A 60948-nucleotide genomic window follows, 5' to 3' on the forward strand; every position below is an offset into this window, starting at 1 on the left:
TAAGGACAAAGAGGTGAGGGCTTTTCTGGGGAGATACATGGATAACGTCTCCTCAGCAAGGCACCTCAAAGACTCCCTTGGTTTTTGGAATGGGAGGAGAGGCTTCCAGGCCCTCCTCAGAGAGGACCCAAAGGGACATGGTGGCTACCTCCATCCTCCTGCTATGTTCTCCCTAGGGGCTGACAGGGGGACGTTGTTTTATGCACGTCAGCCCCCATTTTGCAGGCGCTGTATGGCCTACGGTCACATTTTCGCCTCGTGCAGTACACGAAAATGCAGATTTTGTGCATCTGAGGATCACGAGGCGAGAGATTGTGACAAGCCTAAGACGTGCCATGGGTGTGGCTCGTCAGCAAGAAGAGATGAGGGGTATGGTGGAGGAGCTGGCGGGGGGGTAGGGCGGTATCTCTCCACTGCCGCCATCACCAAAGAAGAGTATGAAGAGGAGGGGGCGATTGGCCGACAGTGAGGGGGAGGGGATGGCCAAGAGAGTGATGGGGGCGGGAGGAACCTCTGGGTTGCTGTTGGTTTCCCCAGGCCCTCAACTTCTGTTGGGTGGGGACACACCTAACAAGACTCAGGACTGGGTACAAGAGGAGGTGGGGAGTTTTTTTGTTTGGGGACTCCCCAATTGTTTTCCAAACCAGCTGCAACACTGGGGAGGGGGAGGATTGTGGGGGTAGACCCAGGGTGCAGGGCACCCCGGAGCCAAACACTATTCCTGCATCCTGGGATGGCGTGATGGAGGAAGAGGGGGGGGATGTCGGGATTACGGATGGTGTTCTCACCGGTAGATATGGAGCAGGGGAGCATCGGGTGAGTCTCCTGTTTATGTTTTTTTTCTGTCTGGGTTTAGAATTTGAGTGTATTACATGTTTTTATATTAGAGTCTAATTTTACTTTTGTTAGTGTAAATGTAAGGCGTTTAAGGGATTTTGTTAAGAGGAGGGCGGTTTTTAGTTATTTGGAGGGTGTGGGGTTTGATTTTTGTTTTTTACAGGAGGTTCACCTGAGGGATGGAGGGGATGTTAGTAGGTTTAAGAGGGAGTGGGACAAGGGGGAGTCGGTTTGGGGTGTTGGGGGGTGCACTCATTGGGGGTAGGGATTTTGTGTGGGCACAGGGAGGTAAAAGTGGAGGATTCTTTTGTGGTAATGCAGGGGAGGGTTATAGGGGTGGATGTCACGATAAGGGATTGTAAATTTAGATTAGTGGTGGTGTATGGGCCACAGGTGGTGGCAGACAGGAGGGAGATGGTGGACTGTCTGACGCCCCTGTGTGTCACAAATAGGAAATTAGTGATAGGGGGGATTTTAATACAGATTTAGGAAGAGGGGGGATAGCAGTGTGGGCGCCATTGCCAGGCTAATGGCTTGCCATGGTCTGGTAGATGGTGGTCTGCACACTACTCCGAAAATGGACGGTCCTACATGGCGCAACTCCAGGGGGGTTGAGTGGAGGCTCGACTATATTTTTGTACCCAGGTCTTTGGGTAAGTTGTCTGGGCGGCTGTTGCCTGTTTTCTTTTCGGATCACGACGGGTTGCTCCTGCAGGTGGGGTCGCCAGTCTGCCTCTTTGGTAGGGGGTACTGGAAGCTAGATCGGGATGTGCTGGAGGAGCAGGCTTTTGTTGACGGGTTTTATGGTTTCTTTTGGAGGCTTGAGGGCCTCCGGTCCATGTGCGAGGGGGTGTTAGAGTGGTGGGAATTAGTTAAGGTGAGGATTAGGGCTTTTATAATAGGGTTTTGCAAGAGGGAAAAAAGGGAGGAGAGGAGGGAGGTGGATCGTATCCAGAGGTTAATTGAACTCGAATACGAGGCAGGCAACCTCGGCCGGTCGTTTGACTGGGAGAGATCCGCAACCCTAAAGGCGCAGCTCAGGGAGTTGCAGGAGCGGAAGGCTCGAACTTTCTTTGAGCGTGCGCATAGTGGCTATCTAGAACATAATGAGACTTGTTCTGCTATGTTCTTTAAGTTGGTTAGGGAAAGACAGAGTAGGAAGGTAATGCATGGTGTTAGGGAAGAAAATGGTAGTATAGTTAGAGAACCAGAGGATATGGTCAGGGTGACAACTGATCATTTCCAAGGTTTATTTAAGGAAAGGGAAATAGATGTAGAGCAGGGAAATGTGTTTTTAGAACACTTGTCCAGGCTGTTGCCGGAGGACATTAGAGAAGTGATGGAGGCCCAGATCTCACTAGAAGAGGTTGAGAGCGCTCTTAGGAGGATTGGAAAAGGGAAGGTGCCTGGGATGGATGGGCTGCCGGCTGAGTTTTACTTATACTTGGACCAGTGGTCCTCGAAGTCTTGAAGGCCATCCTTGAGACGGGGGTTCCGGGGGATCAATGGCTGTTGGTGTGCTGTCACTTTTATATAAGAAGGGGGAAGTAACAGACCTTGGCAACTGGCGGCCGTTGACCATGCTATGTGTAGATTACAAGCTACTTGCAAAGGTTTTAGCAGACCGGTTGCGCACAGCCCTTCCCTACGTCGTTCATGAGGATCAGACGTGCGGGGTAGAGGGCCGCTCTATTAGATGGAACCTACAGTTAATCAGGGACTCCATCGCTTGGGTTGAAGATAGAGGTCTGCCTTTAATGGTAGCAGCGCTAGATCAGGCGAAAGCCTTCGATCGCGTGAATAGATCCTTTTTATTCAGAGTGTTAGGTCGATTAGGATTTGGGGAGAAGTTTATAGGATGGATTCGTACATTATATGTCGGAGCGGGGTGCCGAGTTAGTGTAAATAGTCATTTGGGTGACGTTATTGACCTCTCGTCTGGGGTCAGGCAGGGGTGCCCACTCTCGGCTCTCCTCTTTGTTCTGTACATGGAGCCTCTGGGGGCTGCCATTAGGGCAGACACAGGGGTGGAAGGCTTGCTGATCCCTGGAAGTGGTGGGCTGCGTGTTAAGATGACGCAGTACGCCGACGACACTTCCTTGCTGTTGTGCAAGGACTCGTGCCTGACAAGGTCCCTTGCCATCTTTGGGGATTTCACCCGAGCGTCGGGAGCAGTTCTGAACCATGCAAAGTCTTCCGTCAAGTTTTTCGGAAGATGGCGCGGTAGAACGGATGTGCCTGGGGGGTTATCTCTTTGTGAGGGGGCCCTGAGGATTCTCGGGGTCCATTTTGAGACCTCCGGCTCAGCGACGCTAAACTGGAACATGCGTATCGCAGTGGTACAGAGGAAGCTAGCAATGTGGAAGGCTAGGTATTTGTCTGTTATGGTCAAAGGCCTGGTCCTAAAGGTGGATGTGTTGCCGTCTCTTTTGTATTTGGCATACATCTACCCATTGCCGGCTTGTCTGAGGAGGCCTCTAGTGAGGCTTGTGTTTCAGTTTATGTGGAGTGGCAGGTGCAAGTGGGTCGCCAGGGCACGCATGATCTGTCCCATCGGGGAGGGAGGTAGGGGGGTACCACATTTCCCCCTCAAGCTGGACACAATTTTTGTTTCTTTCTTGTTAACGGAGCTTGCTCAGCCAGTGATACACCCGTCCGGTTACCTCCTGCGGGTGTTCTTCTCGTATCAGGCGAGAAGCATAATGGTGTGGTCTAACACGGGTCCTCGGGCGGAACAGCTGCCGTGGCATTTTGGTCATGCAGCCAAGTGGCTGCGTGCGCATCCTGAGGTTGAAGTTGCCCGAGTAGGTTTAGATCACAGGCACCTGTACGAGGAGGTCAGAAAGGCAGGGAGTCCGGCTCCTGTAGTGGGCATCTCGGAAGTGGTCTGGGAGGGAGTGCAGGCGCGGGGTCTGGATAACAGGCTCAAGGACCTGAATTGGTTGAGCCTTCATAAGTGTTTGCCGGTACGTTCCATCTTGTACCGGTATAATTTGGTGCAATCCCCCACCTGTCTAAGATCCTCTTGTGGCAGGGAGGAGACTGTGCGCCATGTCTTTTGGGACTGTGCCTTTGCCGGAGTAGTATGGGCTAGGGCACGGGTGTTGTTAGGTTTGGTAAAGGGGGATTTTGTATTGACGTGGGCAAGGTTAGAGAGGGGTGTAGGGAGAGCGAGAGGGACGGATAGGGACAGGTTTCTGCTCTGGCTTCTCATGAGTCTCTTTAAACGGGGGCTGTGGGAAGCAAGGCAGAACATGGTGAAGACAGGGAGAGATTGGGGGGTGGAAGGGATAGTGAGGAGGGTGGAAGGAGATTTGAGGGGGAGGATGAAGAGGGAGGAGAGGAAGTGGGGGCAGCATGCTGCTCAGGAGAGGTGGAAGGGGGGTTTAGGGCTGGGTGTCATTTAGATTTGTAAGAGGATAGATTAGGGACGGGGAGATAGGGAGAGGTATTTTGTAGGGTGACGGGGAGGGAAGATGCTCCCCTGAGGTTTTGTTTGGGGTTTATGTTTAGTTTAATTAGTTTATTTAAAATACCATTATTTGTGTATGTATGTAAATTATGAGTTGTAAACAATGAATGGTATTGAAGATAATAAATTACTTTTTATAAAAAATAGGCTGTTTCGGTTTTTCACGTTGTTTGTTTTTTGTATTATATTCATGTTTGAGTTTTTCCTTTATTAAAGAACATGTACACCAACTATGTCACATTTTGCTCCGATCCTTTTGCTACACCTCTTCGTCAGAGGAGGAGTTAGAAGACAACCGTGACACAAAACCTCCTTCACTCACGCCGCCAAACATACCCTAGTAAAACTGAATATCCTACCGGTCCTCGACTTCGGCGATGTCATTTACAAAATAGCTTCCGACACTCTACTCAGCAAACTAGATGCAGTCTATCACAGTGCCATCCGTTTTGTTACCAAATCACCTTATACCACCCACCACTGCGACCTATACGCTCTAGTCGGCTGGCCCTCGCTACATATTCGTCAGGTTGGGCAGGTTGTGGAAGATACTGCAATGTGTTGAGGTAGGGACAGGTTGTGGAAGGTACTACAATGTTTTGAGGTAGGGGCAGGGTGTGGAAGGTACTGTACTACAACGTTTTGAGGTAGGGGATGGGTGTGGAAGGTACTACAACGTTCTGAGGTAGGGGTACGTTGTGGAAGGTACAACAACGTGTTGAGGTAGGGGCAGGTTGTGGAAGGTACTGTACTACAACGTGTTGAGGTAGGGGCAGGGTGTGGAAGGTACTTTAACGTGTTGAGGTAGGGGCAGGGTGTGTAAGGTAATACAACGTGTTGAGATAGGGGCAGGTTGTGGAAGTTACTGTACGACAACGTGTTGAGGTCGGGGCAGGTTGTGGAAGGTACTACAACGTGTTGAGGTAGGGGCAGGTTGTGGAAGGTACTACAACTGGTTGAGGTAGGGGTAGGTTGTGGAATGTACAACAACGTGTTGAGGTAGGTGCAGGTTGTGGAAGGTACTACAACGTGTTGAGGTAGGGGCAGGTTGTGGAAGGTACTACAATGTGTTGAGAGGGGAAGATTGTGGAAGGTACTACAACGTGTTGAGGTAGGGGCAGGGTGTGGAAGGTACAGTACTACAACGTGTTGAGATAGGGGAAGGTTGTGGAAGGTACTACAACGTGTTGAGGTAGGGGCAGGGTGTGGAAGGTACTACAACATGTTGAGGTAGGGGCAGGCTGTGGAAGGTACAGTACTACAACGTGTTGAGGTTGGGGCAGGGTGTGGAAGGTACTACAACGTGTTGAGGTAGGGGCAGGGTGTGGAAGGTACTGTACTACAACGTGTTGAGGTTGGGGCAGGTTGTGGAACGTACCGTATTACAACGTGTTGAGATAGGGGCAGGGTGTGGAAGGTACCGTACTACAACGTGTTGAGGTAGGGGCAGGTTGTGGAAGGTACCGTACTACAACGTGTTGAGGTAGGGGCAGGGTGTGGAAGGTATTACAACGTGTTGAGGTAGGGGAAGGTTGTGGAAGGTACACTACTACAACGTGTTGAGGTAGGGGCAGGGTGTGGAAGGTATTACAACGTGTTGAGGTAGGGGCAGGTTGTGGAAGGTACTACAACGTGTTGAGGTAGGGGCAGGTTGTGGAAGTTACTACAACGTGTTGAGGTCGGGGCAGGCTGTGGAAGGTACTACAACGTGTTGAGGTAGGGGCAGGTTGTGGAAGTTACTACAACGTGTTGAGAATAGGGGCAGGTTGTGGAAGATACTACAATGAGTTGAGGTAGGGGCAGGTTGTGGAAGGTACTACAATGTGTTGAGGTAGGGGCAGGTTGTGGAAGGTACTACAACATGTTGAGGTAGGGACAGGGTGTGGAAGGTACTGTACTACAATGTTTTGTTGTATGGGATGGGTGTGGAAGGTACTACAACGTGCTGAGGTAGGGGAAGATTGTGGAAGGTACTACAACGTGGTGAGGTAGGGGCAGGTTGTGGAATGTACTGTACTACAGCGTGTTGAGGTAGGGGCAGGGTGTGGAAGGTACTTTAACGTGTTGAGGTAGGGGCAGGGTGTGTAAGGTAATACAACGTGTTGAGATAGGGGCAAGTTGTGGAAGTTACTGTACTACAACATGTTGAGGTCGGGGCAGGTTGTGGAAGGTACTACAACGTGTTGAGGTTGGGTCAGGGTGTGGAAGGTACTGTAATACAACGTGTTGAGGTTGGAGCAGGTTGTGGAAGGTACTACAACGTGTTGAGGTAGGGGCAGGGTGTGGAAGGTACTGTAATACAACGTGTTGAGGTTGGGGCAGGTTGTGGAAGGTAATACAACGTGTTGAGGTTGGGGCAGGTTGTGGAAGGTACTGTACTATAACGTGGTGAGGTTGGGGCAGGTTGTGGAAGGTACTGTAATACAACGTGTTGGGTGTGGAAGGTACTGTAATACAACGTGTTGAGGTAGGGGCAGGTTGTGGAAGGTACTACAACGTGTTGAGGTTGGGGCAGGTTGTGGAAGGTACTACAACGTGTTGAGGTTGGGGCAGGTTGTGGAAGGTACTACAACGTGTTGAGGTTGGGGCAGGGTGTGTAAGGTAATACAACGTGTTGAGGTTGGGGCAGGTTGTGTAAGGTAATACAACGTGTTGAGATAGGGGAAAGTTGTGGAAGTTACTGTACTACAACATGTTGAGGTCGGGGCAGGTTGTGGAAGGTACTACAACGTGTTGAGGTTGGGGCAGGTTGTGGAAGGTACTGTACTACAATGTGTTGAGGTAGGGGCAGGTTGTGGAAGGTACTACAACATGTTGAGGTAGGGGCAGGGTGTGGAAGGTACTACAACGTGTTGAGGTACGGGCAGGGTGTGGAAGGTACTGTACTACAACGTGTTGAGGTAGGGGCAGGGTGTGGAAGGTACTACAACGTGTTTAGGTCGGGGCAGGGTGTGGAAGGTACGACAACGTGTTGATGTAGGGGCAGGGTGTGGAAGGTACTACAACGTGTTGAGGTTGGGGCAGGTTGTGGAAGGTACTAAATGACTTAAATGTAAATGTAAATGTAAATGTGTTGAGGTTGGGGCAGGGTGTGTAAGGTAATACAACGTGTTGAGATAGGGGAAAGTTGTGGAAGTTACTGTACTACAACATGTTGAGGTCGGGGCAGGTTGTGGAAGGTACTGCAACGTGTTGAGGTTGGGGCAGGTTGTGGAAGGTACTGTACTACAATGTGTTGAGGTAGGGGCAGGTTGTGGAAGGTACTACAACATGTTGAGGTAGGGGCAGGGTGTGGAAGGTACTACAACGTATTGAGGTACGGGCAGGGTGTGGAAGGTACTGTACTACAACGTGTTGAGGTAGGGGCAGGGTGTGGAAGGTACTACAACGTGTTTAGGTAGGGGCAGGTTGTGGAAGGTACTACAACGTGTTGAGGTAGGGGCAGGGTGTGGAAGGTACTACACAACCTGCCCCTACCTCAACACGTTGTAGTACCTTCCACACCCTGCCCCTACCTCAACACGTTGTAGTCCTCGCTAAATTCTTACTGGAGAAATATTTTGGGGCATATTTTTATTTCAATCTATTTCAGTAAGGTACTTAACTGTTAGACAGAAATTATTTGATATCGATATACAAACGGCTGCTTTCGGCATGTAATATATAATAATTACATATGACATTTAGCAGACACCTTTATCCAAAGCGACTTACAGTAATGGGTGCATACATTTTTATAGTGCATAATATAGTATATAATAATAGTACATTTTTATAGTGCATAATATAGTATATAATAATAGTACATTTTTCAACTAAGCCTTGATTGGTTGAATCATCATGCTAGGAAAAGGAACCAGGGGTTGTTAAGAAAGGTCGCTGGTTCCCCGAGCCGGCAAGGTGGAAAAATCTGCCGTTCTGTCCTTGAGCAAGGTAGTTAACCTCCAACCACAACTGGTAGAACAGGGTCCATCCCTGGTACTGTCTCTTTGTCACAGCGCCCCTGTGAGGTCAGTCAAGACACCTGCAGCCACTAGCTCTCTGAGGAAGAGCTTCTCAGCGTTCACATCATGTACTACCTGGACAAAGACAATCAATACAGGAAGATACTTAAGAGACTTTAATTTGAAAAATATGTATAATTCAAAGTGCTTCTCTGACCTGGACCTTACGAGTAGCACAAGCAGTGTACCTGGACCTTACGAGTAGCACAAGTAGTGTACCTGGACCTTACGAGTAGCACAAGTAGTGTACCTGGACCTTACGAGTAGCACAAGTAGTGTACCTGGACCATACGAGTAGCACAAGTAGTGTTCCTGGACCTTACGAGTAGCACAAGTAGTGTACCTGGACCATACGAGTAGCACAAGTTGTGTACCTGGGCCTTACGAGTAGCACAAGTAGTGTACCTGGGCCTTACGAGTAGCACAAGTAGTGTACCTGGACCATACGAGTAGCACAAGTTGTGTACCTGGACCATACGAGTAGCACAAGTTGTGTACCTGGACCTTACAAGTAGCACAAGTAGTGTACCTGGGCCTTACGAGTAGCACAAGTAGTGTACCTGGACCTTACGAGTAGCACAAGTAGTGTACCTGGACCTTACGAGTAGCACAAGTAGTGTACCTGGACCTTACGAGTAGCACAAGTAGTGTACCTGGACCTTACGAGTAGCACAAGTAGTGTACCTGGACCTTACGAGTAGCACAAGTAGTGTACCTGGACCTTACGAGTAGCACAAATAGTGTACCTGGACCTTACGAGTAGCACAAGTAGTGTACCTGGACCTTACGAGTAGCACAAATAGTGTACCTGGACCATACGAGTAGCACAAATAGTGTACCTGGACCTTACGAGTAGCACAAATAGTGTACCTGGACCTTACGAGTAGCACAAATAGTGTACCTGGACCATACGAGTAGCACAAATAGTGTACCTGGACCTTACGAGTAGCACAAATAGTGTACCTGGACCTTACGAGTAGCACAAATAGTGTACCTGGACCTTACGAGTAGCACAAATAGTGTACCTGGACCTTACGAGTAGCACAAATAGTGTACCTGGACCTTACGAGTAGCACAAGTAGTGTACCTGGACCTTACGAGTAGCACAAATAGTGTACCTGGACCTTACGAGTAGCACAAATAGTGTACCTGGACCTTACGAGTAGCACAAGTAGTGTACCTGGACCTTACGAGTAGCACAAGTAGTGTACCTGGACCTTACGAGTAGCACAAGTAGTGTACCTGGACCTTACGAGTAGCACAAGTAGTGTACCTGGACCTTACGAGTAGCACAAGTAGGGTACCTGGACCTTACGAGTAGCACAAGTAGTGTACCTGGACCTTACGAGTAGCACAAGTAGTGTACCTGGACCTTACGAGTAGCACAAGTAGTGTACCTGGACCTTACGAGTAGCACAAGTAGTGTACCTGGACCTTACGAGTAGCACAAGTAGTGTACCTGGACCTTACGAGTAGCACAAGTAGTGTACCTGGACCTTACGAGTAGCACAAATAGTGTACCTGGACCATACGAGTAGCACAAATAGTGTACCTGGACCTTACGAGTAGCACAAATAGTGTACCTGGACCTTACGAGTAGCACAAATAGTGTACCTGGACCATACGAGTAGCACAAATAGTGTACCTGGACCATACGAGTAGCACAAATAGTGTACCTGGACCTTACGAGTAGCACAAATAGTGTACCTGGACCTTACGAGTAGCACAAATAGTGTACCTGGACCTTACGAGTAGCACAAATAGTGTACCTGGACCTTACGAGTAGCACAAGTAGTGTACCTGGACCTTACGAGTAGCACAAGTAGTGTACCTGGACCTTACGAGTAGCACAAATAGTGTACCTGGACCTTACGAGTAGCACAAGTAGTGTACCTGGACCTTACGAGTAGCACAAGTAGTGTACCTGGACCTTACGAGTAGCACAAGTAGTGTACCTGGACCTTACGAGTAGCACAAATAGTGTACCTGGACCTTACGAGTAGCACAAATAGTGTACCTGGACCTTACGAGTAGCACAAGTAGGGTACCTGGACCTTACGAGTAGCACAAGTAGTGTACCTGGACCTTACGAGTAGCACAAGTAGTGTACCTGGACCTTACGAGTAGCACAAGTAGGGTACCTGGACCTTACGAGTAGCACAAGTAGGGTACCTGGACCTTACGAGTAGCACAAGTAGTGTACCTGGACCTTACGAGTAGCACAAGTAGGGTACCTGGACCTTACGAGTAGCACAAGTAGGGTACCTGGACCTTACGAGTAGCACAAGTAGGGTACCTGGACCTTACGAGTAGCACAAGTAGGGTACCTGGACCTACGAGTAGCACACGAGTAGCACAAGTAGTGTACCTGGACCTTACGAGTAGCACAAATAGTGTACCTGGACCTTACGAGTAGCACAAATAGTGTACCTGGACCTTACGAGTAGCACAAGTAGGGTACCTGGACCTTACGAGTAGCACAAGTAGGGTACCTGGACCTTACGAGTAGCACAAGTAGGGTACCTGGACCTTACGAGTAGCACAAGTAGGGTACCTGGACCTTACGAGTAGCACAAGTAGTGTACCTGGACCTTACGAGTAGCACAAGTAGTGTACCTGGACCATACGAGTAGCACAAGCTAACAAATGATGGGAACAGCAAACAATCCGTGTTTGTCATTCTCTCTCCACTGCTCTTATATACTGTAGTGTACCTGGGCCTTGATGGCGTCCATACTTAGACTCTCATAGTAGTGTAGTCTGGCACCGGGATGCTGCAGGTCATAACCAAACCCTGCCAGGCTCACCTCATCACACAGCTGTAGGGCCATCACCACCGCACTGGCACCTAACGTAGGAACTAACTGGAGAGAAGAGAGGATGGTAATTAAGTGTTTATTAAGGCTAACTCGTGTTCAGACTACATCAATCTAACAAGAAACACTTCCACCCAAATGTTAAAGCAAACCATGTGGAGGGAGCCATTCAATGATTGCAACATTCATCCATTGGGTATGCATTTATACTGTATATGTACATGAAACTGACAAAATAAAGGAAACACCAACATAGTGTCTTAGTAATGCATTGTGCCACCACAAGCCATAACAGCTTCAATGCACCTGGGCAGACATTCTACAAGTGTCTGGAACTCTTTTGGAGGGATAAGACACAGAAATTCCATCATTTGTTGATGGTGGTGGAAAACACTGTCTATGGTGCCGCTGCAGAATCTCCCATAAGTGTTCAGTTGGGTTGAGATCTGATGACTGAGATGGCCATGGCATATGGTTTACATCATTTTCATGCTCATCATCAAACCCTTCATTGTCATCTTATAGGGTCATAGCCAAGGATAGCCAAAATAATGGAAAAAAACAATGGCCTGCACAGTGTTTTTATACATGAACCTAAGCATGATGGGATGCGAATTGCTTATTTAACTCAGGAACCACACCTGTGTGGGGTTCTGTAGCTCAGTTGGTAGAGCATGGCGCTTGTAACGCCAGGGTAGTGGGTTCGATCCCCGGGACCACCCATACGTAGAATGTATGCACACATGACTGTAAGTCGCTTTGGATAAAAGCGTCTGCTAAATGGCATATATTATTATTATTATTTCAATATACTTTGTATCCCTCATTTACTCAGGTGTTTCCATTATTTTGGCAGTTACCTGTATGTCCTTTAAAATGATTCTGCTGCTGTGTCTATCAGTAGTAGTAACCTTCCTCTGTTGCTGTGTGTATCAGTACTAACCTTCCTCTGTTGCTGTGTGTATCAGTAGTAACCTTCCTCTGTTGATGTGTGTATCAGTACTAACCTTCCTCTGTTGCTGTGTGTATCAGTAGTAGTAACCTTCCTCTGTTGCTGTGTGTATCAGTGGTAGTAACCTTCCTCTGTTGCTGTGTGTATCAGTAGTAGTAACCTTCCTCTGTTGCTGTGTGTATCAGTAGTAGTAACCTTCCTCTGTTGCTGTGTGTATCAGTAGTAGTAACCTTCCTCTGTTGCTGTGTGTATCAGTAGTAGTAACCTTCCTCTGTTGCTGTGTGTATCAGTAGTAGTAACCTTTCTCTGTTGCTGTGTGTATCAGTACTAACCTTCCTCTGTTGCTGTGTGTATCTCTGCAGTGCTATGCCTGTCTTGTGCATGATCTCTGGGTTGAGTATCTGGATGTTCTCCGGCTTCAGAGGAATGTTCTCCACTATGTCTCTCCAGAACCACAGCTTGGACCACCAGCTCTAGACAACCCAGCCACAGGAAGCAGAACCAGTTCAGAAACAGCTCTAGAACACAAACATAGACAGGTTTGGGGAGTAATCAGTTGCATGTAATCTGATTAGAAAAAAACGAACTGTTATATGCAAAAATATTGTCACGATCGTTATAATGATTGGACCAAGTTGCAGCGTGGTAGGCGTACATATTCTTTTAATAAATGAAGACCAAATAAAAACAACAAACTACCAAACGAAACTTGAAGCTACTAGATTGCACACAGGCAACTAACTGTAAGATCCCACAAATACCAAATGAGGAAATGGCTATCTAAATATGATCCCCATTCAGAGACAACGATAAACAGCTGCCTCTGATTGGGAATCATATCAGGCCACCATAGAAATACAAATTCACCTAGATGACACGCCCAAGTCACGCCCCAACCAACACAGAGAATAAACAGCTTACTATGGTCAGGGCGTTACAGTACCACCACCCCCACCCCCCCCTTACTCAATAGGGGAGGGTCCGGGTGGGCATCTATGATGGATGACACAGGGCGTCGGGGGCGGCTCCGGTGCGGGCGATGTACCCACTCCGCTCTCAGATACGTCTTCCTCCTTGGCGGCTCTGGTGCAGGGATCATCGCCGGAGGCTCCGGACCATAGATCGTCGTAGGAGGCTCTGGACTGAGAACCCCTGCTGAAGGCTCTGGACCGCCGACCGTCGCTTTAGGCTCTGAACCGCCAAACTTCGCTGGTGGTTCCGGACCACAGACCGTGTCAGGAGGTTCTGGACTGTGGACTGTCTCAGGAGGTTCCGGACCGTGGACCGTGGTTGGAGGTTCCGGACTGTGGACCGTCGTTGGAGGTTCCGGACTGTGGACTGTCGTTGGAGGTTCCGGACTGGAAACTTTCGCCAGAAGCTCTGGACTGGAAACTGTCGCTGGAAGCTCTGGACTGTGGAGGCGCACTGGAGGCCTGATGCGTGGTGCCGGCACTAGAGTACCGGCTGGTGACACGCACCTCAAGGAGAGTGTGGGGAGGAGGCACAGGACGTACTGGACTATGGAAGCGCACTGGAGGCCTGATGCGTGGTGCCGGCACTAGAGTAACGGCTGGTGACACGCACCTCAAGGAGAGTGTGGGGAGGAGGCACAGGACGTACTGGACTATGGAAGCACACTGGAGGCCTGATGCACAGGACCGGTACAGGTGGCACTGGGCTGGTGAACACGCACCTCAGGGCAAGTGCGAGGAGCAGAGCACTTGAGGGAGAGTGCGAGGAGTTGGCACAGGACGCACTGTGTTGTAAAGGTACACTGGAGACCTGGTGTGTATAGCCGGCATCAATTGTTTCGGAACTTTAACACGTGTTGCAGGACGAGTAAGGGGAGCTGACTCAGGTGGCACCAAACTGAAAACACGTTCCTTTATTCCAAATCTGTGCATCCTCCACCAACTCAACAACTCTCCCATTTCTCTCTCCTCCGAATACTCCTTCTTCTCCCAGACTGGCTCTGGTTCACTGCTTGGCTCCGCCGACTGCTCCATGTGCCACCCCCCAAATTTGTGGCCTTCCTCCCTGACTTAACTCCTCGTATCGTCGCCGTTCCTCTCTCGCTGCCTCCATCTGCTCCCTTGGACGGCGATACTCACCGGCCCGCGTCCAGGGTCCTTCTCCATCAGGATCTCCTCCCATGTCCAATCCTCCTGGCCACGCTGCTTGGTCCTTTTTTGGTGGGATCTTCTGTCACGGTCGTTATAATGATTGGACCAAGTTGCAGCGTGGTAGGCGTACATATTCCTTTAATAAATGAACACCGAACAAAAACAACAAACTACCAAACGAAACATGAAGCTACTGGATTGCACACAGGCAACTAACTGTAGACAAGATCCCACAAATACCATATGAGGAAATGGCTACCTAAATATGATCCCCAATCAGAGACAACGATAAACAGCTGCCTCTGATTGGGAACCATATCAGGCCACCATAGAATTATAAATTCTCCTAGATGACCCACGCAAGTCACTATCACGCCCCAACCAACACAGAGAATAAACAGCTTACTATGGTCAGGGCATTACAAATATTGTAATCTGATTACAGATACTTTTGAAAAACTAGGTTATTACTTCTTGGATTACTTTTAAATTCAGAAAGGATGTTTATGAAAATTGAGTGCAAAGTGCAAATAGGTTCATTTTGGTCAAAAAGTCAGTCTCGTTTAAAACGGAGTTGAGAGTCTGAATGTGTCACAACGAGTAAATGAAGGTTAGTTTACAATTATGTCAACAATTCATACCCCTGTTTGCCTATTAACACGTGGAGGCACTGTGTTTTCTGGGAAACGTTAGCTAACGTAAGCTAGCTAGCTCATAATCAAGCAAACCTGACACGTTTGATGCATGTCGCCAGCTTTCTTTCAATAATGTTTAAACTGGCTAGCTACTGTTCTTGTAGGTTTTGATTGAATGGCAAAGACAGACCCATGAAACACCCACATCAAACCACACCCCCAACACAACTCTCGTTTGCCTTCGCTCATGGCCGCTAGCATTTCTTAATGAACATTGATGAAAAACAAGGCCAAATCAGGAAGTGCAATTGACCTTTAAGTTTATTTCACCTGAGTGAGTCTGACAACAAGTCAGAGACCACTATGACAGCATACCTAATGCACTAACTGAAGGTGCAGATTCTGTTAGGGTAATCCAAAAGTTACGTAACTGATAGAAATCTTGGACAGGTAAGTAGTAACTGTAACGGAAAGTAAGCTACCCAAGCCTGTCCATGGACAGCAGAACATATAGAAACTACTTTAGAAGTCCTTTTCTGTCTGCAAATCTGCACTAAAATTCCTCAAGCCACTGTGTCTCTGACAGGGAAACAAACAGGTAAACAGGGAAACCAACAGGTAGTAAACACTTTCCCACCAGAGGCTGTTTGGTGATGACAGAGGTGAGCCAGTCCAGGTCCAGGCACTTGTAGACCACCAGGGTAACCAGGGAGGTGTGTCTGTACTCGCTGGGGGAAAGGGGAGCTCCCTCTGGGTACATCAAACGGACAGTGGTCCTGGAGCCTGCGTCCCTCTCAAACCCTGACACTGGGGCATTGTTCATCCTGAGAGGACAAAGAAGAGTGTGAAGGGGAAGGAGAAAGAGGAGGGGAAGGAGGCGAGAGAGGAGAAGAAGGAAACCACAGCTTCAGAAAATACTAATCTAATCCAGTATATCCCCTTAGTGACCAGGAGTGGTAGAGGTTAGTTTGGTTCCTTAGATGTATTTATTTTAGCAGTCTGGAAAACTAAAGACGGGATTGGTTATAATATCAGAAACAGATTGTCATTTAGGAGGTACAGTAGGGGGTCATGGAAAATATTATCTGATTTAAAAAGATTGTGCTTCTTTTACAATGACATTGATTGTATGTTTGATTGGTCATTCACCTGATGATGACATCATACTGGTCAATATGGGATCCCAGGTGGCTGCCATGTAGCACCCCTCCACTGCCCACCACCACACACCTCCTACAGCCCCCACCCCTACCTCTCCCCTCCAGGGATGGGGGCAGGCCTGGATGAGTTAGAGAGGCCAGGGCCCTAGCCACCCTCTCGTCACAGCCCTGGAGGCCCAGGGGAGGAGCCAAGTCCCAGGGAATAGACCTGTCTGCTGCAATCTCCGACTGGAGGAACACGGGGATGTTCTGGAGGTCTGAGGAGGAGTCCAGGGAGACGAGACGAGACACACACCAGCCCGGATGGCAGGGCTGCACAAGCAGGGAGGCAGAGCGGTTTAGTAATACCTGGAGGAGAGGGGAGAGGGGAGAGGGACGGGGAGTTTAGTATGACCTGGAGGAGAGAGGAGAGGGGAGAGGGTCGGGGAGTTTAGTATGACCTGGAGGAGAGAGGAGAGGGGAGAGGGTCAGGGAGTTTAGTATGACCTGGAGGAGAGAGGAGAGGGGAGAGGGTCGGGGAGTTTAGTATGACCTGGAGGAGAGAGGAGAGGGGAGAGGGTCGGGGAGTTTAGTATGACCTGGAGGAGAGAGGAGAGGGGAGAGGGTCGGGGAGTTTAGTATGACCTGGAGGAGAGAGGAGAGGGGAGAGGGTCGGGGAGTTTAGTATGACCTGGAGGAGAGAGGAGAGGGGAGAGGGTCGGGGAGTTTAGTATGACCTGGAGGAGAGAGGAGAGTGGAGAGGGTCGGGGAGTTTAGTATGACCTGGAGGAGAGAGGAGAGGGGACAGGAGTTTAGTATGACCTGGAGGAGAGAGGAGAGGGGAGAGGGTCGGGGAGTTTAGTATGACCTGGAGGAGAGAGGAGAGGGGAGAGGGATGGGAGTTTAGTATGACCTGGAGGAGAGAGGAGAGGGGAGAGGAGTTTAGTATGACCTGGAGGAGAGAGGAGAGGGGAGAGGGTCGGGGAGTTTAGTATGACCTGGATGAGAGAGGAGAGGGGAGAGGGTCGGGGAGTTTAGTATGACCTGGAGGAGAGAGGAGAGGGGAGAGGGTCGGGGAGTTTAGTATGACCTGGAGGAGAGAGGAGAGGGGAGAGGGTCGGGGAGTTTAGTATGACCTGGAGGAGAGAGGAGAGTGGAGAGGGTCGGGGAGTTTAGTATGACCTGGAGGAGAGAGGAGAGGGGAGAGGAGTTTAGTATGACCTGGAGGAGAGAGGAGAGGGGAGAGGGTCGGGGAGTTTAGTATGACCTGGAGGAGAGAGGAGAGGGGAGAGGGATGGGAGTTTAGTATGACCTGGAGGAGAGAGGAGAGGGGAGAGGAGTTTAGTATGACCTGGAGGAGAGAGGAGAGGGGAGAGGGGAGAGGGGAGAGGGATGGGGAGTTTAGTATGACCTGGAGAAGAGGGGAGAGGGGAGAGGGATGGGAGTTTAGTATGACCTGGAGGAGAGAGGAGAGGTGAGAGGGGAGTGGGGGGAGTTTAGTATGACCTGGAGGAGAGAGGAGAGGGGAGAGGGGAGAGGGATGGGGAGTTTAGTATGACCTGGAGAAGAGAGGAGAGGGGAGAGGGTCGGGGAGTTTAGTATGACCTGGAGGAGAGAGGAGAGGGGAGAGGAGTTTAGTATGACCTGGAGGAGAGAGGAGAGGGGAGAGGAGTTTAGTATGACCTGGAGGAGAGAGGAGAGGGGAGAGGGGTTTAGTATGACCTGGAGGAGAGAGGAGAGTTTAGTATGACCTGGAGGAGAGAGGAGAGGTGAGAGGGGAGGGGGGGGGGGGGGGGGGGGTTTAGTATGACCTGGAGGAGAGAGGAGAGGGGAGAGGGATGGGGAGTTTAGTATGACCTGGAGAAGAGAGGAGAGGGTCGGGGAGTTTAGTATGACCTGGAGGAGAGAGGAGAGGAGTTTAGTATGACCTGGAGGAGAGAGGAGAGGGGTTTAGTATGACCTGGAGGAGAGAGGAGAGTTTAGTATGACCTGGAGGAGAGAGATGGGAGTTTAGTAAGACCTGGAGGAGAGAGGAGAGGGATGGGAGTTTAGTATTACCTGGAGGAGAGAGGAGAGGGATGGGAGTTTAGTATTACCTGGAGGAGAGAGGAGAGAGAGTTCAATAAGTCCTACAGCACAGACTAGAGTAAGAGAAATCAGTTCATCACAAGAAAGCAGTTTAATACACACCCAAATATATAGTTGAAGTCGGAAGTTTTTTAAATTATTAATTTGACCTTTATTTAACCAGGCAAGTCAGTTAAGAACACATTCTTATTTTCAATGACGGCCTGGGAACAGTGGGTTAACTGCCTGTTCAGGGGCAGAACGACAGATTTGTACCTTGTCAGCTCAGGGGTTTGAACTCGCAACCTTCCGGTTACTAGTCCAACACTCTAACCACTAGGCTATGCTGCCACCCCAATTACATACACTTAGGTTGGAGTCATAAAAACTCAATTTTCAACCACTCCACAAATTTCTTGTTAACAAACTATAGTTTTGGCAAGTAGGTTAGGACATCTACTTTGTGCATGACACAAGTAATTTTTCAAACAATTGTTTAGAGAAAGATTATTTCACTTATAATTCACTGTATCACAATTCCAGTGGGTCAGAAGTTTACATGCACTAAGAAGCTTCTGATAGGCTAATTGACATCATTTAAGTCAATTGGAGGTGTACCTGTAGATGTATTTCAAGGTCTACCTTCAAACTCATTGCCTCTTTGACATCATGGGAAAATCAAAAGAAATTAGCCAAAACAACTGTAGATCTCCACAAGTCTGGTTCATCCTTGGGAGCAATTTCCAAATGCCTGAAGGTACCACGTTCATCTGTACAACCAATAGTACACAAGTATAAACAGCATGGAAACACACAGCCGTCATACAGCTCAGGAAGGAGACGCGTTTTGTCTCTTAGAGATGAACGTACTTTGGTGCAAAAAGTGAAAATCAATCCCAGAACAACAGCAAAGGACCTTGTGAAGATGCTGGAGGGAACAGGTACAAAAGTATCTATATCCAAAGTAAAACGAGTCCTATATCGACATAACCTGAAAGGCCGCTCAGCAAGGAAGAAGCCACTTCTCCAAAACCGCCATAAAAAAGTCAGACTACGGTTTGCAACTGCACATGGGGACAAAGATCATACTTTTTGGAGAAATGTCCTCTGGTCTGATGAAACAAAAATAGAACTGTTTGGCCATAATGACCATTGTTATGTTTGGAGGAAAAAGGGGGAGGCATGCAAGCCGAAGAACACCATCACAACCGTGAAGCACGGGGGTGGCAGCATCATGTTGTGTGGGTGCATCGCTGCAGGAGGGACTGGTGCACTTCACAAAATAGATGGCATCATGAGGACTGAAAATTATGTGGATATATTGAAGCAACATCTCAAGAAATCAGTCAGGAAGTTAAAGCTTGTTCACAAATGGGTCTTCCAAATGGACAATGACACCAAGCATACTTCCAAAGTTGTGGCACATTTTTTTTAAGGACTTAAGGACAACAAAGTCAAGGTATTGGAGTGACCATCACAAAGTCCTGACCTCAATCCTATAGAACATTTGTAGGCAGAACTGAAAAAGCGTGTGCGAGCAAGGAGGCCTACAAACCTGACTCAGTTACAGCAGCTCTGTGAGGAGAAATGGACCAAAATTCCCCCAACTTATTGTGGGAAGCTTGTGGAAGGCTACCCAAACATTTGTCCCACATTAAGCAATTTAATGGCAATGCTACCAAATGCTAATTGAGTGTATGTACACTTCTGACCCACTGGGAATGCAATGAAAGAAATAAAAGCTGCAATAAATCACTCTCTCTACTATAATTCTGACATTTCACATTCTTAAAATAAAGTGGTGATCCTAACTGACCTAAAACAGGGGATTTTTACTAGGATTAAATGTCAGGAATGGTGACAAATTGAGTTAAAATTAATTTGGCTAAGGTGTATGTAAACATCCGACTTCAACTGTATTCATGTATTCATGTGCTTTTGTGTGTGTTCAGTACCATGTCAGTGTGTTGGTTGTCGTTAGCCCCTGACAGAGGGTCTGAAGGTATAAGAGCAGGGACCAGGATAGCAGAGTAGCATCCCACCAGCAGCACTAGACTCAAGGCTAGGTTGTTAGTCCTGGAATAGAAAGGATATACGTGAATGACACACACACACACACACACACACACACACACACACACACACACACACACACACACACACACACACACACACACACACACACACACACACACACACACACACACACACACACACACACACACACACACACACACACACACACACACACACACACACACACACACCTGCTGAGTAGCATCTCCCTGGTGTCAGGTGTAGGTCTCCTGTGTGTAACTGTAACAGCTGTTTTCTCAGTGAAGTCAGCATTAGGCACCGGAGGAGAGCTGTAGTCATCTGGGTCCTCCACACTAAGGTGTTTCAGAGTCACCATGCTGACCTGAGGTCAGACCAGGGAAAGGTAGGATCACGATTGTGGTTGTGGCTAGGGTTAGGGTTCAGCCAGATTGTGGCCATTCAGCAGGGGAGGCAGGTAGCCTTGAGGTTAAAGCGTTGGGCCAGTAATTGCACGTTTTTGGTTCGAGTCCTGGAGCTGACATTGTGAAAAAAAGCTGTTGCTGTGCTCTTGTCACCAACTGTTCCAGGGGTGCTGGACGATGATGAGTCTGTCTGTGTCCCCATTCCCTGCGGGTGTCTCAGTGAGAGTTGGGCTATTCAATACATGCATTTCCATTACAGTGCAAAAATAAACAACCTTCAAATTACTTTAGGGTTAGTTTCACACCAGGGGAAAGGTTAGGGATGAGAGCCTATTTTTCTGTGCTTGTCCTGAAATACATTAAAACTGTCCACACCAAGACATTGACAATATTTACTGAAGGGTGCTGTTGCTAGCTAACTCCACACAGCCACTAGTAAACTTAACAAAGGCATATCTCAGTGACAAACTTGTCTAAATGAAGGTTGAATAGAACAATTCAAAATATTTCATATCAGAAAAACGAAGCAAAAATACCTACCTAAAGACTCAGAAATGTTAGAGAAAGTCTGTAGAGAGCAGTCGTCTGGTGTTCTTCTGTCCTCCATGCTCTGGTGACGAACAAGAAGGAAAATTACTATAATCAGCTAAAATGGCTGCCACACTAAACTGAAGATGTCCCTAACCGCTGATCTAAGGTCAGTTTTGCGTTTGTACTACTTGTGGTAAACGTTAAGATTAAGGTGAGGGTGAGCTGATTCTACATCTGTGTCAGAGAGTGTGTAATGCTGTTTATGCACCAGTGAACTCTGCCTCCTCCTTCCTAACTGAAAATTAATAATTGACCTACTGTTACACAGTAAGACGGTCAGGCTCACAGGAACAGCCAGTGTTTGTGTGTGTGTGTGCGTGTCGTTGGAAAATTGAGAATGTGCACGTGTGTGTGTGTGTGTGTGTGTGTGTGTGTGTGTGTGTGTGTGTGTGTGTGTGTGTGTGTGTGCTAACGTACACGACTGTTCAAAAGTTTGGGGTCACTTAGAAATGTCCTTGTTTTTTAAAGAAAAGCTGAAAACTGTTGTTCTAAATAAAGAAGCAATAAAACTGGCCTTCTTTAGACTAGTTGAGTATCTAGCTTCATTAAATAGTACCCGCAAAACACCAGTCTCAACGTCAACAGTGAAGAGACGACTCCGGGATGCTGCTGAAACCAGTTCTGAACCAGAGCAGAGCGGTGGAAAGACACATTGTCCCAGACAACAATGTATTGCATATGATCGATGGTCCAAGAATGTAAGTATGAGTGCTGTGTTGTAAGGGCCCATATGGGCATGGCGGTGGAGGACCCCATTCTGTGTAATGGCTGCACAGAGTGTTTTATTACCCCCACGTTGCCCTGGGACATTGACTATAGCCCTGTGGCCAATGATGTTTCTTCCCCTCCTTCGTGTTCTCGTCAGGGTGAACCCAGCCTCATCTACGTAAATGAACTCATGCTGGATCTCCTCTCCATCCATTCGTAAAACTCTCTGAAAAACAGTGTCAGGCAAAATTGTGTAGTTCAGTGTAGATCTAGTATACATATTACAGTACAGTAAAAGATTATGAGACAGTATGCAAGATCACACTGCTAAAGTGAATACATACCTCTGCATAATCATGCCGCAGTCGTTTCACCCTTTCGGAATTGCGCTCGAAAGGCACTCGATAAATTTGCTTCATTTGAATATGTTTTTCTTTTAGGATGCGTGCCAGTGTTGATGTTGAGACCTGATGGATGTCGTTGAAAATGGCGTGGTTATTGACAATGTTAGCTTGGAGCTGCTTGAGTGTTATAGCATTGTTGGCCAAAACCATGTTTACAGTAATGAAGCTGCCAGTTGAGGACTTGTGAGTCTGTTTCTCAAACTAGACAGTTTAATGGCCTCCCACTCTTCTTTCTTTTCTGGTTAGAGCCAGTTTCTGTGGTTTTCTTTCAAAAACAAGGACATTTGTAAGTGACCCCAAACTTTTGAACGGTAGTGTATGTAGAGAAATACGGGACCATCTGTACAAATGTAATAACTTTTGTGTATGCCTTTTTACATTGATCCGTCTGAGCACTCATATTTACATTTACATTTAAGTCATTTAGCAGACGCTCTTATCCAGAGCGACTTACAAATTGAGGCTTGTTCTGTGCTCTCGGCCCAAGTGTACTGGTGATGTCTCACACACACACAGCCTAAGTAATAACTATACTTATTTACTGTCCTCTTAAACTGAGATGTATATCAATCACCATGACTCATCCTGCTGGATCACACATTTATTACAGCTCAGATAAGCAGCATGCTCTGGTGGTGGGCTGCTCAGTATGTTAGCCTGACCTTTACTATCAACTGCTTTTCAAAGGTGTGCATGTGAAAGGGTGGTGTGCTGTGTGTGTGTGTGTGTGTGTGTGTGTGTGTGTGTGTGTGTGTGTGTGTGTGTGTGTGTGTGTGTGTGTGTGTGTGTGTGTGTGTGTGTGTGTGTGTGTGTGTGTGTGTGTGTGTGTGTGTGTGTGTGTGTGTGTGTGTGTGTGTGTGTGTGTGTGTGTGTGTGTGTGTGTGTGTGTGTGTGTGTGCATAAGGGCGTGCGGGAGGGGGGGAACTGTGAACAACATTTGTAACATACAAAGGCTTTTGTTACAGACTGATAAACCGACCGATAATTGTGTCAAACTGTATCCTTAAAGGACGGTCCTCGACGCCGGTCTCTGATTGGTTGCTTCACGGTATGAGCCTTGCCGATATTTACAAGGTATCACTTGACGCACTTATAAATAACGTAATCGTCCAAAACTGTGAGTTTACAGGCCTGGAGTCTGGAGGCCTTGTAAAACAACAGCTAACAGGGCTGGCACAGAGCAGGGTATGGCACTCATGACTCTAGTGTGTGTGTGTGTGTGTGTGTGTGTGTGTGTGTGTGTGTGTGTGTGTGTGTGTGTGTGTGTGTGTGTGTGTGTGTGTGTGTGTGTGCGTGCGTGCGTGCGCGCGCGCGCGTGCAAGGGGGGAGGAGGTCACACACATGCACACACACACACGCTCCAGGTCTACAGTAGTAGACCTGTCTACTAGGGTTTCACAATGCCCCTGGTGAGCCTGGCATTCCAATCAGGAAGTATAAGATCATCCGGACTGCCACATCCCAGCTGGTAACCAACCGGTCCCCTGAGCAGGTTATACTGACGTTTAGACAATCTGTTTGCTATTCAGCTGTTAGAACTGTTAGATGTAAGTTGGAAGAGAGAATTGTGAAGTTGTTTCCACCACAGGTTGTGTTTCTGTCATTTTGTTTCCATTCCAACCCTGAACGGACATCCCAGTATGGAGGAGGATGAGCAGTGGGCTACCAATGTGACAGCAGAACAGGACCTCCACAAGTCTGAGGTAGGGGGAAATGAGCACTTATTTAGCCCGTCATTGCGTTATCATAAACAACAATGGTGTATTAAAAACACCATTCCTTACCCCAGGACACTTCAACGGGTGACTATCCAGGAAGACAAATGAAAGGGAACTCTATTGAGATGGCTAGTGGGACACTAACCTGCGAGGCTTTATACTTTCTGTGCCTCACACCTTTTCCTAACCAAGGCTCTAATGAAGATGGATGGGAGCGTCAGGGCTGAATCCGATTCATGACATAATAGACAAATGTTTTACAGAAAGTTGCCTGAGAGCTCAATAATGCCATCATATTTAGCCACAGATGAGTATTTAACGGTCCAATACAGCCTTTTTAAAATCTCAATATCACATCATTTCTGGGTAACAGTTTGTTTTCATTTAAAATGGTTAAAAATAAACAAAAATAGCTTCGAAGCAAATTTCTCAAGCAAGAATTATGTTAGAACTGAGTAAGGAGGGGAAAACTGGAAACGATCTGTTATTGGCAGAGAGGTTTGGAACTCTCTTTCTAATTGGTCTATTAACTAATATACAGCTTGGTGCTGTTACCATGGAAGGTCCAAACTCCATCCCACCAAAACAGTCTGAAATTTCAGGAGATCTTTTCGAACAGCTCTTACACTAAAAGGGCATTGTCATCATTTTCACAATTTCACAGTATTTTTTCAACCTCATAGTGTGGAAATTATATAAAACACAGGAAAATATCTGGGCCTTTAAAACAATGACGTATCCTACTGTACATTTTAACATAGACATAAACATGTGTACAAACACCCACACATACAGTACATGCACTTGCATTAGCTGGTGTGAACTGTGTGTGAGGCTGAGTGACCTGAGCTAGCCTTTGCTGTGACTGTGTGACTATGTGTGACCCATTGACGGTATAAGAATGGACAAAGCTATCAATGACATCACACCATTTAAAGCTCAGGAAGTCGGTTTTAGCTTGCTAAGATGGTGTTTCTTGGAAGTGGGGAGAATGGCGACCACTTCAGGAAGTGGGGAGAATGGCGACCACTTCAGGAAGTGGGGAGAATGGCGACCACTTCAGGAAGTGGGGAGAATGGCGACCACTTCAGGAAGTGGGGAGAATGGCGACCACTTCAGGAAGTGGGGAGAATGGCGACCACTTCAGGAAGTGGGGAGAATGGCGACCACTTCAGGAAGTGGGGAGAATGGCGACCACTTCAGGAAGTGGGGAGGACGACTGCCCACTCTCATTGAGTATTTCAAGTTTAAGTCCGACCGGGGACTGCAGGCTGCCGGTAGCAACAAATGTATCCTTTTAACTTGTTCTTTGTGAGATTTGTTTATAATTCGTTCAATGACATACTGTACATCTGGTGTAATAGAAGCTATTATTGATACTGTTACTGTCTTCTGATTTTAATTTCATTCACACAAATGTTGACCACGAAGATTGCCATTTTCCCATTCAGTACATAGGGGGATACTGCTTTCGGAAAACAACTGCCTGCAGTTCTCTGGTCGGCCATGAACTTCATGGCTTCAATGAGAGGGGGCAGTTCTCCCCCTGGCGTGACCTATAGTTATCTGAGGTATCTATAACCACATGACCCGTTGCTGCTTCTGAAATAGTTTACAGCTTATTAACTTAACAGCCTGACCTCTGACCTACAGTAGGCTATCTATAGAACATTGCTACATCTTTACAACTAATACATGAAATCAAGTAATTACTGAAATAGAAATAAAGTAATGTCCTTGAATAGACATGTATTTTGTTTCATAGACACTTTCATAGACATTTGAATGTCATGGTGTCTGCAAGGATTTTACTTCAGGATTTTACTTCAGGATTTTAGTTCATATTTGTTCATGTTTTTACCCTTCTAATATCATCATTTCGGGTTTGCAATGATTCATTTGACTAGTCCGTGCAAAAATCCATGATATTGCATGGACAAGTGTTCTTGTAGATTCCTCTATGATCCCCTCAACAGATTGTTTGATACTGCCTCCAGGGAGAGAGCAGAGTTACATATCACCTTCCTCTACAAGCAGACAGATTTGGGATTCACTGATTTTAATGAATGACTTCATTTATACTTTCTTACACCAGCAGTTCAGCACTGGGGGGAAATTAGCTTGTTAGTTACACATTATATTTACCACTAATCTCATGTTACACTTTTGTTCATCGCTTTTAGTGTAATATTTAGTGCAAGTATGTGGTACATTTTCACAACTCTTAGTACAAAATGCAAAACAGATCATCAAACAGGCAGTTGTTCCAAAACTTTAAGCACATTTTCAATTGACAATTCAACACACAAAATCATAAGTCACTTTTTCACAAAACGTAATCAGTGTTTTATCTGGAAATAAATCAATGTTTCACATTACAATACATGTTCATATAAAGCAAGTGCCTTTTGTAATGCAATGCTCACATCACTTTTGATATGATTATGTTCTCATTTTCTAAAATACATTTGACTATTACCTAATCCAACTGCTCTTAATCGAGAATCACTTAACTGTCTGGTAAACCTCTTGATTTTACTGGCTCGTCTACTACAGATTTTGAGGACTACATCATGAAAATGTATGTCTGAAAAATAGAAACAAAAAAGGTATTATATATATTTTAATTATTATAATTGTATTTATTTAACCAGGCAAGTCAATTAAGAACAAGTTATTATTTACAATGACAGCCTACATCAGCCAAACCCGGACGACACTGGGCACATTGTGCGCTGCCCTACCGTATGGGACTCCCAATCATGACCAGTTGTGATACAGCGTGGATTCGAACCAGGCTGTCTGTAGTGACACTGAAGTGATGCCTCAAGCACTGAGATGCAGTGCCTAAGATCACTGCACCACTATTGACTGTACTTCTATGACAATGACTATTATGATTTTACTTCACAGTAAATAAAATAAAAATATGTTATTGACAAGATCAGATATATACTGTATGTAACAAATCACAGTTTACTGGTCACTGTCATGACTTCCACCGAAGGTGGCTCCTCTCCCTGTTCGGGCGGTGCTCGGCAGTCGTTACAATGCAGGTGGAAGATGTATGATTTCCACTACCCTCCTTTGGGCCATGGATGAGGCATGCAATGACATCAGTCCAGACCTATGTCAGGCTTGGATTCACCATGCCAAAAGGTTTTTCCCCAGGTGCATGAACAATTAACATATTTACTGTTAATTCTTTCTATGGGTGAAATGCTCAACACAGGCTTGATGCAAACTAGTGCTGCTAAACATTGTTTCTTTGATTTATTTCATTTGATTACATGATGAAAGATGTTTCCAATGATCACACCTTTGATCACACATGGGATAGAAATGATGGAAATGGGATGTTTAGTCCATTTGAATGGGTAGTGCAAGTGTTGCCTAATGTAAAACACAGTGTAATGTCTTGCACTTTACTGTACTGTTGGATTAGCTGGTTGGTAAAATAACTAAATTGAGAAGATATCATTATGTTGTGTTTTGGTGATTAAACCAATGTACTCATTATATTTCACAGTAAACTTAGATTTTGGATCAATGATTGTGTGGTGAAAGATGTCTGCAAACAAAATGAATGCACAATGAACGGTTTTGATTGTAAAATGGCTGCTTTACGAGTGTTGTCAGTTTGGAGTTTTGTACTAACAGTTTTTAAAATTCATCACATACCAAAGCTTTTATTTTATTTTTAAACTGTAAACATAAGTACTCTTACTGCAGGCACAGAAGGGTTACGCCGGTTTTCTACAAATGGAAAATAATGTTTTGCTTGTCTTTCTATTTTTGCATGTCTGTTAATTGTAAAGTACATTAAGGTGTGTTTTTCACTTTAGATAGAGTTATGATTTGAATATTATTTCTCTGTTATTAACCAGTGTCGCAGAGCGCGAGCGCTGAAGCTGGGACGTATGAAGTGGGACACACCTGAACAGGAAGAACCAGGCTGCGAACCCACCAATCACAACGTTGAAAGCATCCAGGTAAAGGAAGTAAACTTCTGATACATTTGGTTATGTATTCACCCTCAGTTACATTAATCTGTGAATCCCACATTGTAAATCCAGCAATAGTTTACTGACAATACATTCTACTTAGCTCTCTTTTACCAGGCTTGTTATTGAGACAATATTTGATTCTATTCACCTGTATTTTATGAAGAACACACAACCTATTCCCCTATATCTATATTCCCCTATATCTATATTCCCCTATATCTATATTCCCCAAAATCTATATTCCCCTATATCTATATTCACCTATATCTATATTCACCTATATCTACCTCAAGAGGCTGTTTATATTTCCCCAAGGTTGGTTACTGCCAACAACATTGTTCTATTACCAGATATTTTGTTGAGAACATGTTCTCATTTACAAGCTATGAGGTTACCATGCTATGAATGTATCTGGCCATTAGCCACTTCAACATGTGCCCCTGGCATCTCTGCTTTTACAGGCACTGACCTGACCCTCTCACACCAACTCCCCTTCTATCCCCGGTAGTAAATCAGGTGGAGGCTAGCTACTGTTCAGACAGCTGTTGGTTTACACTAGACACAGAACAAAGGAAGGGAGGCCAGTCACTCACACCAGACTCTAGGGCTGGTGTATGAATGAGCCAATAGCAATACTTTTAATAGTTAAGACAATATTAGATATAATTACACGATGAATGTGATCTATCTCGTGTCGTGTTTTGCCAGTCATATTCTTTATTGTTGTTATTATGTCAAGGTAGAGAGAGAGAGAAAGAGGGGGGGGGGGGTACCAATTCTGAGTCAGTCTGTATGAGAGGAGAATCTAATCTTCTGACAACCATCTTGTCTCCCCTAGCCAGAGGAGAGAGAGAGGAATTCATTTTCAGAGGGGAAGATAGTTGATCAGGGAGGACCAGAGAGCATCAAGGAGATCTGCCGGAGGAGGAAGTTGAAGAAGTCAGGGTCCTCATCCAAGGTGGCCATGGACATACCTGTGGTGAGGCAACATTTAGATCACATTTAGCAATATTTATTTTTGATGACCGGAACAATGCAGAATATACTCTTGTTTGTCATTTTGAAGAGTGGGACCAAGGTTTGCTGATTCTGGATCAGTTGCAAGTCCCAGAGAGTAACACAAACACGTTTTCATGAGTCTCTGTGTTTGTCAGTTAGGACCTGTAGACACTTTTGACTTCATGAAGGCAGCGACTCAGGGTAAACTCAAAGTGGTGGAGAAATACCTGGAAGATGGAGGAGACCCCAATTTCAGTGATGAGGAAAGTACTCATCTGTATGGTATATGGTCAGCTTATCATGTCACATGATCTGGATTTTAACCTTTATTAACCAGAAGGGGGTTATGGTTCCCATTTGGGAACTACCCCTCTCACGTTCAGCTGGAACGGTGGCGCATGGAATGCAAAAATATTCTTAGAAATATTTAACCTCCACACATTAACAAGTCCAATAGCTCAAATGAAAGATAAACACCTTGTTCATCTACCCAGCAAGTCAGATTTCTAAAATGTTTTACGGCGAAACCACCACCGAAGACACAGCTAATTTGAATAGCCAAGTTGAAAAAAATATGCAATCAACAAACGCAGGATTAAAAGAAAAATAATTCACTAACCTTTTGAAATCTTCATCAGATGACAGTAATATAACATGTTACACAGTACATTTATGTTTTTTTCAATAATATGCAATTTATATCCGTAAATCTCTGTTTACAATGACGGCATGTTCAAAAAATGCTACTCAAATGTCCAGAGAAATGATGATAGCTCCGACAGATAACGTCAGATAACAAGCAATACACATCATAAACTTTAACCTCTTCAGTCGACCCTCTACTTTTTCGAACATTCTGTTAAAAATCGCGCAACATTTCAGCGCCCTGCTACTCATGCCAGGAATATAGTATATGCATATGATTAGTATGCGTGGATAGAAAACACTCAGACGTTTATAAAACTGGTTAAATCACGGCTGTGACTTTAACAGAACGTGCGTTTCATTGAAAAGTGCAGGAAAATCTGATCCCTGAAAGTGGAAAAATATATACATCCGCCGCTTCAACCCATTGTTATGGGCGAAAGACATTAAATAGGGCTGAGGTTGCAGTACCTACAGCTTCCACACGATGTCAACAGTCTTGTCATTTGCCTAGGATTTGTTTCTTGGTCAAACGAACAAGAGACAGCCCATTTCTTCCGGTCTCCGACCGGATATTTTGGTTGAGAAATACACGGACAGTATTTCAAGACGGACCCCTATAGAAAACACTTAGTCTCGTGATTAATTTGATCGCTTATTAACGTTTACTAATACCTAAAGTTGCATTACAAAAGTATTTTGAAGTGTTTTGTGAAAGTTTATCGTCGACTTTTTGAATTTTAAAAAATGACGTTACGTTATGAAACGCTATTTTTTTCTGTTTATCACACAGTCTTCATAGATCGATATCTAGGCTATATATGGACCGATTTAATCGAAAAAAAGACCCAATAGTGTTTATGGGACATCTAGGAGTGCCAACAAAGAAGATGGTCAAAGGTAATGAATGTTTTATATTTTATTTGTGCGGTTTGTGTAGCGCCGACTATGCTAATTATTTTGTTTACGTCCCCTGCGGGTCTTTTGGGGTGTTACATGCTATCAGATAATAGCTTCTCATGCTTTCGCCGAAAAGCATTTAAAAAATCTGACTTGTTGCCTGGATTCACAACGAGTGTAGCTTTAATTCAATACCCTGCATGTGTATTTTAATGAACGTTTGAGTTTTAACTAATACTATTAGCATTTAGCGTAGCGCATTTGCATTTCCAGAGCTCTAGATGGGACGCCTGCGTGCCAGGTAGGAGCAAGAGGTTAACTAAATATACATGTTCTACACATAGATAGAAAGATACACTTCTTCTTAATACAACCGCTGTGTTACATTTATTTTTAACGTTACAGAATTCGTTCACTCGGCTATAATATGAGACGGCGCTCAGAAATTAGCATTACGTCTCCTCTATCTTGGAGTCCACAGAAACCCAAATTTACCACATAAATATTCCCTTACCTTTGATGTTCTTCCATCAGAAGACCTGGAAGGGGTTATACTTACGAAACACATTGTTTGGTTTTGAAGTCTGTGTCTTTAGGTTATCAAACGCGACAAATTCCGGTCGAAATGCAGCCAAAATTCTAGTGGATGCGCACCAAAACTTCAAAATGACATATTATATGTCGAATAAACTGGTCAAACTAAGTGCTGAATCAAGCTTTAGCATGTTATAAACGTGGAAAACAATCCTTAGCACGAACAGAAACACTGACATCGTTTGGTCAATCCTGGAAGAAAGAGAGCTCTGGAGCCGACGCGCGCATGAAAGTACTTATTATTTCGTGTGACCCGAAGGTTTCAGCCCGCCAAAAGTCTCATGCGCGCCCGATTCTCACAATGGCAAGCCCCATTGAAAGCAGACATCGCGCTGAAGACATAAAAACTGTTCCCAGGTCTGTAGCTGCTTGGGAAGGGTGGGGGCGATGACGTCAAAGTTGGGCCAACTTTTCTGATGACAAGAGAGAGTTTGGGAGAATGGCTGCCCTGAGAGTTCTGCTTTACATACAGACACAATTTGAATGGTTTTAGAAGCTTTAGAGTGTTTTCTATTCAATAAGTATTATTATATGCATATATTAGCAATTTTGGACAGATTTTTTTTCTGTTTACTATGGGCATGCAATTCCTCCAAAGGGGGCAGCAGTCAGCCCTATCCTTAACAGGTTTTAAGCTTCTTTCATCGAACGATCACTTTTTATTTTAATGTCAGAAGTTCTGGCACCATCCTCAGACAATTGCTTTACTTTTTGGTCTAATTCCCATTTCTGGAAAAGGCTTAAAACAAAGGTTAAAATCCAGTCATGTGACTTCACTTCACAAAATATATGTATTTACTTGTTGAAAGATCTGGCCTCAATAGTTCAAAGTTCAACTGTATTGTCCAAGAGGTCAATTGAAATGATTGTGGCCTAGCAATCTGCAATGGCCTTGCCCTACTGTAGCAGTAGCACAAAATATATATTTTTTAACTCAATTGTACCTTTTACCTGAAACAGATATCATTTTAACAGTTCAACATCTTATATAACTAAATATTTTTCCAGTTAAGGAGGACGGCACTGCACTTTGCTTCCATCGAGGGACACTCTACCATCATCCAGAAGCTTCTAGAGAAAGGAGCTAACATCAATTCTAAAGACCGGGTGAGAGACTCTTGCCATTAACACAGTATGTTCTATAGTCAATGTAAGTTGCCGTGATAAAAGCTATGAAATTACATAGTTGACATAATTGTGTTTTTAACTCCAATACTAGGGAACAAACGGACAACTTTTAATCATATATACAGTATGTAACCTCTATATAACCTCAAGTATTGTGCTGATAACTGGATAATTGATAAGGTTAGGACTGTGGAATGGAAAGCTGGTGATGAGTCAGTTGTTAAGACATTGTACAGTGAAGGTGGCCATGTGTGTGTTCAGCTGGAGTCCAGAGCTGTTCACTGGGCCTGTAGAGGAGGAAGCCTAGCTGTGATCGGGGTCCTCCAGAAACATGGAGCAGACCTCAACATCAGGGACAAGGTGAGACGTGGGTGTGTGTGTCATGATGCTTTTGTGCGACTATAGCTACTGACATTTCATTCATTATGGAGTTAGCCAGCTAACAGAATGGCCATCTACCCACGGCCTTATCATTTCACCAGTCCAGGGTTGTCCTCAGTGGGGATAAGATACACTGCTCAAAAAATTAAGGGAACACTAAAATAACACATCCTTTTTTCTTTACAGAGTTGAATGTGCTGACAACAAAATCACACAAAAATGATCAATGGATTTTATCAACCCATGGAGGTCTGGATTTGGAGTCACACTCTAAATTAAAGTGGAAAACCACACTACAGGCTGATCCAACTTTGATGTAATGTCCTTAAAACAAGTCAAAATGAGGCTCAGTAGTGTGTGTGGCCTCCACGTGCCTGTATGACCTCCCTACAACGCCTGGGCATGTTCCTGATGAGGTAGCCGATGGTCTCCTGAGGGATCTCCTCCCAGACCTGGACTAAAGCATCCGCCAACTCCTGGACAGTCTGTGGTGCAACGTGGCGTTGGTGGATGGGGCGAGACATGATGTCCCAGATGTGCTCAATTGGATTCAGGTCTGGGGAACGGGCAGGCCAGTCCATAGCATGAATGCTTTCCTCTTGCAGGAACTGCTGACACACTCCAGCCACATGAGGTCTAGCATTGTATATATATATATATATATATATATATATATATATATATATATATATATATATATATATATATATGATATATATGCCATTTAGCAGACGCTTTTATCCAAAGCGACTTACAGTCATGTGTGCATACATTCTACGTATGGGTGCATTGTCTTGCATTAGGATGAACCCAGGGCCAACCGCACCAGCATATGGTCTCACAAGGGGTCTGAGGATCTCATCTCGGTACCTAATAGCAGTGAGGCTACCTCTGGCGAGCACATGGAGGGCTGTGCAGCCCCCCAAAGAAATGCCACCCCACACCATGACTGACCCACCGCCAAACCGGTCATGCTGGAGGATGTTGCAGGCAGCAGGACGTTCTCCGCGGCGTCTCCAGACTGTCACGTCTGTCACATGTGCTCAGTGTGAACCTGCTTTCATCTGTGAAGAGCACAGGGTGCCAGTGGCGAATTTGCCAATCTTGGTGTTCTCTGGCAAATGAAAAACGTCCTGCACGGTGTTGGGCTGTAAGCACAACCCCCACATGTGGACGTCGGGGCCTCATACCACGCTCATGGAGTCTGTTTCTGACCGTTTGAGCAGACACATGCACATTTGTGGCCTGCTGGAGGTCATTTTGCAGGGCTTTGGCAGTGCTCCTCCTGCTCCTCCCTGTACGAAGGCGGAGGTAGCGGTCCTGCTGCTGGGTTGTTGCCCTCCTACGGCCTCCTCCACGTCTCCTGATGTACTGGCCTGTCTCCTGGTAGCGCCTCCATGCTCTGGACACTACGCTGACAGACACAGCAAACCTTATTGTCACAGCTCGCATTGATGTGCCATCCTGGATGAGCTGCACTACCTGAGCCACTTGTGTAGGTTGTAGACTCCGTCTCATGCTACCACTAGAGTGAAAGCACCGCCAGCATTCAAAAGTGACCAAAACATCAGCCAGGAAGCATAGGAACTGAGAAGTGGACTGTGTTCCCCACCTGCAGAACCACTCCTTTATTGGGGGTGTCTTGCTAATTGCTCATTTTCACCTGTTGTCTATTCCATTTGCACAACAGCATGGGAAATTGATTGTCAATCAGTGTTGCTTCCTAAGTGGACAGTTTGATTTCACAGAAGTGTGATTGACTTGGAGTTATATTGTGTTGTTTAAGTGTTCCCTTTATTTTTTGGAGCAGTGTATATTAAGAATATACATGTTTCTTTGTCCTTTGACATGTAGAATTGGGAAGATTTCAGCTACAAGGAATTGTTATCTGCAGCATCTTTCACAATGTATTTCACATCAATCCCGGTGAAGAGGAGGAAATGAGTAGAAATGCGCCCATGTTGGCTGTAACTCTCTCTCTCTCTCTCTCGCTCTCTCTCTTTCTCTCTCTCATACCTAGCTGATGGCCAGCCCTCTCCATGTGGCCACCAGGACAGGCCATTCTGATGTAGTGGGACACCTGCTGAACAGTGGAGCCAAAATCAATGCCAGAGACAGGGTAGGACGTCATGCTTTCTCACTGCATCATACCTGGCCTAATATGATTTTGTAAGCCAGTTTTGTGTGGTATTGGTGCTTAAAAATAATTTTATCATTCCTTTCCTCTTGAAATACAATAAACAAACATTATCATTGTGGCAATGTGGCTCATCATCTTGGTTGTCCTCATTGTCATCATTATCTTGGTTGTCATCATTATCTTGGTTGTCTTAGTTGTCGTCATTATCTTGGTTGTCATTATTATCTTGGTTGTCCTCATTGTCATCATTATCTTGGTTGTCCAGAAGAAGTATTTTGTTGACACAGCTTCTAAAATGGAGTATTACATCAAGCATTTCATTAACTGCAAAACCACTCATGTCATCTATAGATTGGAATGTCCACAGTGCAAGGTGTTCTACATTTGAAGGACAAAGAGACCGCTTAGCGGAACACAAGTACGCCATGCGGGTAGGCAATGAAGACTACCCCACGGCAAGGCACCATAAGTCCTTACACCATGGTAACCCTGCCTCCCTACAAGCTATGGGTATTGATCATGTGTATTGATCATATTCCATCCTCTATTAAACAGTTAAACCAAAGGGAAAGTTTTGGGATTTACAAACTACAGGCCACTAAATACCCTGGTTTAAATGAAGATATGGATTTACAAACTACAGGCCACTAAATACCGTGGTTTAAATGAAGATATGGATTTACAAACTACAGGCCACTAAATACCCTGGTTTAAATGAAGATATGGATTTACAAACTACAGGCCACTAAATACCCTGGTTTAAATGAAGATATGGATTTACAAACTACAGGCCACTAAATACCCTGGTTTAAATGAAGATATGGATTTACAAACTACAGCCCACTAAATACCCTGGTTTAAATGAAGATATGGATTTACAAACTACAGCCCACTAAATACCCTGGTTTAAATGAAGATATGGATTTACAAACTACAGGCCACTAAATACCCTGGTTTAAATGAAGATATGGATTTACAAACTACAGGCCACTAAATACCCTGGTTTAAATGAAGATATGGATTTACAAACTACAGGCCACTAAATACCCTGGTTTAAATGAAGATATGGATTTACAAACTACAGGCCACTAAATACCCTGGTTTAAATGAAGATATGGATTTACAAACTACAGCCCACTAAATACCCTGGTTTAAATGAAGATATGGATTTACAAACTACAGGCCACTAAATACCCTGGTTTAAATGAAGATATGGATTTACAAACTACAGGCCACTAAATACCCTGGTTTAAATGAAGATATGGATTTACAAACTACAGCCCACTAAATACCCTGGTTTAAATGAAGATATGGATTTACAAACTACAGCCCACTAAATACCCTGGTTTAAATGAAGATATGGATTTACAAACTACAGCCCACTAAATACCCTGGTTTAAATGAAGATATGGATTTACAAACTACAGGCCACTAAATACCCTGGTTTAAATGAAGATATGGATTTACAAACTACTGGCCACTAAATACCCTGGTTTAAATGAAGATATGGATTTACAAACTACAGGCCACTAAGTACCCTGGTTTAAATGAAGATATGGATTTACAAACTACAGGCCACTAAATACCCTGGTTTAAATGAAGATATGGATTTACAAACTACAGGCCACTAAATACCCTGGTTTAAATGAAGATATGGATTTACAAACTACAGGCCACTAAGTACCCTGGTTTAAATGAAGATATGGATTTACAAACTACAGGCCACTAAGTACCCTGGTGTAAATGAAGATATGGATTTACAAACTACAGGCCACTAAGTACCCTGGTTTAAATGAAGATATGGAATTACAAACTACAGGCCACTAAATACCCTGGTTTAAATGAAGATATGGATTTACAAACTACAGGCCACTAAATACCCTGGTTTAAATGAAGATATGGATTTACAAACTACAGGCCACTAAATGCCCTGGTTTAAATTAAGATATGGATTTACAAACTGCAGGCCACTAAATACCCAGGTTTAAATGATGATATGGATTTACAAACTACAGGCCACTAAGTACCCTGGTTTAAATGAAGATATGGATTTACAAACTACAGGCCTCTAAGTACCATGGTTTAAATGAAGATATGGATTTACAAACTACAGGCCACTAAGTACCCTGGTTTAAATGAAGATATGGATTTACAAACTACAGGCCACTAAGTACCCTGGTTTAAATGAAGATATGGATTTAATAATATATATATGCCATTTAGCAGACGCTTTTATCCAAAGCGACTTACAGTCATGTGTGCATACATTCTACGTATGGGTGGTCCCGGGGATCGAACCCACTACCCTGACGTTACAAGCGCCATGCTCTACCAACTGAGCTACAGAAGGACCACAAACTACATGCCACTAAGTACCCTGGTTTAAATTAAATTAAGATATTGATTCTTCACCCTTCCTGTAGGGTCGTGATATGTCCATTTGCTGTCATCTAGTGGACATTTTGCTCAATTGCCCTCAGCTATGTTTAGACTGTTGTTGTCTATGTTTGCCGTGTTCTAGTGTACAAGGGAATATATTGCTTTCTTATTCTTGACACTTCTCCCAGTCATATTTAAGGTTAGAACTACCTTTCTAGGCATTCTGATATTTCTAGCTTGAAGTTGAATTTTTTGATAAAATAGTTACAGTATTTCACTTTTTAATGTGTATGGTCAATTTGTAAGTCGCTCTGGATAAGAGCGTCTGCTAAATGACTTAAATGTAAATGTAAATGTAATGGTATTGCTTACTGGGTGTGTGTAACTATGCCCTCTTCAAATTAGGGCTAATTGAAAAAGCTGTTCAAAAGAGGACATTGTATTATTTCTTTATCCTCCCTGACGAAGGCCATGCAGCCGAAACGCTTCTGATTTTTAAAAACTTTGTTTCTATTGAACATGCCATACAAATACAGGCATTTTAATTAATTACATGAAGAGTGCCTTGGTCCTCCTTTCTTTTTGATGACCAATTTACCCCTTTTACCAAAGAGCACCTTCTGTCTACCAAAATGTACTATTGTGTACCTTAGTAGCGCTTCCCTTCCTCCTCTTTCTACCAGTTTTGTGTGGTATTGGTGCTTAAAAAGCCTTTTATCATTCCTTTCCTCTTGTAATACAATAAACAAACATCATCATTGTAACACTGTGGCTCATCATCTTGGTTGTCCTCGTTGTCATCATTATCTTGGTTGTCTTTGTCGTCATTATCTTGGTTGTCCTCGTTGTCATCATTATCTTGGTTGTCTTTGTTGTCATTATCTTGGTTGTCCTCGTTGTCATCATTATCTTGGTTGTCTTTGTTGTCATTATCTTGGTTGTCCTCGTTGTCATCATTATCTTGGTTGTCTTCATAGTGTAGTATTGTAATTGTGTATTCCAGGAGGGGGACACTCCTCTGCATGATGCTGTGCGTCTGGGCAGATATAAGATACTCAAGCTGCTCATTGTTGGAGGGGCTGATACAAGGCTCAAAAACCATGTGAGTATCACATCTTCTCAAATAAAACTTGAGGTTGGCATAGACATTTTCTATTCAAATGTTTATTTTTGCTTCCGTGTGTAACTGTTTGTACAAATCACGTGTCTGTGTGTTTCAGGAGGGATTTACAGCAGTGGAGCAGGTGAAAGAGTGGCAGTTTGACACCAAGGAGACTCTGGAGAAACTGGACCAGCTGAGGGAGGTGGGTCTGGTACCCCCACTGTTACCTAACTTACCAGACCACCAAATCACCCTTCAGCCCTAAACCTCCACATCTCACTGTTACCTAACTTACCAGACCACCAAATCAGCCCTACACCTACTATACCACTGGTACATACCTAACCAGACCACCAAATCAGCCCTAAACCTCCTATCCCACTGGTACATACCTAACCAGACCACCAAATCAGCCCTAAACCTCCTATCCCACTGGTACATACCTAACCAGACCACCAAATCAGCCCTACACCTACTATCCCACTGGTACATACCTAACCAGACCACCAAATCAGCCCTACACCTACTATCCCACTGGTACATACCTAACCAGACCACCAAATCAACCCTACACCTACTATCCCACTGGTGCCTAGCTAACCAGACCACCAAATCAGCCCTAAACCTCCTATCCCACTGGTACATACCTAACCAGACCACCAAATCAGCCCTACACCTCCTATCCCACTGGTACCTAGCTAACCAGACCACCAAATCAGCCCTACACCTACTATCCGACTGGTACCTAGCTAACCAGACCACCAAATCAGCCCTACACCTACTATCCCACTGGTACATACCTAACCAGACCACCAAATCAGCCCTAAACCTACTATCCCACTGGTACCTAGCTAACCAGACCACCAAATCAGCCCTACACCTACTATCCCACCGGTACATACCTAACCAGACCACCAAATCAGCCCTAAACCTCCCATCCCACTGGTACCTAGCTAACCAGACCACCAAATCAGCCCTACACCTACTATACCACTGGTACCTAGCTAACCAGACCACCAAATCAGCCCTACACCTACTATCCCACTGGTACATACCTAACCAGACCACCAAATCAGCCCTACACCTCCTATCCCACTGGTACCTAGCTAACCAGACCACCAAATCAGCCCTACACCTACTATCCCACTGGTACCTAGCTAACCAGACCACCAAATCAGCCCTACACCTCCTATCCCACTGGTACCTAGCTAACCAGACCACCAAATCAGCCCTACACCTCCTATCCCACTGGTACATACCTAACCAGACCACCAAATCAGCCCTACACCTCCTATCCCACTGGTACCTAGCTAACCAGACCACCAAATCAGCCCTACACCTACTATCCCACTGGTACCTAGCTAACCAGACCACCAAATCAGCCCTACACCTCCTATCCCACTGGTACCTAGCTAACCAGACCACCAAATCAGCCCTACACCTACTATCCCACTGGTACCTAGCTAACCAGACCACCAAATCAGCCCTACACCTCCATATACCACTGGTACCTAGCTAACCAGACCACCAAATCAGCCCTAAACCTCCTATCCCACTGGTACATACCTAACCAGACCACCAAATCAGCCCTACACCTACTATCCCACTGGTACCTAGCTAACCAGACCACCAAATCAGCCCTACACCTCCTATCCCACTGGTACCTAGCTAACCAGACCACCAAATCAGCCCTACACCTACTATACCACTGGTACCTAGCTAACCAGACCACCAAATCAGCCTAAACCTCCATATCCCACTGGTACATACCTAACCAGACCACCAAATCAGCCCTACACCTACTATCCCACTGGTACCTAGCTAACCAGACCACCAAATCAGCCCTACACCTACTATCCCACTGGTTTATTCAAGCCAACCAGACCACCAAATCAATCCTAACCAGGAAATATCCCACTGGACCACCAGTCAAATCAGCCCTACACCTACTATCCCACTGGTACCTAGCTAACCAGACCACCAAATCAGCCCTACACCTGACTATCCCACTGGTACCGGTGAATTCTAAACAAGGAACCGACGGGACAGGAACGGAACTAACCAGACCACCAAATGTGGGAAGACTAAATGATGATTAGGGGAATAGGAACCAGCTATCCCACTGATAGAAGAGGAAAGAACCCTAAGACCAGCTAACCAGACCACCAAATCAGCACAGGGACAAGACTGATAATAAATGACAAACATGACAGGTACCAGCTAACCAGACCACCTACTATCCCACTACACCTCCTATTCTCCCACTGGTACCTAGCTAACCAGACCACCAAATCAGCCCTACACCTCCTATCCCACTGGTACCTAGCTAACCAGACCACCAAATCAGCCCTACACCTACTATCCCACTGGTACCTAGCTAACCAGACCACCAAATCAGCCCTACACCTACTATCCCACTGGTACCTAGCTAACCAGACCACCAAATCAGCCCTACACCTCCTATCCCACCGGTACATACCTAAACAGACACCACCATTTCAGCCCCTGACTGGGTGCATAGGGCTTAACTTCAACTCCCATCCTGGACAGGCACAGCGTGTGCAGGCTTTTGAGTCCTCTTAGAAAAAAATAGTGCTATCTAAAACCTAAAAAGGTTATTTGGCTGTCCCCATACCCTATTTGGTTCCAGGTAGAACCCTTTCCACAGATGGCTGTATATGGAACCCAAAAGATTTCAATCTGGAACCAAAAAGGGTTCTCCAATGGGGACATTTTGTAACCCGTTTTTCTACAAGTGTAAATCAAAACTAGACGATGAAGTGAGGTTTGTGCCCAGTGGGCTACTGCATATTTGATCAAGTCATTTCAATGCAGACCTACAGTCATGGCAAACTCTCATCATCTTGTTGTCTGGTTATATTTGATGTAACAGGATCGTACCGTTACAGTAGTGTCCTGATAATATATGCTCTACTCTCCTAGTGTGTGTCTGCATGGCTCTCAGGAACATAAACCAAGCACTTTTACTTGTTATAAGCACGTTTACTGTATTTGTTATATATTTCCTGTATACTCACACCCCTCATGTACATGGTATTTGATTCATGTGTTATCTGCAGTGTGTCTTTCTAGGACACAACAGGCTGAAGTTCAAAGATTAGTTCTGTGTGCCGTTATACCAGTGAGACTGCTGCTTTCATGTCATCTGCCTTTGCTGAAAATACATTTTTAGAAAAGTCCTTTCAGCCGAGCAGTGTGGTGCTGGTGACTGGACTTATTAAAGCAACTCATAGCCGATTCTCTTCTGAAGAGCTTTAAAACCCCTGAAAAGCTGTGTTCTTGCATTAGAATCATTAGACGTTGAAGTCTGTGCCTAGTGGGGACACTATCTTGCCATATAGGCTAGTCACCATATATTCAATGTAAATTGCAGATAATCCATATGAGAATCCAAGATTCACAGTACATTCACTGCTGGCGTTGCTCTCCAACATTACACCATCCATGGGGATATTAAATCAACAAATGATTTACAAATGTATGTCGAAGTGCATTTTTGTTCTTGTTGTTAAAAGTTTTTAAGAGCAGTATTTTGTGAGCAGATTTAAAATATTACAAATGCAGTAGGCCCATGTGTTGATTGCATCATCATAGCTTTATATCAGCATTAGGTTCTGATTTGAAACTGCATTTGGTTTATCCTCCACCATTATTACAGTAATTAACAAATGACTGTCCATCAGCAGTTGTTCCACATTTAAAGGTCACTGGATTTTTTTTTTTTTACAGAGGCTCGAGTCAGAGACAATGTTTAGTTAAAACAGGCTCTATTGTCTCGGTGGTGCCCCAGGGGTGGATGGGATGGTTGGGGTGGCTGTTTTTCCTTTGTTAAACACCCCGGATTGGGTTAGAAATGTGTGGACATACTTCCGTGGGTCCAGTGGAAATATTTTCCTGTTGTCATCATAGGTACAGTCCTGCCTGAGAGGAGATGATCTCTGACTCAGGGATAAACCTGTCAGAATGTCTTTTGGTTTGACGACACTGACGTGTATCTCTGAATAGTGGAAGGACTTAAAGCAGTAGTAACAATAGTATAAGCCCTGTGAATGTGAGTTCACTGTACCTTTGCCAAGAGGTCTGGATAACTGTAGGGTTGCTGGTTCAAGCCCCACTCCATAGGTTCTCCATAAATCACTACAATGGTATAGATTTGAGTGCAATGTCTGAAAAGCACCTGAAAGATAAAGCTATTAATATTAGTTCCAATCCTCATTTTACAGAATATGTTCCTGCCTAGTTAGATAAAGTTAAACAAAAATAAATGATAAATAAATACAGTGCCTTGCGAAAGTATTCGGCCCCCTTGAACTTTGCGACCCTTTGCCACATTTCAGGCTTCAAACATAAAGATATAAAACTGTATTTTTTTGTGAAGAATCAACAACAAGTGGGACACAATCATGAAGTGGAACGACATTTATTGGATATTTCAAACTTTCTTAACAAATCAAAAACTGAAAAATTGGGCGTGCAAAATTATTCAGCCCCTTTACTTTCAGTGCAGCAAACTCTCTCCAGAAGTTCAGTGAGGATCTCTGAATGATCCAATGTTGACCTAAATGACTAATGATGATAAATACAATCCACCTGTGTGTAATCAAGTCTCCGTATAAATGCACCTGCACTGTCATAGTCTCAGAGGTCCGTTAAAAGTGCAGAGAGCATCATGAAGAACAAGGAACACACCAGGCAGGTCCGAGATACTGTTGTGAAGAAGTTTAAAGCCGGATTTGGATACAAAAATATTTCCCAAGCTTTAAATATCCCAGGGAGCACTGTGCAAGCGATAATATTGAAATGGAAGGAGTATCAGACCACTGCAAATCTACCAAGACCTGGCCGTCCCTCTAAACCTTCAGCTCATACAAGGAGAAGACTGATCAGAGATGCAGCCAAGAGGCCCATGATCACTCTGGATGAACTGCAGAGATCTACAGCTGAGGTGGGAGACTCTGTCCATAGAACAACAATCAGTCGTATATTGCACAAATCTGGCCTTTATGGAAGAGTGGCAAGAAGAAAGCCATTTCTTAAAGATATCCATAAAAAAGTATCGTTTAAAGTTTGCCACAAGCCACCTGGGAGACACACCAAACATGTGGAAGAAGGTGCTCTGGTCAGATGAAACCAAAATTGAACTTTTTGGCAACAATGCAAAACGTTATGTTTGGCGTAAAAGCAACACAGCTCATCACCCTGAACACCATCCCCACTGTCAACTGTCAAACATGGTAGTGGCAGCATCATGGTTTGGGCCTGCTTTTCTTCAGCAGGGACAGGGAAGGTGGTTAAAATTGATGGAAAGATGGATGGAGCCAAATACAGGACCATTCTGGAAGAAAACCTGATGGAGTCTGCAAAAGACCTGAGACTGGGACGGAGATTTGTCTTCCAACAAGACAATGATCCAAAACATAAAGCAAAATCTACAATGGAATGGTTCAAAAATAAACATATCCAGGTGTTAGAATGGCCAAGTCAAAGTCCAGACCTGAATCCAATCGAGAATCTGTGGAAAGAACTGAAAACTGCTGTTCACAAATGCTCTCCATCCAACCTCACTGAGCTCGAGCTGTTTTGCAAGGAGGAATGGGGAAAAACATTCAGTCTCTCAATGTGCAAAACTGATAAAGACATACCCCAAGCGACTTACAGCTGTAATCGCAGCAAAAGGTGGCGCTACAAAGTATTAACTTAAGGGGGCTGAATAATTATGCACGCCCAATTTTTCAGTTTTTGATTTGTTAAAAAAGGTTGAAATATCCAATAAATGTCGTTCCAATTCATGATTGTGTCCCACTTGTTCTTGATTCTTCACAAAAAAATACAGCTTTATATCTTTATGTTTGAAGCCAGAAATGTGGCAAAAGGTCGCAAAGTTCAAGGGGGCCGAATAGTTTCGAAAGGCACTGTAAAACTGGTTAAACTTTGACTTCTGAGCCATCGGGGGACATTGTTGCCATAGTGACAGTATGTTGTGTATTGTACAGAAAAGGTGCATCCAAGCGTGTTGGTTTTGAACAACAGAGAATGTATGTGTATGCCAATGTTATTTATATTAGCTAAGAAAACCTATAATCAACTGCATATTTCTGTATATAATTTACCATGTAGTGTACTGCTGACATCCACACATAAAGCTCATTCCAAATCAAATAAACAGCAGATTTCAGTAGGATATCCAGTAAGCCTCCCTTTGTCGTAGTGGGATCTCGATGTTATCTCCTCTCCTTGGTAGAGCAACATGCTCAATGCCTGTGTATTTGAGGTAGGAGATTGGATGGTTAGCTTCAACAAAGAGAGCTGCTACTGGATAGTCAACGTTCTTACCCCTGATTGAGCTGCAGTGTTCAGCTATGTGTTGTTTTAATTGTCTTTTCGTTTGTCCTACGTAGGCTTTTCCACATGAACAGGTGATGAGATAGATTACTCCCTTGGTCTTGGATGAGATGATACCCCTAACAGGGATTTTTTTACCTGTATAGTTCTCAATCAGTAAACATCAACTTTACAAAACGCACACTAAAACTATGCTACTACTCTCCTTCATTTCAATAGTCGATAGTGGTCTCCTCTCCTCATCTCCTGTCCTTAATTCCAATAGTCTATAGTGGTCTCATCTCCTCTCCTTCATTTAAATAGTCGATAGTGGTCTCCTCTCCTCATCTCCTCTCCTTCATTCCAATAGTCTATAGTGGTCTCATCTCCTCTCCTTAATTTCAATAGTCTATAGTGGTCTCCTCTCCTCATCTCCTCTCCTTAATTTCAATAGTCGATAGTGGTCTCCTCTCCTCATCTCCTCTCCTTCATTCCAATAGTCTATAGTGGTCTCCTCTCCTCATCTCCTCTCCTTAATTTCAATAGTCGATAGTGGTCTCCTCTCCTCATCTCCTCTCCTTCATTCCAATAGTCTATAGTGGTCTCCTCTCCTCATCTCCTCTCCTTAATTTCAATAGTCGATAGTGGTCTCCTCTCCTCATCTCCTGTCCTTCATTTCAATAGTCTATAGTGGTCTCCTCTCCTCATCTCCTCTCCTTAATTTCAATAGTCGATAGTGGTCTCCTCTCCTCATCTCCTCTCCTTAATTTCAATAGTCTATAGTGGTCTCATCTCCTCTCCTTCATTTCAATAGTCTATAGTGGTCTCATCTCCTCATCTCCTCTCCTTAATTTCAATAGTCTATAGTGGTCTCATCTCCTCTCCTTCATTTCAATAGTCTATAGTGGTCTCATCTCCTCATCTCCTCTCCTTAATTTCAATAGTCTATAGTGGTCTCATCTCCTCTCCTTCATTTCAATAGTCTATAGTGGTCTCCTCTCCTCATCTCCTCTCCTTAATTTCAATAGTCTATAGTGGTCTCCTCTCCTCATCTCCTGTCCTTAATTCCAATAGTCTATAGTGGTCTCCTCTCCTCATCTCCTCTCCTTCATTTCAATAGTCGATAGTGGTCTCCTCTCCTCTCCAATTTCACTAACTGTAAATACAGTGTAGAAGAGAGCAATATGGTGGAGACCTAATTGGAAATAGTTTTGATCTGTGCCAATGCAGTTTTTTCACGTCAGAGCAGATGTGGTTGAGGAGAAGAGAAGACGATATATACGACTGTGGATATGTAATAATATATGCCATTTAGCAGACGCTTTTATCCAAAGCGGCTTACAGTCATGTGTGCATACATTCTACGAAGTGATGAGGAGAGGAGACCACTATAGACTATTGAGATGCAGGAGATGACGAGAGGAGACCACTATAGACTATTGAAATGAAGGAGATGAGAAAAGGAGAGGAGACCACTATAGACTATTGAAATGAAGGAGATGAGATAAAGAGAGGAGACCACTATAGACTATTGAAATGAAGGAGAGGAGATGGGTAGAGGAGACCACTATAGACTATTGAAATGAAGGAGAGGAGGAGAGGAGACCACTATAGACTATTGAGATGCAGAAGAGGAGATCACTATAGACTATTGAAATGAAGGAGAGGAGACCAATGTTGACTATTGAGATACAGTCCTGGAGTAGAGTAGTATGGGGGAGGGGGAGGAAAGGAGATCCCACCTGCAGCAGTCCACCAGACAGACCTGTTAGCTTACTATTAAACGGTTATAACAACAGGGCTGTCTTCAACTGCCACTGGGTTTATGTCAATCTCTTTAGTCTACAGAACCTGCAGAATTCTCTGTTGTGAAAAGTTTTGTTTGTCATGATGAGTATGATTATTTTGTTCATGGTTATTTTTATAGAATGCCCGGCAGGAAACCTTGCTCAAGTACACCACAGTGGGCAAAATATATGAGCCGTTTATCTTCCATTTTGATTTATTTCTTGTTGCCATAGAGTCCCATTGACACTCTCAAATACTTAAATATCTTCCTGCCTGGCGTAGTGAAAAGAATCCATTCAGAAACTTCAGATGAATGTCATGACAACCAAGGCTGACTTATTACTGTCTCACTATGAATGAGGATGTCTGGAGAGATAATATAGGACGGAAACCCTAATGAAGAGTATGCTTTAAAGACACAACAGAGAGACATATATGAAGGTTTAACAAATGCACCTAAAATGCCATACAAACAAAACATCTTTGCCTGTAGGCCTCTATACTAGGCTCTGCATGTATAACACAAGCTTCCTAAAAGGAGTCCGACGTACCAGACATGGCAGACTTATACATACATGATGTTCCAAATGCCTCACATCAATTCACTTAATTTATTCAAGGACTTCCCTGTTAGAAAATCTCAGTTGTGGTACAAATTTGCAAAGATTTTCTTTGCAAAATCATCTGCAAGAGACAAACCTTTGCAGACAATACATGGTATTTGTATCTGTCTAAATCAGTCTTATTATGATGGCTTGTGGGTGGCTCATTTAGTGTGAGCTTCTCAACAGCTCTTGGGTTGGGGCCCCCACCTCACAACCTTTTCACAATCTGATTTTTGGAGGAGCCTGTCACACCCTGACCATTAGAGAGCTGTTTATTCTCTATTGGTTGGGGCGTGATAGTGACTAGGGTGGGTCATCTCGGTGATTAATAGTTTGTTGGCCTGGTATGGTTCCCAATCAGAGACAGATGTTTATCGTTGTCTCTGATTGGGGATTATATCTAGGCAGCCATTTCCTCATTGTGCTTTGTGGGATCTTGCCTACAGATAGTGGCCTGTGTGCAATCCAGTAACTTCATGTTTCGTTTGTGCTTTGTTGTTTTTGTTCGAGTTTCGATTGATTAAAAAGATGTGGAACTCTACGCACGCTGCGCCTTGGTCCAATCATGATGACGCGCGTGAGACTCCAAAAAGGGCTCGAAGGAGCGTTAGTTCTGTATGTGGTGGAAAATCAGCACCCACATCTATTCATCCCCTTAGCTTCGAGAGGACCGTGTTAAAGACAGCAAACTGCAGGATCAAATGGGTTCCAACGACAGCAGAATTCACATTATTGACAGAATTTGTATTTATTTCTGATGACATTCACTTTGTGGTATAGGCAGCTCTGTCTCTCTACATGGAAATATTCAGGATACCCAGTGTAAGAGAACTGTCCTTTATTTTGATGAATACATATGTGGGTATACCTTTATCGTCGTGAGGAACACTATCAAATACATTTTTTAAATTAATTAAATTATTATTTTTAACATTCTCTAGTCTGTGTTGCCTATAGAACAAAAGAGATCTCAACAAAGGTACAGATTTATTAGAAGGTACTTTTTATTGTCAAATTAGCAGCCAGAATGTCAACAATAAGACATCTCCTATCAATCCCTTTGTCTTTGTTATTAGCATAAATCCCTAGGGGATAAGTCTTTACCATATAGCATTGATCTCCATGTCATTCTACCCTCGGGGGAATAACAGAGAATATCTTGATAATGATGGTCTCATTACACACACACACACACACACACACACACACACACACACACACACACACACACGTCTGCTTCCCAAATCCTCTGTATATCTAATCATTCCAATGTCTTTAGTAAAGGCTCTAGTTGTCCACCGACAAAACCATATATTTACTCAGTCAGAGTAAACCGTTAATGTACAATGGATTCATTTGAGTTTCATCACACTATAGCCATGATCAATTCTAGTAGAATACAATTCAACCCCACAGAATACAGATACCAACCGTCCTATGACTAATAATGACAACTAACATAGGTGTGTAATTAATGGTTAATAAAGTGTCCCTAGCCTATAAAGTGTCACTTGTCCCCTAACAGATATATACTGTAAGACACACATGTAATGCTATACACACACCATAGAGAATAAACAGCCTGCTATCGGATCAACCATGTCCTTCCCTCATGTCTTGACAAAGGGAAGGATATGTGACAGAAATGTTGCATTTGTTATATGTTGGTTTTTAGAAGTATACGGACTGTGCAAGAATTTGACCATTTCCCTCTATTCGTTCTGTTAAAGCTGGAGTCTTTAATTGGATCAATAACAAAGCATATTCCCCACCCGTTTCGCTAAAAAGCAAAGGGAGGGTCTGGAGAAATGTAACCACTCTCAAATTCAAAGACAGAGCTATGGATTCAAGGACTGAACATCAAATGTATCATTTTAGCCATGTTTTGAGACTGTACAGTGTTTGTTTAAATGTACGAACCTCTTAAGGATCCGCCCCTTTTTTTGCCTAAAATGACATACCCAAATCTAAATGCCTGTAGCTCAGGACCTGAAGCAAGGATATGCATATTCTTGATACCATTTGAAAGGAAACACTTTGATGTTTGTGGAAATGTGAAATGAATGTAGGAGAATATAACACATTAGATCTGGTCAAAGATAAAACAAAGAAAAAACAAAACAAAAATTGTATTTGTTTGTACCATCATCTTTGAAATGGAAGAGAAAGGCCATAATGTATTATTCCATCCCAAGCACAATTTCAATTTTGGCCACTAGATGGCAGCAGTTTATGCACAACGTTTTAGACTGATCCAATGAACTATTGTATTTCTGTTCAAAATGTTGTATCAAGACTGCCCAAATGTGCCTAACTGGTTTATTAATAAATGTTTAAGTTCATAACTGTGCACTACCCTCAAACAACAGCATGGTATTATTTCACTGTAATAGCGACTGTAAATTGGTCAGTGCAGTTTGATTAACAAGAATTTAAGCTTTCTGACAATATCAGATATGTATATGGCCTGGGAAATGTTCTTGTTACTTACTACCTCATGCTAATCACATTAGCCTACGTTAGCTCAACCGTCCCACGGGGGTACACCGTGGGAAGGTTAAACAGACTAAAACAGGTTAAACAGACTAAAACAAGTGTATATTTGGGTTCTGATGGTTATGCAAGTTAAACTAAGCACATAAGTAATTTATAAGTTATATTCTTCAAGAATCAATGATGTAGCAACTAAGGACTCATGCCTGTCAAAATCATAGTGTTGAACCTACTCTCTCTCCTTACAAATGACATCCTTGGAGAGGCTGTTAGAGTGGAAAACCACTGGAGTCATTTGAGTTGAATCCCATCATCACCACAGCATGTGTCTCAGAGGATAGTATGTGTGTGCGTGTGTGTGTGTGTGTGTGTTAGCCTCATTAGGATGTCATGCTTCTGGATCTACCCTCAGAACAAATTGAGGGGTAGGAGAGGAAGAGGAATTAAGGAAGAGGATGGGAGGGGTTACAGATGGAGGACGAGAGAACGGATGAGGGTAGAAGAGGTTGAGATAGGAGAGGAGGGAAAGGAAGAAGAGGTTGAGATAGGAGGAGGGAAAGGAAGAAGAGGATGGATGAGGATAGAAGAGGAGGGAAAGGAAGAAGAGAACAGATGAGGGTAGAAGAGGGAAAGGAAGAAGAGGATGGCAGAGGGGAAGAAGAAGTTAATTTTGATCCTCCTCCAATGAACAGTTCCTCTATTTAGACAATTTCTCCAACACACCCTGTTAAGGCAAATGTGAAATGTGTGTTTTATCTACAATACAAACATATCAATAGGTCATTATTCACATATTGTAGATAAGTCCCAGTATAGGACTAGTTCACCAGAGTGATGCCTATTTGATCAACAGCTGATAAATGAAATGCTAGATTCTTTAAATAGTGCAATTCCATTATGATAATCCAGATTAATGTTGTAGGTGAGAACCACTATTTAGTGAATAATAAATTAAACCTGTTTTGGGACACTTCCATGTTTTCAAAACAATACATCTGTGGGCAATGTTTGTTCGAGACCTAAAGTGAGACGGATTCAAGACCAAGACTGGGGGGGGGGGGGGGGTGCTAACCTGAGAAGCTGCCTGCCAGTGTTATCATGAAGCAGCACTGTTCAATGTCCGTCCAGGAGGGCTGAAACACTTCTGTTTTTCACCCTCTCCTTCTAATAAGGGACTAATCCAGACCTGGGACACCAGGTGAGTGCAATTAACTACCAGGTAGAAGAAAAACATTTGTGCGTGTTTCAGCCCTCCAAGACCGACATTAAATAGCCCTGACAAAGATATTTCAAAACAAAATAGAACAATGTGGCCTGACAGGTTCCCACACACATGCATTAAGACATAGATTAAATGACAAGTAACAGCTCATTTAACTGCATACTTTCCATTCTACTTGAATAACAATCATACGTGTCGTTATTCTATCGTCATGTTCAGTAACATTAAGCACGCTGCTGACCTGAAAAGGTGTCAGATGGAGTATGGCATTAAGATTGCCAGCAAGCAGGCTTTTCCTGTTCTAAACTGAGATGCTGTAACTGTGTTGTGTGTTTCATTGCAGAAACATTGTCCTTGTTGTAGTTCTAAGAATTTACATTTCAGACACTGTAGGCTTATGGTGACAATTGTTGTTGCTGAAATTTGCTACAGTCCTGACTGACAGACAGAGACCAATCTTAAGGCTGTGTAGAGTCAGTAGCCCCTCCTAGCAGAGCAGACAGGCGTTCCGTTTGCCCCATGTCCATCTAAGGTAAGTTCTGGGTGAATTCACACAACCACAGTTCGACACAATGAAAGGCATCCCAGGTTCCCTTCACGTCCCTTGTTGAGGTGATAGACTTCTGCTATGTACAGAATAGCCATAATGGTGGACAGAAAAATCACAAAAATGGTGTGTAGTAATAGAGCCATAAACCTGGTGTGGGCACCAAAGTGAAGCTTTGAAGAGTATACCACCTCAGTCACCAGCTTCATCAATAAATGCGTCGATGACGTCCACATAGTGACCGCACATACATTTCCCAACCAGAAGCCATGGATTACAGGCAGCATCCACACCGAGCTAAAGGCTAGAGCTGCTGCTTTCAAAGAGCGGGACACTTATCCAGACGCTTAGAATAAATCCCGCTATACCCTCAGACGAACCATCAAACAGGCAAAGCGTCAATACAGGACTAAAACTGAATCTTACTACACCGGCTCGGACGCTCGTTGGATGTGGCAGGGCTCAAAAAATATTACGGACTAAAGGGAAACACAGATACAAGCTACCCAGTGACGCAATCCTACCAGAAAAGCTAAATGTATTTTATGCTTGCTTCGAGGCAAGCAACACAGAACCATGCATGAGAGCACCAGCTGCTCTAGATGACTGTGATCACGCTCTCCGTAGCCGATGTGAGCAAGAACTTTAAAAACTGGTCAACATTCACAAAGCCGCTGGCCAGATGGATTACCAGGAAGTGTACGCAAAGCATGCGCAAACCAACTGGCAAGTGTCTTCACTGACATTTGCAATCTCTCCCTGACCAAGTCTGTAATAACTACATGTTTTAAGCAGACCACCAAAGTCCTTGAGCCCAAGAAAGCGAAGGTAACCTGACTAAACGATTACCGCTCCATAGTCCCTTCCTGAACACCCATGACTGCCTGACCAAGCACGACTCAAACACCATCCTTAAGTTTGCTGACGATACAACAGTGGTAGGCCTGATCACTGACAATGATGAGACAGCCTATAGGGAGGAGATGAGACCTGGCAGTGTGGTGCCAGGACATCAACCTCTCTCTCAATGTGAGCAAGACAAAGGAGATGATCCTGGACTATAGGAAAAGGAGGGCCGGACAGGCCCCCATTAACGTCGACGGGGAGGAGTGTGTCGAGAGTTTGAAGTTCCTTGGTCTCCACATCACCAACAAACAAATATGATCCAAACATACCAAGACAGTTAAGAGGGCACGACAACACCTTTTCCCTCTCAGGAGACTGAAAAAATTTGGCATGGGTCCCCAGATCCTCAAAGAGTTCGACAACTGCCCCATAAATAACATCCTTCACCTCCTGGTATGACAACTGCTCAGCATCTGACCGTAAGGCGCAACAGAGGGTAGTGTGTACGGCCCAGTATATCACTGGGGCCAAGCTTGTACTTGTACAAATGACCTCGACTTAACTATACTGTCGCGCATTGAATCGGTACCCCTTTTTTGAATAATATATATAGGGCGGCAAGGTAGGCTAGTGGTCAGAGCGTTGGACTAGTAACCGGAAGGTTGCAAGTTCAAATCCCCGAGCTGACAAGGTACAAATCTGTCGTTCTGCCGCTGAACAGGCAGTTAACCCACTGTTCCTAGGCCATCATTGAAAATAAGAATTTGTTCTTAACTGATATGCCTGGTTAAATAAAGGTAAAAAAAAAAATATAGCCTTGTTTTGTTATGACATTTTCTTGTGTTACTTTTAGATTTTATTACTTTAGTTTATTTAGTAAATATTTTCTTAACTATTTATTGAACTGCATTGTTGGTTAAGGGCTTGTAAGTAAGCATTTCACGGTAAGGTCTACACTTGTTGTAGTCGGTGCATGTGACAAATCAAATTTGAAAGCAGAACAGCATTGGTGTAGCAGGAGGACACAGAAAGGCAGAGAGAGCGAGAAACACGGACAGACAGACAGACAGAGAGAGCGAGAGAGAGAGAGCGAGAGAGAGCGAGAAACACGGACAGACAGACAGAGAGAGCGAGAGAGCGAGAGAGAGCGACAGGGTTGGGGTCAATTCTGAATTTAATTCAACCCATGAAATGCCAAATTCTATTTCAATTGCCCACACCCCACAGAAAGCAGACTTTGAATTGAAGGAAGTAGACATTGAATTCAAATCAATTTAACTGAGACATGAAAGTTTCCATCCTTTGACATGCATTTTACCAAAAGCATATACAACTTATTATTACAAAGAAACACAATTTAAAATATGAACTTGATTATAACTCAGAGGTAATGTTAGGTTTAACCTACAGTATGTTATACATAGTATTAGTAACTGTACATTGCGCATAGGCCAAGTGATGTGTATAATAAATTATACATTTGAATTTAAATAAAATACATTGAATTAAATGATACTTCCTTTCATTCAAATTCAATTCTTCTTTCTGTGGAGTGTGGCTAATTCAAATTCATGAATCACCGCAACCCTGGTACATGACCCTGTTGTCCATCCCTGAGTGCCTGTATGAGGATGTTGTACCCTGGCCATGGTTGAGACCCATTGTTCCACCATTTTGGATCTAAGATGAGTCCAGTTGCTGAACAGCTAGCCACTCCTCATAGTGTCCTGGTGGGGTCTCGGGTGTCTGCAGGGTCATAGAGCCAGACTGCGGGCAGTGGAGGCGGCTCCCTGTGCCTGCAGTACCACCCCTTGGCACTTCTCCCTCTTCTGCAGCTTGTGGTTCTCAAACAGGCCCTCGTTACGCGGCACACCATGGTTCCCATCTGGAAACGTCAGTAACCCTGGACAACAGACAAGATGGAGGATGAGCTGCTGATTGGAACACAAAAAATAAGAACAGCAAGATTGGGTAGGTGTTGTGTTTTTTTTGCAACTGTTTCTCCTATTAGAGCCTTGTGGTTTGATGAACGTACCATATCCCTCCACACGACCACTCTTGAACTCTCCTTCAAACTTCATCCCATCAAAGCGACTGAAGACCCCGGCACCCTGGAACTTCCCCTGGGTAAACTGACCCTCATACCTAAGGATGAAGAAGAACAAAATATGAAATAAAGAAGATGTACACGCACGCACACACACAGACACACGCACACACACCTGGATCCGTCTGGGAAGAGGAGCACCCCCGATCCTTGGAACAGTCCATTCTCAAACTGTCCCGCATAGCATGTTCCATCAGAGAACTTCAGCTGGCCCATTCCATGTCTCCGACCTGAGGGGGGGGAGACACACACAGGAAACAACATTTAAGTTATTAAACACAGAAACAGAAAATACAACAATCTGAGCTGTTACATTCTTTTAGAAATGCAGCATTTCTTCCTTCCTTATCAAATAATTAAACCTACTGCATGGCCCAATGCTCTTGTAATTGGCTACTTGATGGTTTAATAATCTGTGCTTCTTGGCACAAGTCCTGAATGCACACCATTTTGAACTGTAATCTTCCTTCCCTCTATCAACTAGAGGTTTAGTATATTAGGATACCATCTGTCTACTGTCTCCTTAAAGTGATGTAATCCAGCAGGTTTAGTATATTAGGATACCATCTGTCTACTGTCTCCTTAAAGTGATCTAATACAGCAGGTTTAGTATATTAGGATACCATCTGTCTACTGTCTCCTTAAAGTGATCTAATCCAGCAGGTTTAGTATATTAGGATACCATCTGTCTACTGTCTCCTTAAAGTGATGTAATACAGCAGGTTTAGTATATTAGGATACCATCTGTCTACTGTCTCCTTAAAGTGATCTAATCCAGCAGGTTTAGTATATTAGGATACCATCTGTCTACTATCTCCTTAAAGTGATGTAATACAGCAGGTTTAGTATGTTAGGATACCATCTGTCTACTGTCTCCTTAAAGTGATCTAATACAGCAGGTTTAGTATATTAGGATACCATCTGTCTACTGTCTCCTTAAAGTGATCTAATACAGCAGGTTTAGTATATTAGGATACCATCTGTCTACTGTCTCCTTAAAGTGATGTAATACAGCAGGTTTAGTATATTAGGATACCATCTGTCTACTGTCTCCTTAAAGTGATCTAATACAGCAGGTTTAGTATATTAGGATACCATCTGTCTACTGTCTCCTTAAAGTGATCTAATACAGCAGGTTTAGTATATTAGGATACCATCTGTCTACTGTCTCCTTAAAGTGATCTAATACAGCAGGTTTAGTATATTAGGATACCATCTGTCTACTGTCTCCTTAAAGTTATCTAATACAGCAGGTTTAGTATATTAGGATACCATCTGTCTACTGTCTCCTTAAAGTGATGTAATACAGCAGGTTTAGTATGTTAGGATACCATCTGTCTACTGTCTCCTTAAAGTGATCTAATACAGCAGGTTTAGTATATTAGGATACCATCTGTCTACTGTCTACTTAAAGTGATCTAATACAGCAGGTTTAGTATATTAGGATACCATCTGTCTACTGTCTCCTTAAAGTGATCTAATACAGCAGGTTTAGTATATTAGGATACCATCTGTCTACTGTCTCCTTAAAGTGATCTAATCCAGCAGGTTTAGTATATTAGGATACCATCTGTCTACTGTCTCCTTAAAGTGATGTAATCCAGCAACAACACACACACACACACACACACACACACACACACACACACACACAATTCATGTGTCTGCTGCCTGTATGATCCAATACAATATGTATGTGGCTGTTCTCTCCAGATTTTTAAAATTTGACTAGGCATATAACCCTAAGAATGTGTACTTAGCCAATCATCTACAGGTCGGATACAAGAAGGTTATGATAGTTATTCTACATTTTACAGTAAACGTTACGGTATATAAACTGCAATCCTGCTCTCTTGACCTTATTTGACCTTGGATTGGACTTCTATGCTCATTAAAACCATAGGAACTGTTCATAACATGGCTGTGTTGTTTGAGGGAGCTGACATTTTAAACAAAGAGTATGTTTTAACGATCTGTAGTTTTTAAATATTCTTGTGCATATTATAGTTCCTCCTGGCAGATGTGTTTGGCTGTTCCGCTGCTTCAATAGGGGTTGAGTCTGAGCTTTCTAGTGTGCATTTACAAAAGCAGGCCAAAGGTCTATTCCTGATGGGGCGGCAGGTAACCTAGCGGTTAGTGTTAGTAGTACTAGTAACCAAAAGGTTGCTAGATCGAATCCCGTGCTGACAAGGTACAAATCTGTCGTTCTGCCCCTGAACAAGGCATTTAACTCATTGTTCCTAGGCTGTCACTGAAAATAAGAATTTGTTCTTAACTGACAAGTTAAATAAATATAAAAAAATAAATAAAAAAACTACGTGAGGTCAGCCTTGACGTCATGGGTTAAAGGTTAGTTAGGATTTGGCTTAATAGACTACGACTGTGTGTGTAGTCAGAATAATAAGATCAAACACGTTTAGAAATGGGGAGACACATGTTTGTCACATATGTTTCTATGTTTAAAAACCTAGTCTGGTGCCTTACAGAAAGAACAAAGGACAGGAGGAAGACATAGGGTTGTTAAATTCACAGTATTCCCCCAACCCCCATCCTCTCACTGGTATTCATCCTGCCCAGATTACCCCTAATTACTGACAGCACCAACTACTGACTAACACAATAAATACGTACAGTTAAGACACAGAGAAACAGACACGGGATACTGTTAGTTAAGACACAGAGAAACAGACACGGGATACTGTTAGTTAAGACACAGAGAAACCGACACGGGATACTGTTAGTTAAGACACAGAGAAAGACACGGGATACTGTTAGTTAAGACACAGAGAAAGACACAGGATACTGTTAGTTAAGACACAGAGAAAGACACGGGATACTGTTAGTTAAGACACAGAGAAAGACACGGGATACTGTTAGTTAAGACACAGAGAAACAGACACAGGATACTGTTAGTTAAGACACAGAGAAAGACACAGGATACTGTTAGTTAAGACACAGAGAAACAGACACAGGATACTGTTAGTTAAGACACAGAGAAACAGACACGGGATACTGTTAGTTAAGACACAGAGAAACAGACATGGGATACTGTTAGTTAAGACACAGAAAAGACACAGGATACTGTTAGTTAAGACACAGAGAAACAGACACGGGATACTGTTAGTTAAGACACAGAGAAACAGACACAGGATACTGTTAGTTAAGACACAGAGAAACAGACACAGGATACTGTTAGTTAAGACACAGACATGGGATCCTGTTAGTTAAGACACAGGATACTGTTAGTTAAGACACAGAGAAACAGACACGGAATACTGTTAGTTAAGACACAGAGAAACAGAGACGGGATACTGTTAGTTAAGACACAGAGAAACAGACACGGGATACTGTTAGTTAAGACACAGAGAAAGACACGGGATCCTGTTAGTTAAGACACAGGATACTGTTAGTTAAGACACAGAGAAACAGACACGGGATACTATTAGTTAAAACACAGAGAAACAGACACGGGATACTGTTAGTTAAGACAGAGAAACAGACACGGGATACTGTTAGTTAAGACAGAGAAACAGACACGGGATCCTGTTAGTTAAGACACAGGATACTGTTAGTTAAGACACAGAGAAACAGACACGGGATACTGTTAGTTAAGACACAGAGAAAGACACGGGATACTGTTAGTTAAGACACAGACACGGGATCCTGTTAGTTAAGACACAGAGAAACAGACACGGGATACTGTTAGTTAAGACACAGAGAAACAGACACGGGATACTGTTAGTTAAGACACAGAGAAACAGACACGGGATACTGTTAGTTAAGACACAGAGAAACAGACACGGGATACTGTTAGTTAAGACACAGAGAAACAAACACAGGATACTGTTAGTTAAGACACAGAGAAACAAACACAGGATACTGTTAGTTAAGACACAGAGAAACAGACACGGGATACTGTTAGTTAAGACACAGAGAAACAGACACGGGATACTGTTAGTTAAGACACAGAAAAGACACAGGATACTGTTAGTTAAGACACAGAACAGACACGGGATACTGTTAGTTAAGACACAGAAAAGACACGGGATACTGTTAGTTAAGACACAGAAAAGACACAGGATACTGTTAGTTAAGACACAGAGAAACAGACACGGGATACTGTTAGTTAAGACACAGAGAAACAGACACAGGATACTGTTAGTTAAGACACAGAGAAACAGACACAGGATACTGTTAGTTAAGACACAGAGACACAGAGAAACAGAGCCACGAGAGACGGTTAGCTAACATATTTTGGAGTCAGAGACGCCGGGGGACTGCCTAGATAGGCTAGCTGCTGGTAATGAGGCTGTAAGGATGTTATATCCGACAGCTCTGTGGATGAATTATCTGGCTGATGCTTCCCCCTGAAGATATTACGCTCAGATTATTCAGCCCATGAATTGAGTACCCTCTGGACTTCAGTGTGAAGGCTTCGTAGTAATATTAGAACACAACGCGGATTAGAGAATCACCAGACTCTCATATATACATGAAGGCCTACATAACAGTATAGAGCATGATGCACTGACGCTTTGGTGCCATGTTGATCAGCCACGGTATGTGCCTACTGTACAGTATAATGATGTCAAATGAAGTGAACTTGATAGAGAAGGTTAATAGAGGAGATGTCTTGCCTTCTTTCCACTCCCCGTGGTACTCCTCCCCCGTGGTGTAGGTGAACGACCCTCTCGTCAGAGTCATGGCTCCTCCGCTCTGCACACACACACACTGTCTTAACGTAACCCTGACATTAGTGTGACCTCAGAGGTACAGTATGTCAAAGTCAAGGGGAGAGAGGGCTGGGGACAGGAGGGGAGGGAGGGAGGGACAGTGAGATTAAGGGATGGGGAGAGATTGAAGGATGGGCAAAGGAGGCTGGGGAAAGACGAATGGAGAGATGTGAGATAGGCTGTCGAGGGAGAGGATGGGCAGAAGACAAGGATGGGGATAGAGAGAGAAGGGGCGAGGTAGGCGTGGGGGCAGAGGACAAGGATGGGGAGAGAGAGAGAAGGGACGAGGTAGGCGTGGGGGCAGAGGACAGGTGCTGAGTCCAGAGGCACAGCAGGAAAGACAAAAGATCAATAGCTCTTCAGAGACTGTACTATCAAGTGAAGTGTGAACACTTGAGGTGGGCTAGCTAGCCTATGGACAGTGCATCACAAAAACTGGACTCTGAATGGTTTTTACACACACAAAGGAAAAGGGGAATATGTGTGAGAAAAAGGATTGGCAAAGCTTCCCTTCATTTTCAATAATTTCTTATCAATTTACAGCAGGAATAGAACCTAATCAGTCAGAGAACTTGATAAGGTAGGCTATTTGCTGCCACATTGGCAGGTGAGACAAACGCTGCCAGTGATGTAATTCAAGTATGAACCCGTTGACACTGGATGAGTAATAAATTATTCAAAGACTCGTCTATATGTAAATCAGGCTACAGTGACACCGCTCTCCCAATGCAGCTATATTCTCACCTGTAAAACACCTAGTTGAGCAATCCTAGGTGATCACACGTCTGCCTTCATACATGTTGTCAACATTCAACATTCTTATTATTTCGCCGGTGTACCGTCTATCATGTCTGTATATTACAGTAGCTACTGTAGCTACAGTAACTGAGCCAATTTGGACAAATCCTGAACTGCATTCTATTGACAGTGTACATAGCCTACAATCAAATAACCAAACGGCTTACCTGTGCGCTACCTTCTCTGTCTCTGGAGCATTGGAATCCACCTTTACGACATTAGCGAGTTGATTTGACGATTAGAGAGCAGAAGCACATATCGACTAGTGGACATTATAAGCCTGCCGCTATAAGCTTCAGTGTTCCTGACGCGGACCGTATGGCATCACTACGCGCTCACATAACCGTGCTGTTTCATTGCAGGGTTTAGGCTGCCGCTCATTTGAACCATGTTCTGATTGGTTTGATGTGTTACAGCAGTGGTTCCCAGACTGTGGGGCACGCCCCCTGGGGTGTGGGGCAGAGGGTGTGTGTGTGTGGGGGGGGCTTCTGAAAGTATTCACAGTGCCTTCTGAAAGTATTCAGACCCCTTTAATTTTTCCACATTTTATTACCTTACAGCCTTGTTCTAAAATGGATTAAATAAAAACAAATTCTCAGCAATTTACACACAATACCATACCCAAAGCCAAAACAGTTTTTAGATTTTTTTTTGTAAAAATAAATACAAATGAAATACCTTATTTCCATAAGTATTCAGACCCTTGGCTATGAGATTCGAAATTGAGCTCAGGTGCAACCTGTTTCCCCTGATCATCCTTCAGATGTTTCTACAACTTGATTGGAATCCACCTGTGGTAAATTCAATGGATTCCTTTCCCTGATTTGGAAAGGAACCCAAGTGTCTATTTAAGGTCTCACGGTTGACAGTTCATGCCAGAGCAAAAACCAAGCCATGAGGTCAAAGGAATTGTCCATAGAGACAGGATTGTGTCGAGGCACAGATCTGGGGAAAGGTACAAAACATTTCTTCAGCAAGTTCCCCAAGAACACAATGGCCTCCATCATTCTTAATTGGAAGAAGTTTGGAACCACCAAGAATCTTCCGAGAGCTAGCCGCCCGGCAAAACTGAGCAATCGGTGGAGATGGGCCTTGGTAAGGGAGGTGACCAAGAACACAAGGGTCACTCTGACAGAGCTCCAGAGTTCCTCTGAGGAGATTGAACCTTCCAGAAGGACAACCATCTTTGCAGCATTCCACCAATCAGGCCTTTATGGTAGAGCGGCCAGATGGAAGCCACTCCTCAGTTAAAGGCAGATGACCGCTT

The 60948-nt window shown here is 44.0% G+C and overlaps 3 protein-coding genes across 6 annotated transcripts; 1 reads left to right on the forward strand and 2 right to left on the reverse strand.

Moving 5' to 3' along the window:
* Positions 1-7943: 7943 nt before the first annotated feature.
* On the reverse strand, positions 7944-21197 carry st3gal7 (ST3 beta-galactoside alpha-2,3-sialyltransferase 7). Its single transcript, XM_046357448.1, has 8 exons — positions 21045-21197; positions 20313-20464; positions 20001-20121; positions 15989-16347; positions 15477-15663; positions 12414-12554; positions 11028-11177; positions 7944-8388 (listed from the first exon to the last, which is right to left on the reverse strand). Exons 2-8 carry the CDS (start codon positions 20456-20458, stop codon positions 8302-8304), a joined length of 1191 nt encoding a protein of 396 aa, XP_046213404.1. The 5' UTR covers positions 20459-20464; positions 21045-21197; the 3' UTR covers positions 7944-8301.
* A 2408-nt stretch (positions 21198-23605) lies between these two features.
* ankrd2 (ankyrin repeat domain 2 (stretch responsive muscle)) lies at positions 23606-39880 on the forward strand. 4 transcript variants are annotated; one of them, XM_046357450.1, is made up of 10 exons: positions 23606-23699; positions 23796-23910; positions 27813-27917; positions 28771-28911; positions 29087-29194; positions 32079-32177; positions 32460-32558; positions 34600-34698; positions 38102-38200; positions 38319-39880. In XM_046357450.1, the coding sequence occupies exons 2-10, from the start codon at positions 23848-23850 to the stop codon at positions 38463-38465; spliced, it is 960 nt and encodes a 319-aa protein (XP_046213406.1). In that variant the 5' UTR covers positions 23606-23699; positions 23796-23847; the 3' UTR covers positions 38466-39880. The 4 variants fall into 4 exon arrangements, with proteins under 4 accessions (XP_046213406.1, XP_046213409.1, XP_046213407.1 ...); XM_046357451.1 differs by adding an exon at positions 23997-25496 and having other exon boundaries at positions 23626-23910; XM_046357453.1 differs by lacking the exon at positions 29087-29194 and having other exon boundaries at positions 23625-23910.
* Positions 39881-52939: 13059 nt separating this feature from the next.
* Positions 52940-60024, reverse strand: morn4 (MORN repeat containing 4). The gene is made up of 5 exons (XM_046355313.1): positions 59849-60024; positions 58788-58866; positions 54266-54380; positions 54079-54188; positions 52940-53946 (listed from the first exon to the last, which is right to left on the reverse strand). The coding sequence occupies exons 2-5, from the start codon at positions 58852-58854 to the stop codon at positions 53798-53800; spliced, it is 441 nt and encodes a 146-aa protein (XP_046211269.1). The 5' UTR covers positions 58855-58866; positions 59849-60024; the 3' UTR covers positions 52940-53797.
* Between the last annotated feature and the right edge of the window lie 924 nt (positions 60025-60948).

Source organism: Oncorhynchus gorbuscha, linkage group LG07, assembly GCF_021184085.1.
Source record: "Oncorhynchus gorbuscha isolate QuinsamMale2020 ecotype Even-year linkage group LG07, OgorEven_v1.0, whole genome shotgun sequence".
Taxonomy (NCBI): Eukaryota; Metazoa; Chordata; class Actinopteri; order Salmoniformes; family Salmonidae; genus Oncorhynchus; species Oncorhynchus gorbuscha.

What these genes read in the sequence shown, in the direction of transcription:
- ankrd2 (XM_046357450.1), top strand. Translation starts at nt 23,848, where the DNA reads ATGGAGGAGGATGAGCAGTGGGCTACCAATGTGACAGCAGAACAGGAC. An exon ending in AGGACCTCCACAAGTCTGAG is followed by an intron (nt 23,911 to 27,812) that starts GTAGGGGGAAAT and finishes GTTATTAACCAG; the next exon opens with TGTCGCAGAGCGCGAGCGCT. An exon ending in TGGCCATGGACATACCTGTG is followed by an intron (nt 28,912 to 29,086) that starts GTGAGGCAACAT and finishes TGTGTTTGTCAG; the next exon opens with TTAGGACCTGTAGACACTTT.
- morn4 (XM_046355313.1), bottom strand. Translation starts at nt 58,854, where the DNA reads ATGACTCTGACGAGAGGGTCGTTCACCTACACCACGGGGGAGGAGTAC. An exon ending in CCACGGGGAGTGGAAAGAAG is followed by an intron (nt 54,381 to 58,787) that starts GCAAGACATCTC and finishes CCCCCCCCTCAG; the next exon opens with GTCGGAGACATGGAATGGGC. An exon ending in CTCTTCCCAGACGGATCCAG is followed by an intron (nt 54,189 to 54,265) that starts GTGTGTGTGCGT and finishes CTTCATCCTTAG; the next exon opens with GTATGAGGGTCAGTTTACCC.
- st3gal7 (XM_046357448.1), bottom strand. Translation starts at nt 20,458, where the DNA reads ATGGTGACTCTGAAACACCTTAGTGTGGAGGACCCAGATGACTACAGC. An exon ending in ACAACCAACACACTGACATG is followed by an intron (nt 16,348 to 20,000) that starts GTACTGAACACA and finishes CCTCTCCTCCAG; the next exon opens with GTATTACTAAACCGCTCTGC. An exon ending in TCATCACCAAACAGCCTCTG is followed by an intron (nt 12,555 to 15,476) that starts GTGGGAAAGTGT and finishes TGGGTTGTCTAG; the next exon opens with AGCTGGTGGTCCAAGCTGTG.